General features: G+C 48.6%; 4 protein-coding genes and 1 long non-coding RNA gene across 6 annotated transcripts in view; 3 read left to right on the plus strand and 2 right to left on the minus strand.

The window, feature by feature from the left end:
* Nucleotides 1-4,071: 4,071 nt before the first annotated feature.
* Nucleotides 4,072-11,916, minus strand: LOC138726675 (uncharacterized). Its single transcript, XR_011338466.1, has 3 exons — nt 10,332-11,916; nt 6,897-7,086; nt 4,072-4,590 (listed from the first exon to the last, which is right to left on the minus strand). It is a non-coding gene; the product is annotated as an uncharacterized lncRNA (long non-coding RNA).
* A 10,692-nt stretch (nt 11,917-22,608) lies between these two features.
* Nucleotides 22,609-25,510, plus strand: FOXF1 (forkhead box F1). The gene is made up of 2 exons (XM_069868268.1): nt 22,609-23,735; nt 25,210-25,510. The coding sequence occupies exons 1-2, from the start codon at nt 22,670-22,672 to the stop codon at nt 25,368-25,370; spliced, it is 1,227 nt and encodes a 408-aa protein (XP_069724369.1). The 5' UTR covers nt 22,609-22,669; the 3' UTR covers nt 25,371-25,510.
* Nucleotides 25,511-37,277: 11,767 nt separating this feature from the next.
* MTHFSD (methenyltetrahydrofolate synthetase domain containing) lies at nt 37,278-52,999 on the minus strand. 2 transcript variants are annotated; one of them, XM_069868113.1, is made up of 8 exons: nt 52,934-52,999; nt 52,677-52,780; nt 49,893-50,006; nt 49,236-49,349; nt 47,068-47,158; nt 46,166-46,278; nt 45,831-45,956; nt 37,278-38,246 (listed from the first exon to the last, which is right to left on the minus strand). In XM_069868113.1, the coding sequence occupies exons 1-8, from the start codon at nt 52,959-52,961 to the stop codon at nt 37,731-37,733; spliced, it is 1,206 nt and encodes a 401-aa protein (XP_069724214.1). In that variant the 5' UTR covers nt 52,962-52,999; the 3' UTR covers nt 37,278-37,730. The 2 variants fall into 2 exon arrangements, with proteins under 2 accessions (XP_069724214.1, XP_069724215.1); XM_069868114.1 differs by lacking the exon at nt 49,893-50,006 and adding an exon at nt 50,053-50,166.
* A 7,952-nt stretch (nt 53,000-60,951) lies between these two features.
* On the plus strand, nt 60,952-63,531 carry FOXC2 (forkhead box C2). Its single transcript, XM_069868112.1, has one exon. It carries the CDS (start codon nt 61,247-61,249, stop codon nt 62,705-62,707), a length of 1,461 nt encoding a protein of 486 aa, XP_069724213.1. The 5' UTR covers nt 60,952-61,246; the 3' UTR covers nt 62,708-63,531.
* Nucleotides 63,532-69,219: 5,688 nt separating this feature from the next.
* FOXL1 (forkhead box L1) overlaps nt 69,220-69,553 on the plus strand; it is a 1,912-nt gene continuing 1,578 nt past the window's right edge. The window contains exon 1 of the mRNA XM_069868115.1: nt 69,220-69,553. This exon is cut by the window's right edge and continues 1,578 nt beyond it. Coding sequence (XP_069724216.1) covers nt 69,367-69,553 — 187 coding nt within the window. The 5' untranslated portion in view covers nt 69,220-69,366.

Consider the following 69,553-nt stretch of genomic DNA (forward strand, 5'->3'; position numbering starts at 1 on the left):
ACAAGAAGGAAAACAGCAATTTCTCAGCGGTTTCCTTGGCATGTTGGAAACTGAAGGCGATCTTCTCGCATGCAGCTCGTTGCACCTCAGGCTGGTTGCTCCCATTGACTCTGTTCCAGCCATTCAGTGCCGAAGGGCTATGGATTGTGAATCACACCCTTCACAGTCCAGCACCATGGCCAAGCAGGTTTGTCCTAGATAGGTACCCTGTTACCCCTTGGATGGTGGGAAGTGCCAAGCATCTTCTGGCTTTGGAGCATGGTAGCTTTCATCTTTCCCGTGCATACTTCCCGGGCCAAAGCCTTTGGTCTCAGTGAAGAGTTACACTTCTTTCCTGTTATTCTAAAACTAAGTACTTTGCACATTTGGGAAGTATTATTAAGTAATAGTCTGAGTGACGGTCTGTGGTTGGAGTTAATTTCTTCCAGTTCTCAAAGTGTCTAATTACACTTTCTTTAATGCTAACTGTACAGATTGTTTCAAATGTGCAAAGACCTCTTGTTTGGAAAGAAAAAAATAAAAAACAACAACAACAAAAACCCCTCATTTCATCCCTCTGAAGTGAAGGTCTGAGACTAGAGGCATGATGCAAATATCTTCTGACTTCAGCAAGGTTTGTAGTTCTGTACTTCTACCCTTGAATACCCTTGAAGAAATAAAAATCAATGGGACAAATGCTACCAGGTGTAAATCCATATCGTCCCTTTTATATGGTTCCAAGCCTGGCTTAAATCCAGGCTTCTCTTTAACTTAGACCCATATCAACTGAAGCTACAGTTAAGCAGACATAGACAATCCCATGTTAAGAAGTTGTGCTCCACTTCATTTGCAAACCCCACAGTGCCCTTTCCCAGTCCAAGGTGATGCAAAGACGGCACTGGAAAAGGCTTTAGGATGATGTGTTTCACACCAGAGCTGGGGCAGGGTAGGAGAATGGGATCTCTGTCACATTGGCCAAAACCAGCATGTTGGCAAGAAGCCGTAACTGGGTTGCATTTAGAGGTTGTTTGAGCCTTCCTTTAATGGTTGACAGAAGAGCAGCACAGCTTACACATGGAGACATCTTTCAGAAGAAGGACAAACTTAGTTTGGAGATGCATTTCTATCTCTTTGCTATGGCAAATCTACAGAAACAAACATATCTTGCAGATGATTTTTCTGATTATAGTTTAAAATGCGTTAGGTGGATGGCAAAGAAGAGATGAAAGGGGCAGAACCACTGTCAGGGCTTTGAGAGAAAAGGCAACCATGTACATTGTCCTTCAGTGCCCAAGAGACACATTCTGGGAAGGTACCAACCGTTTGGTTGATCTCTCCACTGCCAATGACCATCACATCAGCCTCAATTCAGACAGATCACAATTTGGTTTTTACTCAAGGATTTTGTCCATCCTTGAGTTTGGCCATGCTCAACATCAAGATTTCATGGTTATCAGATCTTTTCCCATTGTCAGACCATAGAGGGAAAAATAATGTGGAGAATCGGGAAGAGTGGGTAAGATAAGCATCCATCTCATGGCAATGCTTGGGGCTTTGTTTCAGACAGGTAGTTTGGTGTGATAGCCTGGACTGATGCTGGTGATTTTGGTCACTGTGTTCACTGACTTCTCTGTGGGATGAACACGTCCAGTTTGAATGGTGGCCTACAGGACTAGACGTGGTATCCTTAGAGACTGAGCAAGCTCACATTGTGATTTATTTTTCTTTCCTGGGGTTTGTGACAAAATCAGATGGGAGAGAGGAAGTGAAGGTTTGTTCTTTCTAAAGATTTATTTCATTACATCTGCAACAAGTCAAGAAGAGAACAGGGTAGAAAGACTTTTGGGTTTGGGCCTGGAACAAAGCTCAGTACTTGAGATAAACAAATGAGGGGAAAGGAATTATCAAAGAAAGAGCTGGCCACAGACTTTGTTATGAGTTTTACTGTAACAAGCTGAGAAACTTCGGTAACTTAAACCCAACTGAAAGTGGATCAGACTTGCAGGGTAAAAGGAAAAGCAGAAGACTGAGTTACCTTGAGGAAGAAAATGTTCCGTCTGTCTGCCTCTCTGTCTTTCCTATGTTGCTTTTGTATGTGGAGTTACTTGACATGAGAAATCACAGAATCACAGAATAACCAGGTTGGAAGAGACCCACCGGATCATCGAGTCCAACCGTTCCTATCAAACACTAAACCATGCCCCTTAGCACCTCGTCCACCCGTGCCTTAAACACCTCCAGGGAAGGTGAATCAACCACCTCCCTGGGCAATCTGTTCCAGTGCCCAATGGCCCTTTCTGTAAAGAATTTTTTCCTAATGTCCAGCCTAAATCTCCCCTGGCGGAGCTTGAGGCCATTCCCTCTCGTCCTGTCCCCTGTCACTTGGGAGAAGAGGCCAGCACCCTCCTCTCCACAACCTCCTTTCAGGTAGTTGTAGAGAGCAATGAGGTCTCCCCTCAGCCTCCTCTTCTCCAGGCTAACCACCCCCAGCTCTCTCAGCCGCTCCTCATCAGGCCTGTTCTCCAGCCCCCTCACCAGCTTCGTTGCTCTTCTCTGGACTCGCTCCAGAGCCTCAACATCCTTCTTGTGGTGAGGGGCCCAGAACTGAACACAGGATTCGAGGAGCGGTCTCACCAGTGCCGAGTACAGAGGGAGGATAACCTCCCTGGACCTGCTGGTCACACCGTTTCTGATCCAAGCCAAGATGCCATTGGCCTTCTTGGCCACCTGGGCACACTGCTGGCTCATGTTCAGTCGCTGTCAACCAACACCCCCAGGTCCCTCTCCTCCAGGCAGCTTTCTAGACAGACTTCTCCTAGCCTGTAGCACTGCACAGGGTTGTTGTGCCCCAAGTGCAGGACCCGGCATTTGGCCTTGTTATGCCCCAAGATTTGGGTTAGAGGACCCAGGAGATTGCTCAGGTGCGTGAGTTGCCCTGCCATTGACTTTGATAGCCATGAACAAGCTCTGTTGACTCTTCCATCAAATGAACCCATTGTGAGAAGACATGTAGGTACTGATACAGCCAGGAATTGTGTACCAGTGTGTCTTACCTGCCAGGTGTGATGTGTGATTACCCACGCAGGCAGACGCTACCCTTAGACACAAGACTTTTCTCTGAGTAGGCTGCAAAATTTTCAAGTGTTCTATTGCAAGTAATTTTCAAAAAAGATTGCAGAACAGCAGTGATGCCTTGTCCAAGTTTCTGCTTTGGTAAGCAGGTGTTGATAATATCTAGCTAGTGCTCAGGCCATTGTAGGAACAGAATTACTTCATGTAGGTCTACAGAGATGGTGAAAAATAACAAAGGATCTGAGAGATAAAGTGTTTGTTGAAAGAACAGAATTTATTTCTCTTGGGAAGGGGGAGGGGAGAAGGGCAATATTATGAAATCTTAATTTCCATAGTGTTAAATTAACAACAGCAAAAACCACTCAAAAGAATAAACTGCATGTTAAGTAATTTTGAAAGAATTACTATAAAATTAATGCCAGCTTGCTTTTCTGGTGTTTGTTAATCCTGAGTCACCAAAATCCCTTATAGCACCTCCTAAAAAGTTTAGAGGACTGTGCCAGTTGCAGCTAGCCTCCACGTATCCTTAGGACTGCAGCATCTCTCTTAGGAGGTTGGTGCCTGGGACTCTCATCAAGAGAGAGAACTCCTCCAGAAGGCAGCTCACCCCTCCACAAGTCTGATAACATTTGCCAGTTACCTATGCTGAGTGCTCCTTGTCTGACTGATACCCTATCAGCCCTGGTCAGGGCAAGGCTGGAGAGATAGCAAAGTGGCACAATTAACAGCAATTAACCTAGTAAGAAAACATTTCTGCAGTTGCCCCTGGGATGGAACAGGTCCATGTCTCCTAGTCCCTCCAGAGAAGCTAGTGGGGTTGGGTGGCCATTGGCCTGGTAGCCAGGATGGGTTTTGTGCTGCTGTTTCCCTTTTATTACTGTGATAGTGATGGATTTAAGTGCAGAGCTCCCGTATAAATGAGGAGTATGGTGGAGGTGTCTCCACCCCAGACCAGGAGTGTGCATGGGAAGCTCGTACCTCTGCGTGGATGCACAAGCAGACCGCATGTAGATCCATACTAAAACTGGCCAGGCTGATCTTGTACGTGATGGTCCATGACCATAAAGCACCTTACTAAGACCTGCTGCTCCTCACTGCGCTGCTGCAAAATTCAGAAACTCGAAAATGTGAATCCCTCTAGTACAGTGATACTAACGGTTTTCTAAAGCAGCAAAGCCCTTGATATGACCCAATCACCAGGTGTGTAGAAGAAGAGGAGAAAACCTCAGTGAAGATGAGTTCTGGGTGCTTTCACACACACACAGACTGATTTGCACTGCAGTCCATCTCAGTTGTTTGGGGCTGGGGACAGCTTCCATAGTTCCTTGCTCCAAAAGTCAGCTTTGCCTACACTTCATAAGCACTCACCCTTAAGGTGAGGTTCATCCTGTCTCCAATCCACAGCTCAGTCCTTTTTCCTGGTCAGGGATGTTCTCACTCCTGCACACAGATGGCTCATGCATGGTTAGAGCCCCTGGGCACAACATCTCCGAATTAGCGGGTTGGCCGTGGTAGTCATTAGTGTTGCTGGCCAGAAACCTGTAAAGCAGAAGGGAAATGGTTTTGGTGGCAGAACTACAAATGCTCAATAAAGCGCAGCTTGTTTCGGTGCTTTTTTATGTGGTTCTGTGCTGACTTTTCATCCCCTAATTCACAGCAGAAGTGAAGCAAAATGTAGTAGAGATTGAGCATGAATCCTTTGCGCATGGTTAATGGGAACAATTACAGAAGTTTCTTCTTTTTCTTTTGCCAAGCTGTGATATGAAATCATTTGCTGCGGAAACAATTAGTTTCATACCATTTTTGTATTACACGTCAATGAGGTGATTAACTAAACAAAGGCCAACATTTCGTAAATGTATTGTCTCACGCAATAATCAGGTAGCTACCAAGTACTACAGCCAAATGCATTTAAAATGCAATGAAATCAGCTCCACAGACCACTTACAAGTGTGTATTTATTGTTGTGATATGGGGCATCGCTTACGAGCCAAAAATACCAAAAATACCAAACGTGGGTGTTTAGATGTTTTGAAGCTTGCTGGCTTTTGAGTAAAGCCCCATTTTATTAAAGAGTCTGGTTGCCTTGAGCTATCTCCAGGAAGCGTTTGCTGTGATGCGATGGACTAAGCTGCATGGGGCTGAGAGCCTGCATGTCAAGCTGCCTTGGCTCGCCTTTGTCTGCAATTGCAGACAAAGGCGAGCCAAGGGCAGTTGACTTGCAGGACCTCCTAGCCCCATGGTTAGTATGATCACAGAAACGTGCCTGGTCCACAGCCTTTCTCCAAGGACTCTTTACATATTTTCTCCTTAAATCAAAATATACAAAGAGTCCACCCAGCACAGAGTGGAATTCAGGACTCTGCTCTCTCCCTCCCAAGCACATCTGGGAGCTTTTCCCTTGCAGAGCTGAGCAGCTGCACGGCAAGAGAGGGAGCAAAGGAGGGAGGGAGGGAGACTTCCATGCTCTGCTGAAATGGCAATTGAAATCAGGGGTGCTGCGGTTGTTGGCTCAGCCTTGAGGATCTTCAGCAGCATAGGGACAGGATCACAGGGAGGTGCAGCCTGAGCCGGGTGAAAGGCAGGAGTGACTTCCCAGACTTCAGGCTTAGTAATTAATTTCTGAAGTGAGCTGCTCACTTAGAAGACTCCATAGGAATTGGGGTAGCTTATTTTAATTAGTAGTTAGGGAAGAATTCACGGTGCAACCCTCTATATTGTACAGTGAATTCTTTTTTCATGGGGCAACAGATTGGAGCCTTCATCTCCTTTGTTGAGACCAGCTCTCAGAGAAAAGGAAATTATGTTTTTCCCTTTTTCAAGAAGGAATTATACACAAGTGATTGTGCAAAAAAAATAATAATCTGTGAAAAAATAATAACTATTTTCTGTTCAGCAACTTTAAAACCCCAGAATTTTGCTTGCAGCATTCTCTTTTTCCCCCTTCTTTCTCTTTATTGAAATATTTCCTGGGAAGGTAGTGTGATGCACAGAGAAACAGTCTCCCCTGTTCCTGAAGGATGGTCAGACCATGCTCAGTGACTCCTTCCACAGCTGTTTCTTGGACTAAGCCAGTTATTTGGCCCTTCCAGACAAAGACAAGAGAAATTTCACAGGGAAATGTCTTATGAAACGATTTTTTGACCTGATTCCAAAGGACACTATTTCCACATAGGAGTGAATGGTTCATCAATGTGTACTAAATGGACCCTAGATGTCCAGGGCAACGGTATTTTCTATAACCCTTTCTGCTGACAAGCAAGCAGGTGGTAAATCACCGCAACATGACATGAAAATAATTATTCTGTGATGGATGAAACAAATACACAGAGCTGTGCCACCATCCATTTGAGATAGACACCTATCTAGTTCCATCTGACAGGGCTGTTTCTCCCCTTCTTCTGTGTGCCCTCCACAATTTGCTTATTTATTCTGATTCTTTATACTTCCCTTTGGTTATACCCCAGCATCTCAGCTGCAGCTCATGCTAAAAGCATCCTCTTTGCCCTCCGAAGGAACCAGGTATAAGATGATGCCTAGCAGGGCTGGCTGCCTTACCCAATCGTTCCTTGATCCACTTGGACCAAGCTGCGTGAGCAAGGACCAAGGGTACAGAGCATGCATGGGTCACCCTCATCCAGAAGTCTTTGAAGCTGGGACTCTGTCAGTGCCTGATGCATGTTTGCATGCAAACAGCACAGATAAATGGCAAATCTGAAGAGGACAACAGGCTCAAATCTGCATTTAATGGCCAGAGTAAACATCCCCTGAAATCTCCTTGCAGAGCCACACTCAACTGTCTCTCTGCTGTTCCCCACTCCCCTTTTACCACCCAACCTCCTGACCTTGCAAAAATGTGCCTCTGAAGGGTCAGAGCTTGGACCTGGTGCAGATGCTGATGGCTGGGATCAGAGGTGGGTGGCCCAAGGGCTGGACAGTGCAACATTCCTGTGCAGGGTCTCTGGTTGAGATAAGGCAGCCTCATGGTGTGATTTACTCCAAGGAAGTGGAGTTCAAGTAAGTCCTGCATGTTCCCTGGCAGACGAGGCAGGAAAAAGCCATAGAATTAAAACCCTTTCAATCTGTCAGTAATGGTTTTCTTTAGAAAAACATCTAATTATATACAGCTAAAAGCACCATGCTGGTCTGAACCACAAGCCATTGCTCGCAGCCTCCAAGCCCAAACACACTGGAGCATACTAGGGACTGAGCTCATTCATTTCTACTTTGGTTAACCCTGGGCCAAATCCCTCTGGTTTTGCAACTTTCTCCTGGTTGAACTTCAGTAGCAAAGGCGAGATAAAGACCAGCAGCACTTTGAAATGAGAAGGGAATGTGTGAGATGCTTAAATTTCAGGGCCTAGGGATAGTCAGGGTTAAGCACATACCTACCTGAAGCCAACAACTCCAAGCGCAGCTGCTTTGAGCAAACTGGGAAGAGAGTAGTGAATGCTAAACCAGAAAAGTGGGCTCCATCCTTCACCACCCTCTTTGAAAGCTGGAATTGGTGACTTTCCTATTCTAAAACTGCTCTGATACTGTGTCTAGAGAATTGACCTGCAATAGGTCAGTACGAAGCTCTCTTCTGCCAGAGAGATTAGAGCCTGCAATTGCTCTCATGCAATGGGGGTGCTTCTAGATTCAGACAACAGGCAAACTGAGGTTTTAGGATTGCAGTCCTGGGCTGGAATGCCTCATATCCAATCCTTTTACCATCTTTTTAAATCTCATAGTTACTATGTCCACAGTATTTGAAAAGTCATAACCCATCCACAAAACAGCTGGCTGGAAAAAAAAAAGGATACAAGTTCCCAACCCAGAGGCCCAGCAGTATGGGAAGATAACACAGAGTTTGAATTCTTTCTCCAGGGGGAATTAGTTTGGGAGGATGGAGTGCAGGTCCCCGCCAACCCAGCCTGCCGTTTCCTTCACTTAATCCCTCACATTCCCACTGTGCTGCATACACTGAGCCAACTCTGGGTCTGGGGAAAGGTGAGAGCCACCTGCATCAATACTCAATCCTGCTGGCTTGTCTCCATGGAAGGATACCTGCTAGAAGACTCTTCCAGCCCCATAGCATATCCCCATGGGGGTGTAAATATAATTCCAAGGCCCACAGCTAAGAGAAACTGCATATATTGAGGCATAGGTATAGTTGGCATGACCATCAAGAAGATTTCTGGACTGCGCACAGTATGACCACAAGATAAGCAGCACATGCATGTGCAGAAGAAACATTCTCTCTTGTGGTAAAAGCAATGCCACAGTTAATGCTCTGCTCCTGATCTCTCTACACCTGCAATGTCAGTCCCTGGGACATCTGGTCCAGATGCCACCAGCCCCAGAAAGAACTTGGAGCTACCAACCAACCAATTTACCAGAGCTGACTGGTTCTTCCTTGCCTCTCTCTGGCTTGGAGTCAGCCGATGGCTTAAGATCCTTGCCCAGGAAATGCATTTCTAGCACTGATGGGTAATTGTTAAGAAATATGCTCGAGGAGAGAGGGATTCAGATTACTCTGAGTTATGACTCCACATCTAAGGTCACACTGTGAATGTGACATCAAAACCAGGACTGAATTCTTTTCATATATAAAAAAACCTTTGTCAAGTACAACAGATGACTTTGGAATTTCAGCACGCACTTACTTCTTTTTTCCCATATATTTTATTACGCAATTTCATTTCCCTAGAAGAACACCAAGTTCTCTTCTTAGCTTTTCAAACAAACCAAAGGAGGTAATACTAATAATCTGGTCCACAGCCTGCGACAGTTTCTTTCGTTGCTTCAGTGTGGGATGGCAAATGATCTTAACTCTATCTAAGGAGGCTCATTGAAATGAATCAGGTAACAAATAGAAAACATACAGTTTACGCAACTGCGTGCAACTAAGAAATCTTCCCTTGGAAAAACAATAGGCTCATTGTATTCCCCGTCGGAGTAGTCAGTAAACTCTGCTAGTCTGGAGCTGTAATGAATTAAAGGCTTTTCTGCAGCAGATACAATTGCTGTTGGTTACTAGAGGCAAGCACGTTGTCTGGGCATCTGCAGCATGCTAAATGCATGTGATCATGTTCCCAGCACAGGCAAAACTTGCAAAGTAGTGGAGGGGATGTTGATTACCAGCCTTGAATGACCCAACCCTATGCTGATTTCTCCCATTTCACAGGATACTGTTTCTCGGTAAGATGGTAGCAGAACCGCTTACAGCCAAAACAGCTGCTGCTTTGACAGCTGAGCTTGACAGGCTGGTTGAATGGACACAAGCGCATTGACAGCAGCTCTTCTACCCGTACTCTCAATATTCATGGTTGTTGGACTCTGTCCTTGGAGGTTTTCAAGGCTCAGCAAAACGAAGCCATGGCTGACACAATCTAGCATTGGTGATGGGCTTGCTTTGAGCAAAAGGTTAGGCTGGAGCCTTCTGAGGGCTCTCTGGATCCTGCACACAACCCACTGAGGCAGTGGCATCAAGATGGTACGTTACAGGATGGGGTACTAAGGCACCAGAGCTGGCTTTGGGCAAGGTACTAAATCTTCCCTTGAGTATATATCCAGTTTTAGTCAGTCAGCCTGGTCTATATTGGATGTACACACCTCTTTTGGCTGGAAGAGCAGAGGTAGAGGCTACCTGGCAATAGGTATGAGACATTTACAGTGGAGTCTGCACCACCACTGGAAAGCTGTAACTGTTTGGACACCAGAAATAGTTAAAATTTATCTGTTACCACTTCTGACATGCCTGTAGCAGCAATTAGGGCTTTCTGTGAGACAGAAGAGATCATGTTCTGGTGGTGGAAATTAGGAAGTTAAATGCCAGGAACAATAACTAGAGCAATGTCATGAATTTCCTCCACCACAGTACCGAAGGAGTGTGACAGGGAATACTTTGATGGGCTTAAATAATTCAGGGCATTGTTTTCACATCGGAAATTTCAGCTAAACAGTCGTAATGTTTGTGGGGTTTTTTTTTAAATGTTAGCAATTGTTTGAGTTGCTATCAGGGGCATGCTCTATTGGAGTCGATTCTGGGCTCCTGTCTTGCTGCTCCATGGGCTCCAAACCAGAAAACATCTTGACAGAGCTGGGAGAAAGGAGTCCAGACCTGTGAAACTGGCTTTTTTCCTGCAACTCCTTTCACACAGCACACACATACCATGTGTCATGTTGAAACTAGATGCACCTGCTAGAGGAACTGCGTGGGGGCAGATATTATGCGCTAGTTATAAATCCTTAGGCTATCAACAGCCTTTAGTAAACATTTGGACAGTCCTTCCTACCTCTTGGTCATCCAAATATTTGCATCATGCGGGGCTGCTAGCCGTTTCCTGACATGCCGCGTATCTAAGAATATCCTCGGATCGTAGGTCGGTTCCAGCGCACCATGATGGATAATCTTATTGGATGAAATAAATGGTTTGTGGAGAAAGAAAAAGAAAAATCTATTTGTCTCCCACTAATAAATCCAGGTCAAGATGAAGCGAAATAGCTTGCAGTCATAAGTGATATTTTTATAGAGCTTTTAGGATCTGATCCGAAGCACCTAAGGGTTAATGATGAGCAGCCCTGAGCTCAGTTAGTGAATACACTTCCCATGGACCACTTTGGAACAGGCTCTCGGATAAATGGTTGAAGATGCTCCTGAAAGCTCTTCCTTCCTGCTGTCCTGAGCACAAGGTTGGAAACAGCCCAAGCCAACTTTGGATACAAAATAGGATCCTGCTGCACCAAAACCGGGTTTGGCAGTTCTTCCTCCAGACCAGACCATCTCCCAGGTTAATCACAAGGAGAGACCATGGCCACGCACAGGGCTTGGGAGCTGTGTGCAAACCATTTAATGCAGCAGAGCTGCCAAACACAAATAAACCATTCATTTTTTTTTTTCTTAATGCAGAGACAAGAGAGCAGCCTGGACTCCGCTTTAGCAGTTTAATAGGGTTTTGCTGTTAATTGGATTCAACTGTTAATAGTCTTAAACACAAAATCTGTGTTTTATGATTAAGACTACTGTGCCAAACAACAACATCAGGAAGATTAAGTCTTGCAATGCAATAATTTTAGTCCTTTGCTCAATATATGGCTGGTACTTTATGACTAAATACACACTATAATAAGCCAGTAGATTTTCTGATAGCGTAGCAGAGAAAATAACCAACTCTCAGCTTAACTACAGGATAAAACTGCTTAGGGTGTAAAGTGGCTTATCCACTGCAACTTCAGTTCAGACCTTTTGTTTTAATCTCTCCCCTCTCAATAAAACCAACAAATCCGTGGCAAATAAAAGAAAAGTGGCTCACTATTTTGCGATATTTTGGGAGGAGGGTGATGTAAATATGTTTCCTAATTGCCTTGTGAGGCTGACCCCATGCAGAGGACTTGCTCATCCCCAGGTAATTCCCCTCTGCCACCCCCTGGTTTCTTCAGCATCTCCTTTCCCCACTAGTCATCACTTCCTTTTGGGAAGCCCAGAGCTCTGACCTCTCTTTGGACAGACTAAACAACATCTGCAAAGTCACCTCTCTCTCCTCCAGCCCTCCCAGGGGAAAAGAGCTGGTCCCAGATGGACAGGAGAAAGCCAATGTCACCAGGGAGGCTGAGCGGAGCTCCTGGGGGTTGCTGGGGAGCAGGGATGTGGCGGAAGCATAAAGCACCTGTTGGGAGGCTATTTAGGGATTAGCCAAGTGCTGACAGACAAATTGGCAAGATTAATAAGAGCAATCAAGGCTGTGTGGGCTCAAGTTGTGAGCTGACATTAATGTGACATCACTTTCATCTGCTTTTGCCTCACACCGCATAGCCGGTCTGTGGCATCATTAGTGCTTCTAGAGAGCAGCGCGGTCGGATGTGGGGGGTTAGAGGAGCAGGGGGTGTCTGTGAGCGTGCGTACGTGTGTGTGTGTGTGCACGTGTGTGTGTTTCAGGGTGAGGGACAGCCCTTTGTGCCTATCCTTTAGCTGGTCCTCACACAGGGGCTGCCCACCGTGACCAGCACAGGGGCTGTCCCTGCTTCAGGGTGAGCGCCCAGCGAGTGGCTCTGTGTTTGGGGGACACCTTGATCCCCTGACCTGCTGCCCCCAACCCCAGCACTTCTGCAGGGCCTACCTGGCTCTAGCAGCTCACACTTACCTTTGGTGACATTTTCTCCAAAGCCATCTACTCTACTCGGGTTCTATTTGCCCTGACAATCCCTCCTACAGAATCACTTAATGTCACCGGGAAAAACAATGTTTCCCTCCTCAAAAAAAAGAAAGAAGAGTGGAAGAAAACCCATCATGGGATAAAGGCTAATTCCAGGTGCAAGGAGAGAACAAAGAAAGCCTTTCTGTGGTCAGCTCTATGCCCTGCACTGGGAATCTTCCTTTTCTGCAAGGACATGATTTGATCCCCTACAGATATTTTAAGGGGGAAAAAGCTGTTTTCAGGGTGTTTCTCCACCTCACCAAATGTGGGGAGAAATCCCTCCTGCAGCTCTCATGCAGCACAGACACTTCATGGGGAAAACTTTTGATAGAGTTTTCTTGTTTCCCCTTTTCCTTTTATTTTCTTGAATCCCTTCCCTGCTAAATTTTCGCTGACCCCAAATTTTGCTCATATCCCCTTCCAACAGCAACTTGTTTATGTTCTGATTTTCTTTGTGCTTTAGTCAATGAGGAGTCACTCCAGTAGTAAAACATCTGAGTGTACGAATCCTCCAGGTTTGCCTGGATCTGCCAGAGAGACTCCTCTGCCGAGAGCTTTTGCCCACAAAAGGAAAGTGTTGAAAAGGAGCAGGATGCCAAACTCTGCGCACACTTTTGCTTGCAGAGCTCCTGGAGGGGGAGAAACCCACTCGCCAGGACCAAAGTGGATCCCTCCAGGCTGGGAAATTATCCAGTGGGGAAAAATGTCCATAAAAATCTCATTTCTTAACTATCAACACATCAAGCATGCGAATGCAGACAGGGATAGAAACAGCTTGTGGGGGAAGAATAATTTTGGAGAGTGGGGTTTTGTTAAGGAAAGCAGAAGGAGATGGAGCCCAAAGTTAGACTCTGAAATCAAAGTAACAGGGTAATGATTGTTGCTCCCCTCTTAAAACCTTCTGTATTTTAATGAAATTTGATTGATTCTGTCCATCTTAACATTTTAAAAGACTGAAATTATAAATACATATACGTGTATGGTTGAGGAGGGAAGGTTACCATCCTAAATGAGTAAATTACCTATTTTTTTGGAGCTAATTTCAGGTTCTCCACCTGGCAAAGCCAAACCCCTGAGCATGACCCATCCCCACAGTGCCTGCTGCCCAGTGCAGCGGAGGTTTCACAGGACACGCTCCCATTTCCCACCGGGAACCCCTCTGCAGAATCAGGGAGACTCGGGGAGGCTGAGCTGAACCTCCTGCTCCCCTGCCTGCCTCCCAGAGCCCAGAGCTCGTTTTCGTTGGGTTTTTATAGCTAATTCTTGAGGATGCTTTTCCCTGCAACAGTGCTGGGAAACGCACCCCCAAAGCCAGAGGGGAAGGAGCGGCACAGGGCTCCCCAAACATCCCAGATGTCTTTCTGCTAAAAATTAATTCATTTTAGGGGGAAAAAAATCATTTTTGCTCCCCAAAACTGATTAGGTTTAAAGTACACAGCTTAGACCAATCCAGCAGCAACATCCCGGGCATTCAGTGGTCTGTTTGTAATCTCAGCCTTTTTCATTAACATAAACACTACTTCAACAAAAATATACACGGCCACCTACCAAGCCAGGGGAGTAAATGAGGAGCCAGTCGCTCCGCTTTTGACGCGGTATTAAGCCGGGTTTAAGGGGAAAGAAACGGCGTGGAAAACCCACGCGGGACTCGGTGTTAAACCTGCGTTCTCCTCCGTGTCCCAGCCCCGGGGGGGCGTACAGTCAATTCTTCTCACCGGGAAAAGATGAAGGAAATAATAAAACATCGAACCAAATCTCCTAATCAAACCTAAACCGCAGGGGGGGAAGGGGATGCTTTTTCCCCTCCGTTTCCCTGAGGCTCGGGTGGGGGCTCCGGCTCTGCCCGGGGGCCGGGGCGGCAGCTCTGCCCGCTGGACAATCCCCCCCCCCGGATCACCCTGTTTGCCAGGGGAAGATTATATTGTCTATGTCTTATTATTGGTTTGGCAGGAAAGTAATTTCCCTTTTCTTACTTAGTTTCTTGCCTTCCCCCTCCCGCTCCCGCTTTCTCTCTCCCATTCTTCCTTTTCTCGTTTTCCCTTTTCTTCTTCCCATTTTCTTGTTTTGCATTTATTTTGCTCTTTCAATCTTTCTTTTTCTCTTTTTTCATTTTTTCTCTTTTTCTTCCTTCCTTTCTGTCTTTATTACTTATTTCTTCCTTACTTACATTTTCTGTCTCCCTTCCTTCAATTTTCTTTTTCCTTTTTTCTTTCTTTGCCTCTTTCTTTCACTCCCTTTGTCTTTTTTCTCTTTTTTCTTTCTTTTTCTGTCTTCCCTTCTTTACAGCTTCTCTTTCTCTCTATTTTATCTCTGGGTTTTTATTCTTTCTTTCTGTTTCCATCTTTTTTCTATTTCCTTGTAACTCCATTTCTTTCTTTTACTCTCTCTTTCCTTTACTCTTTCTCTCTTCATTTGTCTGTCTTGTTTTCTTTCTTTTACTCTTTCTCTTTCTTTTACTCTTTCTCTCTTTTTTTTACTCTTTCTCTCTTCATTTGTCTGTCTTGTTTTCTTTCTTTCTTTCTCTCTGTATTTCTCCCTTTTTCATATTCACTGTGTCTCTTTTTAGTTCTCATTATTTTCCTTTCTCTTCTCTTCTCTTTCTCTTCTCCTTCTCTTCTCTTCTCTTCTCTTCTCTTCTCTTCTCTTCTCTTCTCTTCTCTTCTCTTCTCTTCTCTTCTCTTCTCTTCTCTTCTCTTCTCTTCTCTTCTCTTTTTTTTCTCTGTCTCTTTCTCTCTTACTGTATGTAGTTGTTTTTCATTCTGTCTTTCTTCCTCATTCTCCTGTTCTCTCCCTTCTCTCCCCTTCAGATCAGTCTCTGTTCTCATTTATCTATTTCAGTATGAGGAGTCACTTCTGTTCTCCTCCTCGGGGACTGCGGGACAAACCAGACCTATCGTCCCACTCCAGCTTTGCTCTAAAACCTCTTCTCGATGTAAAGAAAAAGACCTTTCCTGATGTACCGGTGCAGATTTGATGTCCCGGTGCAGATTTTTGGTTTAGTCTTACTCGGGAGGGTCTGAATCCCTCCGTGGGTCGAACCCTCTCCCTCTCCCAAGCCAGGGCTGGGCGAGGCAGATTTCGAAAGGCTTTAACCCTCCACGCGTGGGGGGAACACGGGAGCCGCGGGGATCCCGCTGCCCCGGGCACCGGCAGCTCCACCGACCCCGCTTCGAGAAAAGACCTCGAGCCCGCGATTCTTTGAGCGAAGCGTTCGAATTCGATCGTTTCCGAAGGGGAAACGAATAACCCTGTAAGAAAAAAAAAAATATTATACTGCGACCTAAAGGTTCAGGCAGCACCTCACTCGCAGGTAGCCGGCGAAATCCGCTGGAGAATGGGGATTTTCTTCCAGCGCCCTGGGAGCCAGGAAGAAATTCCCTCATGCACCAGTTTTAAGGGGAAAAGATACAGAATTATTTTGTGTATTTTAAGAAGTGTGATTTGACGGGGTTTAAGTGCGCGGAGCTGAGGACGCTCTGCAAAACGCGCTGGGGTGAGTTGAATGAGCGATTCTGAACACAGCAAAAGCAAAACGACCTCTGGGTTCGTTATTCGGTTTTTTTTTTTTTTTTGGTGAGTTCTACACCTTTTTCTTTCCCACCCTAGATTTCTTCTCCTTGCATGCCCAGTTTTCGCACACGCATATCCCCGTCCCCAAGAAACCCAGACGCTCAGAGGGAAGATGGATAAACCCATTCCCGTTATCAACCTGATTCTCACAAAAAAAAAAAAAATCTGTTTTGCTGCAGGAATCGGTTAATTTCGGGGGGGAAACCCAGCGCTGCAGAAAGTCTTTTCACGTGGGTCGGGCATTTCACATATCACCTGAGTATCTTTCCCGGGAATGCCAAACCAGCAAGTTATTCCCTGCAGAAGAGTTTTTTAAAGCCCTCAGAAAATTGCTTTTAATATTTAGGTAGGGACCTATTGTGCAAAAAAGATCGTTTTGCCGGTCGCTCTTCTGTTTTTTCTAAAGAGATAGGAAAGATGATTAACCAATTTTTGATGTCTTTTAACTCTCTGCAAAGCAAATGGGATCATGAACCCGCAGCTCTGAGGCTCCAGAGCCCGCTGGGTCTCTACAGAGCTGCCGAGATTCACCATTTAAGCGATGCGTCATTAGCTGGGAATTTACAAATTTAAAACACAAAAAAATAAAGATGGGAAAACAATTTTTGCCAGGACAACTTCCAAGGAAAGCCCTCCCCGTGTCTCTGCAAAGAGGGGAGCAGCGGGAGGGGAGCTGCAGTTATTTACAGAGGGGAGATTTCACCTTGTTTGTGAATATGAGTCACACACCGCTTTGGGTTGGAACGGAGTTCAGATGCGGGATTTATCACAGAAACAAGGTTCAAATAGCCATGAGGTTGCCCTGGGCCACAGGCGGTCGCTGTGCGGGCTGCCCTGGGACCGGGCAAGGGTTTTTTTTTCGGACTGGGCAAGGGTGTCTTTGCCTTGGTAGGTGCAGCACTCCCCACACCTTCCCCGCTCCTGCTGTGTGCTGCCCCTTTGCCTGGGGGCTGCAAGGCCCCTCTGCAGCCCAGCCTCTCTGTCTCTGCAGCAAAGGACGCGAGAAAAATGCCCACGGGCGAGTTTGGTTTTATCCCCCCAGAGGGATGCTCCGGGGGTCCCTCCAGCTAAAGCCGCTTTTGCAAGAGGGGCGGCCCTGGCCGGTCCTGGGGCAGTAAGGGAGCTCCGTAGGCAGAGACCAGAGGGGGAAAAGCCCCTCTGCTGCTCCAGGTGCCAGCCTTGTCCTGCTTTCCCGAGGGCACCCTGGCTCTCAGCATCCTCCGCTGGCAGCTGGCGCTCTCGCCGTATCCCTCCCCTTGTCACCTGCGCAGGTGACAAGGCAGAAAGGGAGGGGGGGGTGCTGGGGATCCCTAGGGAGCCACCGCATTTTGCACCTCATTTTCCTGCGGGGCGGGGTGATGCTCCTGTCTCGGTGATCCCAGGTCCCTTCTCCCTCCGAGGAGCCCACCCGGACCCGCAGCACCGGAGCTCGGCTCGGGGAGCTGCACCGTCGCGGGGACCGTGCGGGACACCCCAGACCCCCCTCGGGGTTTTCCTGGTACCCGCACACCCCGCTCAGGGGACCGAGGACCAGATATTTTTCTCCTCCGGGACTGAGCATCGAGGGGCAGCACAAAGACCCTTCCCGACACCCGTCGGGTTTACAATCCCTGTATTTACGCGTAGACGAAGCCACTTGCTCGGTTATTATTTAGCCCGAGGATACACCGTCCCGGCGGCTTTTAGTACCCGTGCAAGAAAATAAATTTTTCCTCTTTGATTTGGGTTATTCCGTTTTAACTTCTCCCACCTCTCCGTACAGACGGATTTTGTGTGATACCCTGAAAGGAGCAGGCGGTTACCTTTGTCTGTCTGACGCTAAAAATGCCATGAAGGTGCCATTTCAACGGGGTTTTGGTTAAAGTTGGGGGGAAAAAAAAACAAAAAACATCGAAAATCATTCAAGAAGGCTGGAAACGAGGTTGAGTCCCTGGGAAATCCCTCGTTCTCTCCGTTTGGAGGGGACACCCCGGCCCGACAGGGCTTTTCGCTCCGGGACACGGCGGGGCTGGAGGCGATTCCCCATCCCAAAAAGTTCGAATTGTTTCTGCGGCACCGACGTCCCCATTTTACCGCTAACCTGCTTCAGTGTGGGGCTAGGAAAGCTGGAAATGATTGCTCATTTTATCTACGGTTCTGCCAAGGAGCTGGGATGAGTGGGACAAACCCTCCCGAGGGTCCTGTTTGTTTTGGGGGCATCCCCAGCCCCGGATCCCGTCATTAGAGATGCTCCTAGGGAATAAAACTCGTCTGGGAAAGCATGGGTGGCTCAGCAACACCAGTCTGGATTTACACCTGGATTTACATCTGGATTTACACCTGGATTTACACTTCAGGCTGCCTTTAAGGGCCAACTCGTCTGCTGAGGGATGACCGGGAGCATCCCTCGCCGGGTCCCACCTCTGCTCCCCTCAACCCCGCTGTTTCTCTCGGTACCCAGGTCCTCGGGTCTGAATCCCAGCCAGCCGAAAAGCATCCCTCCGGGAAAGTATTCCAGCTCTCCGTCCCCGAGCAGGGATATAAATACCCGCAGATATTTGGAAGATCTCTCTGTGGGAAGCGATTGTGTCTAAGTGGTAGCGCTCGGAGTTTATTATCGCTGGAACCGGTTTGTATTGGAGGGAGTGGGTCCTGCCAGAAAATTCCTAAAAAATCCCGCGCTGAAGAAAGCTGTAAATTCCTGTGCTGCAATATTTCATCGAAGGACGTCATGGAAAATGCGGGGAGGGCAGACCCGGGAAGGGCAGAGAGGGGAAGAGGGAGACAAAGATGGGTGGGGGTATGTGTAAGATTTTCCCTCTTTTTTTTAAAAAAAAAAAAAAAGAAAAATCCCTTTCTGACCAAAATCTGAACTTCTCCCTGAGGCAGGGCGGCTGACAGCCAGCCCGCACCCCCCTCCCCAGCTGCGTTAGGAGCTTCGGCAACTCTGCTTTGCACTCGCTCCCCATTTCGGTTTGGTTTTCCCCAAAATGTCCTGCAGGTCTCGCTCGGTCTTGGAGCCCTTGGGTTGCGAGGGGCCGGGGCTGAGCTCTGTGCAACCGGGCACACGCACACGCGTGTGATGGAGCCGCAAAAAATGGTTTGGTGGGGGTGGGAGAGCGTGTGTGTCCCCCCCAAACCCCACCTTTCACTTGTCCCATTCACCTCCCTAGGGTCCCCTCCCTCTCCCCAGCCTTGAGACCCTCACTCGAAGTCATCCCTGCGGCTTATAAATAAACATTTAGGGATCAATTTGCCGCGGATTTGGGGCCAACGGCCACGGGGATGACCGCGACTGGATAAAAAAAAAAAATAAAAATATGCAGCCGAGGGAAAAGGGCTGGAGCTGGGGGGAAGGGGAGGGGGGGGAGGGGGGGGACTGCGGGTGGTGTTAATGCAAAACAGGGGCAGCGGGGAGGGGGACGAGAGGCGGTCACTCCCCTCTCTCTGGGTGGTCCGGGCTTGCAGGAACACCTCGGGCCCTCTCGGAGCAGCACCCAGCCCTCCTGTAACAATCCCACCTAGATCCATTTCCATACTCGGGTTACACCCGGCCTGCTCGCGGAGTTGACTTCACTTAAGCAATTAGCTAGTAAAAATACCTTCGGCGCAGGAAAAGGAAGAAAGCTCAGATTTGTCTATTTTTACACAAAACACCGCCGAGATTCGGGGAGGGGGAGGGAAAGGATTTGGGAAGGAGCCGCTTGGGAAGAGCAGCGGGGCCCGGGGTGCGCACGGGGCCCTAAACGATGCCGGGATTAGCAAACCTAATTGCTCTAGATGATCTTCTTCTTCTTTTCTCGATTAAAACCCCCAAACCACCAGCAAACAACAGCAAAAAGCGAGTCCCGTTCACCTGTGGGGACCAACCCGCATCCTCAGTCCAGAATCTTTCCCATCCTCTTCCCTCCAAAAACCTGTTTTGAACCTGAAAACGCTTCTGGGACCCGCGCAGAGGGTTTATAAGCAATTAAGTGTCACCACCAACCCCTCTCCCGGGGTGTTTCTCCCTGTTCCAGCCCTCCAAGCCCGGCCCGGTCCCTTCAGCCCCGAGCATCATCATCCCCCTCGTACATCAGATACGACAGAGTCAGGTTTTGCCTCCCCAAAAACTCTTCACGAGCTCGGTTGAAAACCCTCCGGCGTTACTCCTATTCCCACGGCGAGGCCTATAAAAACTGGATCGATATATTTCCATTTTTAACGTTTGCTGGCTATAATAAATAAACCGCAAACCAAATCTTCACCCTCTGAAAAGATACTGCGAGGAGAGAAAAGGACACTCGTGCTGGGACTGATTTTCTTTAAAGGGAAATGGTTTGATTTCAACTGAGAGGTTTGGTTGTTTTATTTTTGCTCGGAGATATTTTATTTCCCAGTGGAAACGCTGCCCGGGGGCGACGCCTTTGAACGTGGATTTTACACGAGCTCTTTGTGTTGCATTTCGAGCTCCGTCTAAGGGTGTTTGGGGGGCAGGTCGGAGAGATTCAGTCGCAGAGCGACGTAAAGCGATGAAAAAAATCACTCTTTTCGCTGCTTGCGGGGCGGGGGGGAAATTGATGCGGAGCAAAGCTCAGGGTCAGCGATGCGCTCCCCCGAAAAAAATAAATACAGCGACAAGCAGAGGGTTTATCCTGCACCAGCCACCCCAAGCCTATAAGCACCCGGGGAAGGTGATCGCTTCCCGAAAAAGTTGTTGTAGCCGCGGTTTTCCCACTAAAAAAAAAGTTATTGTAGCCGCTGTGCTCCGCGCTCTGCCCCGCATCCAGCGGCCCTGGGCTGGATGGAGCACCCCATTCTCCTCCTCAAGGGAAAAGCTCCAAAACTAACTGCCTCCCTCCTTCTGCCCCTCCCCGGACGCCTGTCCCCATCCCCAAAGCACCCTCTTGCCCCGGGAACAGCAGGGCCTGTGCTTTCTGCAGGAGGATTTATTTTGCAGAGAGGAGGTAGGTGATGGGAAGGAGAGAAGGGGAGGGAGGGGAAAAAAAGAAGAGTCCCTGATGTGAAATCCCTCTTGGTTGTGTCACAGATGTGACAGGCGCCCTGGAGGCTGCTCACAACTGCTCGCGAATAACGCGGAGGGAGTTTGGAAATCCGATCAGTATCTAACTTTCTTGTAGAAGGCATGAAATCATCACTGAAAACTTTAAAAGTGAATCTGGAAGACGGGGTACCCGCCCCCCCCCCGCAGAGGTTGCAGCGGGGCTGACCCACAGCACTACAGCGCGGCCTGCAACGGGCTGGGAGGGGAGAGAGCTTTTTCCTCTTCGTTTTTTCCCCCTCTTCCTTTCTCTCTTCCTTTCCCCAATCTAAAAGCGAGGGGACTGCAGCAGCCAGTACATCTGCTGCTCTCCTAGCTGGCACCACTGAAAGCCCAGGCTCCAGCAGCCCTGCCCTCTCCCCACCCCCCGAGCGCAGGTTTCCACGCAAGAAGATGACAAAGCTTTCCAGAGACTTACCTTGAGTGACAGCTCTCCTGATCGGACGATGCTCAAAAAATCATATTTTTTTTGGGGGGGGGGGTTGGAGAGAAGGGGTTCTTTACCCCCTACCTTCCAATTCTCCCGTGTTTGTCCCCGTGGCATCTGCTGGAGCTGAGCATCAGGCTCCTGGCGTTCGACAGCAAAATTTCAGCACAGTTTTATATAACCCCCCCCAAATAATAATAAAAAAAAAACCCACAAAAAACAAGAACCAACCTCCCAATCAACCCACTCTCATCCCCAAAGCAGCCTCGGAGCAGGCGAGGGGTCCGGAGCCCGTTCCCATCCCCAGAGCGGCGTCGGAGGTAGAAAAGGGCATTTCGAGAGGCAGCAAGAGTTTTTCGCCGATTTCTTTTTATTAAAGCAGCCCCGAGCCCGTGTTTACATTGCGCAGTATAAACATCCTGCCCGGGCCCGCCGAGCTTAAAAGAGCGCACGGAGAGGGGGTTCGAGGTGGGTGAAGCTCCGCGCTGCGCGCAGAGAGAGGGGGCTCAGGCAGCGCCTCCGCCGCCCGCGGAAGCTCCGCGCTGTCCGCAGGCCCGAGTTACCGCTCCCCAGCCCCTTCCGCGTCCCGCGTGGGGCCCTTCCCACCCTCCCCCGTGGTTTTCAGCGGAGGTGGAGGGGGGGGACACACACACACACCGGCGGCGCCCCACGCAGCGTCGCGGTCACGCGTGGGACCTCCCGCATCCCATAGAGGCGGGGAGGGATGCGCAGCGCATCCCGCGGGTGGGAAGGGGAGGCGCGGAAAGGGGCTCTTTAAAAGCTGCCTAACAGCTGGGGAGCGGAGGGAGGGGGGGGGGGCCGCCCGGGAGGGCGTGGGGGAGCGGGTCGGGGCGGGGATCTCCTCTCTCCGCTCTTACGTCTGTCAAGGAGCGGCGGACGCCGCGGCGAGAGATAAAGTAAAAGGCGAGCGGCGGGGCCGGGGCCAGACTCGACAGGCACGGCGATGGGAAGCAGCTCCCCGCAGCACCGGCCCTGCTAGAGCCGGGGAAGGGGGCCGAGGAGCAGCGGCGGCCCCGGGAGCCCGGCCCGCCGAGGGGCAGCGGGGCAGGCGGAGGCGGCTTCTCTCCCGCGGCAGCCGAGCTCGGATCGCTGCCCCATCCCGCCTCCCCGCCGCACCCCCACCCCCCCGGCCCTCCGCCTCTCCTCGCCTTCTGCGGGCTCGGATTTAGGGATAAAGGGGGAGGAGAAGGGGAAAGAGCGTGTGTGTGTTGGGGGGGGGGGGGAGCGGGGGTGTCGTCGCTTCCATTTGTTTATCCGCGGAGGGGTTTAAGCCCCCCGCCGGGGGGCCGGGGGGAGGCCGGGGGTTGGGGGGGGGGGTGTCGGCAGCGCGGCTCTTGGGGGGGCGCGGAGGGGAGGGTGGCGGAGGAGGGCCGGGGCTGGCCGCCGCCGAGCTGGCCCTAGATGACTGCAGAAGCGCAGCAGGCTCTGTCCTCTCAGCCCCCTCCTCCTCCTCCTCCGGTGCAGAGCAGCTACGGCCCCATGTCCTCGGTGGCCGAGAAGCAGCCGCAGGGCTCGGCCATGGACGCCGCCTCCGCGGCTCCCGGCGGGGCGGGCGGTAGCTCCGCGGGCAGCGGCGGAGCCCCGGGCGGCGGGGGCCCCAAGGCGAAGAAGACGAACGCCGGGATCCGGCGGCCGGAGAAACCGCCTTATTCCTACATCGCCCTCATCGTCATGGCCATCCAGAGCTCGCCCTCCAAGCGCCTGACCCTCAGCGAGATCTACCAGTTCTTGCAGAGCCGCTTCCCTTTCTTCCGAGGCTCCTACCAGGGCTGGAAAAACTCGGTGCGCCACAACCTCTCGCTCAACGAGTGCTTCATCAAGCTGCCCAAGGGGCTGGGCCGCCCGGGCAAGGGCCACTACTGGACCATCGACCCGGCCAGCGAGTTCATGTTCGAGGAGGGCTCGTTCCGCCGCAGACCCCGCGGCTTCAGGAGGAAATGCCAGGCGCTCAAGCCCATGTACAGCATGATGAACGGGCTGGGCTTCAACCACCTCCCCGAGAGCTACAGCTTCCAGGGCTCGGCCGGCGGGCTCTCCTGCCCCCCCAACAGCCTCTCCCTCGAAGGGGGCTTGGGGATGATGAACGGCCACTTGTCCGGCAACGTGGAGGGGATGGGCCTGGCGGGACACTCGGTGCCGCACCTGCCCGCGAACGGGGGGCACTCCTACATGGGCGGCTGCGGCGGCTCCTCGGCCGGGGACTACCCGCACCACGACGGCTCCGTGCCCGCCTCCCCGCTGCTCGCCGGCGGCGGCGTGATGGAGCCGCACTCGGTTTACTCGGGCTCGGCCTCGGCCTGGGCTCCGTCCGCCTCGGCGGCCCTCAACACCGGCGCCTCCTACATCAAGCAGCAGCCCCTCTCGCCCTGCAACCCCGCGGCCAACCCGCTCTCCTCCAGCCTGTCCACGCACTCCCTCGACCAGCCCTACCTGCACCAGAACAGCCACAACACCGCCGAGCTGCAAGGTGAGGAGCGGGCACCTCGGGGGCCGCCGGCGGGGTGGGAGCGCTCCGGGTCCTCCCGTGGATGCCGTGTCGTGGTCGGCTTTAGCGAACGGACCTGGGAAAGGAGCCGCTGTCCCCTCGCTCCCTTCCCGGGGGCGACGGGGCAGCCGTCGGGGCTCGACGGGGACCCCGCTCGCCGCCGCTTGCGGGGCTGGGAGCCGCCGGACCGGGGCTCGGGTGCCCCGGGGGAGGCGGCTCTGCCGCCGGGCATCCCCCGGGCTCGGGGCTGGAGGGCTCAGGCAGGCAGGGAGCTGCGGGAAGGAGAGGCTGGGAATGGACCCGAGGGGTCTTCCACCTCCATCGAGACCTGGAGAGCTCCGGAGGGAGGAAAAACGGGGTATTTCCCCGAGGTGTCTGCCATCCACCCCCTTCCCCGTCCTCATCCTCAGCCACCAGCTCCGGTCGCGGTTGTTTTCCAGCTCTATCACCTCCCTCAGCCCATGTGGAAGCCGGTGACCCGGGTCCCCCTCTCCCCGTCGCCCCGGCCCCGGGATGGAGCTGCCGGGATGGGTTTGTCCTGGCTCCCGGGACAGCAGAAATGGTGTTTTGGCTGGGAGGAGGCCTCGGGAGGCGCTGGGCTCGGTCCTGCGGCCCGAATCCATCTCGGGGCAGGGTAACGTGGTGCGGGGGAGCCCTGGGAGCTGTGACCGGGGGAAGGGGCAGGGTTTGGGGGTCCCTGCGCATCCCCCCGTGGCCTTTGGGCGAGATGCCTGGCAGGAACGGGTGCCAAACGCAGCGTTAGCGGGTCGAAAACATGAAGCAAAGTAGGTAAAAAGGATTAGCAGGGGCCGCACAGCACCGGGCACAGAACCGGGCTGGATCAGCGCCCTCCTGCACCCGGGGCGGTCCCAGACCCGCTGGAAAACAGCAAAAACCCGTCCCCGGGAGCCAGCGGGCCTGCCCGCGGCCTTAACCGAAACGCTCCGGATTAAACCCAAATTAACGGGGCCGGAGCGGCGGGGAGCGGGGTCGCCGGGTGAGCCCCTTTTTTTCCCCAACGCCCCCCAAGTTTAGAGCACGGGTTTTTCTGTCCCGACGCGGTGGCAGAAATGGAAGGGGCAGCCCGGCTTTCGGGAACGATTCTCCCTCGGCCTCTCAGCCCGCGGACAAGCGTTGCCTGCCCCGCTCCGCGCCCCGCGGAGGCGATGGGGAAAGCAGCCTCCGTGGGCTCCAAAACGGGGAGAAAACTAAACCCAAAGCCCCTCAAGAAAGCGTTTTCCCGGGGTTCCTTCCACCGCACCTGCCCGTGGGGTTGTGCGCATGCAAAAATACACCCAAGAACCTGGGCTTGCAGAGGGTTTGGTGGTTTTTTAGGCTATTTTTCCGGCTATTTTTCCCCTCGGATGGTGGTTTTCTTCCCCCACCCGCCCCGCTCAACCTCCTTTACTAAATATAATTGCGATGCTGACAATCTTTTTCCCCCCCCGTCCCTCAGGCATCCCTCGGTATCACTCCCAGTCTCCGAGCATGTGCGACAGAAAGGAATTCGTCTTCTCTTTCAACGCCATGGCCTCCTCCTCCATGCATTCGGCGGGCAGCGGCTCCTATTACCACCAACAAGTGACATACCAGGACATCAAGCCCTGCGTTATGTGATCTGGGGCGGAAAAAACACCTCCTGGGGCCGGCAAAGGCCTGACCCGGGCACCCAGATCCCCCCATCCAGGACCTTCTCGGCGGAGGGGGGTGTCTCTGCAGACTGGTTTGGTGCGGGAGGGATGGACAGGAGCCCCCGGAGCGGCTGAGCCTGCCCCGCAGCTGAGCATCGGCCGGACCCACCGCGGGTCCCTCGTCACACACGGTCTCTGCCTTCTCCTGCTTCTTCTCTTGGGGTGAGGAAAGCAAAACCAGCCCCGCTCCCTCCTCGAAAAACCCGGCTGGCAGTTTGGGTGAACGGTTGGACAAACGAGGTTTTGATGCTTCTTAAAAAAAAAAAAAAAATACAAAACCAACAAAAACCCAAATAATGAAATTACTAATTCAGTTTGGGAATTGGCATTGGGTGATGCCACCAGCCCAGCAGCCGGGCTTAGAGCCGGATTGGGCTGCGGGAAGCTGGAAAGGACCCTGACCCAGAGCCTGAGCATCCCGCGGCCCCTGCGCGCTGCACCGCGGGGAGGAGCGGCCGCCCCGATCCCGCAGGTCCCGGCTCGCTCATAGCGCGTTACGGAAATACCTTGGGCTTGGGCTGGTTTTCTTTCTCCCCTTCTCCTCCTTTTCTTTCTCCCCTTCTCCTCCTTTTCTTTCTCCCCTTCTCCTCCTTTTCTTTCTCCCCTTCTCCTCCTTTTCTTTCTCCCCTTCTCCTCCTTCTTTCCTTTCATTTTTCTCTCAAACACCCAGCGGATAAAAATCTCTTAGAGGGATTATTTTTTAGATATTACTAATTTTTTTTTTGCCTGTGTAAAGACTGCAGGATCAGACCCTATGCAGAGAGAATAAGGCACTTTGAAAAGAGACAGCCATGCTCATTCTGTTATTTATTCTACTTTTGTTGTTGTCGTTGTTTTTGCTAATAATCGAGACACGAGTAGTCTCAGTTGATCAGTATTAAATCAATGAATCTCTGTTGGCAATATTTGCCGTATAGATTTTTTTTTTTTAGTTAACCTTTGTAAATTTTAAAGCGATCATGGTCTCTGTGTAAAGACAATCCTCCATATGTTTTTATAGAAATATATATATAATGAAGGATTATTCCCCTCCCTCCTCCCTCTATATTTTTTTGCCCTGACTTTGTACAGTTCGGTGACACCTATTTTAATTCTTTCTGCACTGTATAAAATTGTAATTATGTTGGGGTTATTTTTTTCCTCCCTGCCCTTTTGTGTACGTTTTGCCCCGAAGAAAAACAAAAAAAAAATATCGAATCGAAATAAAACATGTATGTTATTTGTACATGGGCTACACGACTGTATGAGCAGCAAATAAAGGAGCATGCGGTGTAACACGCGTAGTTCTCTCCGAGGAGTCCGCGGGCTCCGCGGGGCGCGGAGGGGCCAGCGCGAACCCCCAAAGTGTTTGGGCACCGATTTCCCATCCCGGCGGATGATCGGAAGGGTTTGGCTGCGGCTCCCGAGGGGTCCCGGGCTGGCTCCCCGTTTTTCTGCGAGGAAATGTTTCAATTGAGGCTAAAGAAACGAGGAGGGAGGAAATCCGGAGGCGGTTTTTATTTTTATCTTACAATTATTTAATCTTCCCCCCCTCAAGGAGAAAGCGAAAGGCGGTGGTTGACAGCTCCTCGCCTCTTGCTCGGGGACAAGATGTGTCCCTCCAGCGATGCATCCACAGCTCCTTTTCTCTCCTCCTCCCGGTATTTTTCGAGCATCCCATGCCGCGCATCCCCGCGGAGCCGCCCCGGGCTCAGCCCCAGCTCCGCGGAAAGCGGGATTTATTCCCCAAGCAAAAGAAAATTAGTAAAAAACCCCCAAGCAGATTAAGTCCTGCACCATCACCGTCCTGTGCTGGGAAGCGATTAAACTGCTGTGAGTGGAGAACAGGCAGCGAGGACGCAAGTCTGTCTCATCTAAAGAAGTTTTTTTTTCTCTGCAAAATTTGGGGTTATTTGGTCTAATTAAAGATACTACCATAGCCATGAAATTTTGGTTTAATCCATGGGCTAATATGTCTATATCGGCACTCACAGTATGATTATACATGCACACAAAACTGAATGCATGCAAATTAATCTGATTATTGGCTGTGTATGTCTGTCTTTAGATTGGAAAATTAGGTTACTGCACAGTAATTAGCCCAGCTGTGTGTAATCAGCTTTATTAAAAGCAAAGTTAGCTGGTAACAAAAAAAAAAAAAAGAAGTCTTTCTAATTATTCTTTTAATCAAGGCAGACAGGAAAGGTTTTACCAGAGAGTTGGTGAAGGCCTTTGCAGGGATTGAGGGGTTTGTTGTTGGTTTGAGGTTTTTTTGGGGGGGTGGGAGAAGCTGGTTTGGGGTTTTTATTTTAGAGTAGATCAGCAAACAGCGTTTACTTGGGTTTCCCTGGTTTTATGCCTTCATGGGTTGATCTTTCCCTCCATCCCCGTCGGAGGTGAGTTGCGTTGGTACCATCCTTTCACGCACAAGTTTTGCTCCCGAAGCACATAGCTGCGCTAGGTGGGGCTGAGATAAAGGTCCAGGGTTAGGAGTTCAATCTTTGCCAAGTGATTCTTCCTTCTCTGAAATCTCCCTTTCACTCCTAAGGTTCATTTTCAACCTTTGGATGAATTTTAGACTTGCTCATTTGTGCGCGGTGCCGATGCCTTCATGGACTGGAAGGGGCAGGCAGGCACCTTGCAAGGTCCAGGTCCAGCTTGAAGGGGTTTGATAACTGGTCCCAAACAAAGGTTCGCATGATTTATTTTTCTCCCTCCCATCGCTTTCCAAACGTGGAAAAACAGGACCACTACATACCGTGGACGCTAAATATTCCTCAAGCCAGTGAGCGCAGTCTAAACAGACAGCTCTCCATCTCAGACACCTACATCAGGGAGGAGAGGATGAACCCCTGCAGGCTCCTACCCCCAGCCCTTCTTCTCCGCAATGCAAACTTGATTTTTCCCTGCATATATTGTCCCAGGGGATGACAAAGAAAACCGTAGCTACTATCACAAGCGGTCCCTTTGTACAAGCTTTACTCATGTTTGCAGGATCGTTTGGGCTCTGGTAGGAAGTGAAGCGAAATAAGCTAGCTCAGAAATGCTCTTGGAGCCCTGTAAGAGGAGATGAGACATAGGCTTGCTCAGAAATGTGGTATTTGCTCACGTAATGGCCCAGATCTGCCCATGCTCAGCTGCTGCGGCTCAATTCTGTGTTTCTGCTCCTTGTCACCCACTTCCCAATCTGTAGGGCATAAAACAACACACTTTTCTTTGGGTTTCTGGCATTTCTGCAATAGGAAAGAGTTTCTCATTGCGGCTGCCCCATGCAGGCCCATGAGTTTTCTACAGGGTTGGAATTTTGGAGCATGATGAGAAACAGAGCTTGATGTCTCCAGCTGGACTTGGCACAAGGCATATACCCCTAGCTCAGGGGACGTGCGGGTCCCCAGATGTGCTGCACCCACAGCCGTAAGCTGCCATAGCAACGATTTGAATGATGAGGTGTGTTGGCAGCCTCAGTGCTTTCCTCTGCTCCTCCCTGGGTGCTTCCTCCCATCTTTGCAGGGCCACAGGGAGCTGGAGTTCCACATCCATCCTTGCAGGACCACATGGAGCTGGAGCTCCATATCCATCCTTGCAGGGCCACATGGAGCTGGAGCTCCACACCCCTCCTTGCAGGGCCATGTAGAATCATAGAATCACCAGGTTGGAAAAGACCCACCGGATCATTAAGTCCAACCATTCCTATCAATCACTAAACCATGTCCCTCAGCATCTCGTCCACCTGTCCCTTAAACCCCTCCAGGGAAGGTGACTCAACCACCTCCCTGGGCAGCTGTTCCAGTGCCCAATGACCCTTTCCATGAAATTTTTTTTCCTAATGTCCAGCCTGACCCTCCCCTGGCGGAGCTTGAGGCCATTCCCTCTCGTCCTGTCCCCTGTCACTTGGGAGAAGAGCCCAGCTCCCTCCTCTCCACAACCTCCTTTCAGGTAGTTGGAGAGAGCAATGAGGTCTCAGCCTCCTCTTCTCCAGGCTAAACGCCCCCGGCTCTCTCAGCCGCTCCTCATAAGGCGTGTTCTCCAGCCCCCTCACCAGCTTCATTGCTCTTCTCTGGGCATACATCCATCCTTGCAGGGCCACATGGAGCTGGAGCTCCGCATCCCTCTCGTTCACCTGCCCCAGAGCTTGTGTCTCTGGGGATGCTCGTGGGAGCTCATGGTCCCGCGTGGTGGCTCGGGACAGCATGAGCTCATGCAGGGATCCCAGAGCAGGAACGCGCAAAAAGGAGATGCGGGGCCGGGTCCCCGTTGCGGGAGGCACTCACGCATTTTGGGGGGAGCCCATCGGGGTCAATTTGGGGACGAGGGTGGCATCTGGGCACGGATGCTGTCGAGGGACCTCTGGGAAGAGGGAGGGTTGGAGGGATGATGCCCGCGGGGTCCGGGGAGGGGGGAGCCGGTCCGGGGTGGGGGGTGGTGCCGTTCCCTTGGTGGCAGCGCCACCTGGTGTCGGTGTCCCCGCCCAGCCACCGTTCTGTAGGTTTGTGACCTTTTCTCCATGGGGTGAGTGTTAAAAGTCTGCGTTCTTTTATTTCCATCCCTCCGGCGTCCTCCCCCGACCTCCACAGGTGAGCATCCTTTTAGTGCATCTTGAGATGTAGCATCGCAGTTTTGGGGACTGAACATGTCAGGTGAAACTCACGTATGGGATGTTTCTGGATCAGGCTTGTTCCGTGCCCGGGTGGGACAGATGGGGATCGCGGCACGGGGTAGCATAAAGCAGCCCATAAATACAGACACTCAGCACATGATGCTCTGTGGTAACCCAGACTAGCACAAAACTGCGTAACTTGGAGACTTCACTGGTGGGAATGGACACCTTGAATTTTAAATGCGTATTTGGAAGGGCAAGTTCTGAGTCTGGTACAAACTTCTCAGCAGCTAAAGGCTCAGATCCATCAGATTAATTGGCTGCCTGACTTCTCCCTCAAAACCAAGAAGTTTAGGACTTGGCTACCTCAGGGGAATTGAGCCACAGTTCTTGTCACTCTTGAAAAGGACACTTTGACTTCTGTGCCACTAAAATGCTTTTGGAGGACCACACCCAATCATTTGTTCCCTTTCCATGCATATTTACAAGCAGGACTGCTGCCTGACACCAGTCTCTGCAGGAAAGATCAGTGCTGGGGCACTCCTGTGGGCTTTGTGCTTGTGCATCCCTGCCAAGAAACATTTGCCAGTGGCAGTCATCCTCAGGAACATAATACCTGATGCAGGTGAGCGTGTGTCTAGTTAAAAGAGATGCCCTGGTGATGAGCAGGAGATGCCCTGAGTGCTTTCAGTGACCCTGCAATCATGAGCTGATGTTATTCATAGAAACCATTATCAGATTGGCTCAACAAGTGAGGAAAGGCATGCAGCTCAGTTGTTTCTTTAAAATACCTTTCACTGCTGGTATTCATCTTGCCCAGTAAGCAACTAAAATCAGAATATTATTAAGGAAAGAACAGAAGGCACAACCCTATCATTATCGAGCTTTTGGGCTGGACATCTGTCTGTTTGCACTGGCTTATGAAAGACTCTTTGAAACCGATTCCCATTATCACACGTTGCTCTGACCCATCAATCTCCTGATAAATGTTTTAAACCCAATATTAAAATAAGGTAAACATTTGCAAGGGAGATGTAGATTCTTCAGAAAAAAAACCCACTGAGGTAGATTGCTGTGTTGTAAACATGAATTTCTTCTTTTTCGACCCCTCACTCGGGTTCTCTGAGTGATCCCAAGAAGCCTGCAGGCCACTAGTACAAGCATTGGAGGGTAAACAACAATTCTAGAGGTCAAACCACCTCTGCCTCATCATGGAAAGAGATACACGGACACTGGCATGGCCACTTATTTCAGTAGTTCTTATACTGGTAAGTATATGAGCCTGAACATAAGCGTTTCTTTATTTAAAGCAGCGGGAGCTGAAAGCCTCAGATGTACAGAAAGTACCGTTCTGTGGCTCAGCTCTGCTTCAGGCTAATTATTGAAAAAATAAGCAAACACACCTGGGAAAGCAAGATGACAAGGCCTGGAAAGTTTTGCAGGGACTTAAAGTACCAAGAGTTCACTTGGAGCAGAGCTTGCTTCAGCAATTGTGTTCCTCTGTGGTGGTAAAGCTACCTGAGCAATCGCCTCCTTCAGAGAGATGGAAACACCACACTTCAGAGACTGAGCAGCGCAGGTGCCTGGAAACACTCTGAAAACTCGATATCCCTCTGGAAAAAATGTAAGTATAACTCTTGTCTGAACAATTATTCACTCAAAAATACTAAGGAGTGGCAGCAATGGATACACTAATGCCTAGAAATGTAGAAGTTTTTGCAGCATTTCATCAATGTTTTCCTTCTTCCCCCACCCTTCTCCCTCCTTGCCCCATCTAACAGTCCAGTATGTTTACCTTATTCCTTAAAGAAAGAAAATCACCCTGTTTTAGCTCCATGTGTTCCTGCACGGCATGGGTGGACCGTAACGAGCTTACGTGACTTTCTAGATCTCCAGAGGAGGCACATCTCAGGAAAAAATACTCAACTTCTCTCTCCTGTCTTGTCTCACAGGGTGAGAGCTGTGGTTTATGTCCCTAGACTGCAAAGGGATCTGCGCTGGGTGACTTGACCGGACAGCTCTACGGGAGCAGGAGGACCCGCGGGATCCTGGCTGGTGGCTCTGGCTGGGGTGATGCTGCAGCTCTCCCTCGGCAGGCAATGAGATACCTGTCTGGGACACCAGGTACTTCTCATGTAGAAAAATCCACAGGCTACCACGCTTTCGTTGAGTTTCTAGTCTGTTCTCTCCAGTTGTTTTCCAGGTTGGTAGGAATTACCAGTCACATCAATTCTATCAGGAGCCATCTCCGCCTCCCTCGTTTTCCCATCTGTAAAACGTGGATGTTACTGGGGCCACAGTAAAGATTGCCTAGATAGGTCCGTATCCTGAACTCATTTCTCCTAGTGACTTCAGTGGGATGCCCAGCCCAGAACAATGGCAGGATACATGACCCTAAACATTTCTGCAGTGCTTTGAAAGATGAAAAGCAGTGACTTTTATACCTATGTCAGTGTAGAGGCAGGGAAACGCTTCATGATGTTTATAGCAGACATCACGGACATTACACATGAAAACATGGGAAATGGTGCACTTTTCTTGTAGGGAGATAATATTTAATAGATGGCAATGAGGAAATAAAAGCATTCATACACAACAGCCTACTGCACAGAGCGGTACGTTTGCCCGAGTAACATGGTCACAGCCACAGATGTTTCCTCCAGAGCCAGAACTGCTGCATGGGGCTGTGCCTTCTGAGGAACCGGAATGACAAAAATCCCTTTTCCTCTCCCTCCTCAGCTCTTGTTGCAGTTGCAGAGAAAAAGGCAGCCCCAGAGCTAAATTTTTCAATGGAAATATTTCCCTATCCCCTAAAAAAACATTTGTTTCTCCCGTTGGAGCTGTAGAAGATGATAAAATAACACACACACAAAGACATGACTTGAAGACTGTATTTAACCATCTCTCTTTTGAGATATTTTATTGGTATCCAAAGATAATGGGCTAAAGACTCTGTCCTTAAAGACTGCTTTCTGGGAGGGGATCAAGGACTGATGTGCATGGAGACACTGGAGGGCTGGATGAGGACCTGGCTGCGGGACCCAGGATAGGGCTTTACTCTCTTCCTATCCTGATGTTGAGGATATTTCTTTCCTTTTTCTTTCTATGGAAACAAACAATCTCTGACTCTTGTCACTCCGAGAATAATACACAGCAACATGGTTTGTTTACCCGCTGTTGTCTTTGGTGGATTGAAGCTGTGTGGCCTTGTCCTTGTTCCAGGAAATGCATGGACATAGCTGTCTGGAGGAAAACCCTAACGATTGTATAGTTCTCAGTGCTGAGTGGCACTTAGCCACCTCGCTTTTATTGTTAGCAGATCACAATGTTGCCTCACTGCTTTGTGCCACACACCACGCTGTGACTAATATCATTCAACAAAAGAAAATCCCCTCCAAAATGACCATGTTTTCAAGCCCAATGGATCTGGTAGAGGTTCCATTCACCCAATACTGTTTTCTCTCCACACCACTCCCACAGAGGGGCAGAATGAGCCTGGGAAGCTCACATCCACGAGCTCACCTAGGGTGGTCTCTGTGGCATCCTACACCCTCCCAGCTGCCACGAGAGTGGACCTGGGTTTGCTCACACCAACCACCCTCCAGAGCTGTTCAACATCTTTCCCCACTGAACCCTCAAAAATAGCGGTGTGCAATAACAGCATACGAACTTGTTTGTGCCATGAAAGGAGCTGGAAAGAATGCACTGAACCACATGACAAGCGAGGACATCAGGCTGCGCAGAGAATAGAAAGACCTCATTTTTAATTGCTTCTGAACAAAGTTGGCTCAGTAAAGTATTTCCCATTGTACTGCTGAACTTTTCTTCTCATCACACAGCAGTGAAATGCAGGCTCCTCTGCTGCTGCAAGTGAACTAAAATCAAGTCTGTGTTAGGGATCACTTCATTTCCTATTAAAAGCAGACTACCCATCTATCACCACTATTTCAAACTTTTCTGCAGCATCCAGGCACTTCTTGGTCACTGTGGATGTCTTTATGACTGTCTTGCTTATATCCTTATAGAAAAAGACGAGGGTTTAAGTGCTTAAAGATACAGCCTTTCCACTGCTCCAGTCACAAGTGGTCACAGAAATGCCATTACAAAGAACTGGCATGAAGCTCAAGGCCTCTGTAGTCCTAGACTGCTGCTTCAGTCACAGCAAAAAAGAGGGGATGTAAGGCCAGTACCCACCTCAACCTACCCGCTAATTGCATTGCCACAACTACAATAGGTACCAAATGAAGAAGTATTACTTGAGTAAAGGTCCTCATCTTTAAAGCCCGGTAATTCAGACTGTCAATTCTTCAGGGCATGGACTTTTTAGTTTAATTGTTGGTAGGCTTCATTTCCTTGAGTTTCATTGAGATCAGAGTCCAAGGATTCACTAAAATATATTGCACTTCAGAGTTTTGTGGATTTTGAAAAAAGTCATTAGTGGTTCATGTATAACCGATCTCTTCCTGAGCATGCAGAGAGCCTGAAACAATAGATCTAAGAGATGCAGACTGCCCCATTCACTTTTTCTTCAAAATCTGCTGTTTTCTCAAGTAGGAACTTCGTTAAGCCCACAAGAAACACTCCACATCATACAGCTAAAGACACCAGAAGGCCATGCAGGCATGTGCCTTGGGCAGCATTGCATTATTTAATTAAATAGCAATTTAACATCTTGCATTGAAATGCCATCTAGCTAAAGATGAGCAACTTCTCAAGCAGCAGTAAGGAACCCATCCTTGTCACTGACTTCAAAGCGCCCAGGCTCAACCTCCTGTTGTGTTGGTACATGACATATTTCATAAAGCATAAGCTATACCCTCTCTCTCACAGGTTATAGAACAACTTTGCTGCAAATCACCCTGCTTTTTTTTTTCAGAATGCAAGTATTCAAGTTCTTGTTTTCCCTGTGTCAATCCTATAGCAACCCAAAGGTGATTTCAGAGGACTACTATTTTGTCTCCACTTAACCCCTTGCTATTAAACCTCTGCAGAAGCTCTGAACCCTGTTGAGCCTTCTGCAGCTTCAGGCTCTATTTTCAACAGCTGCCTGTACTAATTCCTTCCCCACACTTGCTGTTCTTGAAACAGAGATGACAGAAAGGAACTTGTACCTGCACTTTAGTTGCTACTGATTCACTGAAGCTGCTGGCGTGGATAGGTTTGTAACAGGCTGCCAAACTCTGACCTGGAGCTGCTGCTACTATGAATTAAAAACACTCTTTAACAACTTTAAGATGGCAAGGCCTAAAAGACCCGCTGTTTATTAATAACGGGATCAAAATGACTACATAAATTGGAAATAGAACTACCGTAGCACCAACATAATTATTCCAGATTACCCAAAATGCTAATGAATGGTGCATTAGCTTATGCTTATAGTAATTATTTTTCTTCTCTTAGTCTAGCTACAGTTGCATACTTCTCTCTAGTTAATATCTGCTCCATAGTGTGGTTCAGACTGTTAATTACCTATTGGGAAAGTAACAAGGTACTAGGTCGTACTGTGAAATGTGGCCTCCCAACACATGACAGAAAAAGAGAGAGGCTGGAAGAGAACTGAAGAGATCTGCCCACATGGATATAGACCTAGCACAGCTCGCCCTGTGGGTTACACACAGAACCACAATTGCAAACACGAACCATCTAGACATGCTTGTCCAAATAAAACCGGCCACTGACTGCATGCAGTGTTGAAAGCAAAGCAAGCAAACAACACATTTATGTACCATGTAACATTTAAACAATCTGCTCTGAAACTTCAGATGTTAAGAAAAGAAATAAGGTAGAGGATTAAATTCGTACAAAGTTGACCAGAGAAGTCTGGTTCAATCTGTAATGCAACTGGGGAAGTTTGAAATGCTGGAAGTTTTCATTGGCAGAATAACTGCTTTTTAACTGCTAAGGTCGCCTGGGCATCTTCACCAAAGCAAGCAATGTTGCACGAGTCAAAACGAACATCAAATGATCACGTTACTTAATTTGCCAACATTTGGAAAGGCAAAGCAGTGATGTATAATTATTTTTTTGCTTTTCTTTCCTCCCCTTTCTAAGCTCATGATGTAATGAGTATGTTTAAGCAGTAATACAACCCCCGCTTACCTGTGAAGCGCACAACTACTGAAACAAGACACAGAGGACTTCACAGGGCTTATGTTTTAATTCAGACTAAGTGATACTGAATAATTTTGAGCTGGAGAAAAAGAGAGCATTTTAGAGCACAGCACTATGTTTTTTTTCAGAAACCTTTCCTTTGTTGACCTTAAAGGAACTCAAAGCAATGCCTCCCTTGAGCACCTCTGTACAGAGTGCAAGATAACGATGAGAACTTTTTATTTAATACTGTATGAAATGTCTGACCCTTGAGGAATAATAACATGCTTAAAATATACTTAACAGTACCCTCTAGCTAAAAATGTTTCCAACTTATACTTAAAAAAAAATATCCATTTAGATGCTTACTTTGACTATGTGCCCAGCATCAATAGCAAAAGTGCTTCTGTTTAGAAAGGATGGTTCAGCCAAAATTCAACTTGTTTTTCAGGAATAGGAAACCAAAGGAAAAAAAAAGATGTAATAAAAGCCATACCAAATAAATCATCATTCTCCTTTACACTGTAAGCAAATGTACATGCGCGCGCAGATCTTGCTGTTCAAGCTAGCACTTGATAGCACTTTCACAATGAGCAGTTGCCAGTGCTGCTGTCTAACCATCATCGTCTGATGTTATGGGTGCAGGCAGAACACACTGGTGGTGACAAAGGCATAGCAGGAACAAGCTTTGTTACTATCTCTAGTAACTTTTCAAACAACTCCACACCAGCTGGTCAGTCACAAGTTTTGACTGTGGTTGGTCTGCTTTTCATTTCCACTACAATGATTCATATTAACATCATTTCACAGAGGCAATGGAATCACACCAAATTCTAAGGGACAAGATAATCGGGAAAAGCATCTATTTTATAATTATCTGTATTTATACTTGAAGTGTTTTGGGGAAAAGCAGAGGAAAAAAAAAGGTCTTCACTTTCCTCTGCCAGACTGAAATAAAGGGTTTAATTAACAAAACAAAGCTAAGAAAGGGGCTATGGACTCTTCCACCTGATGTTAACAGCTATTACTAGAACTAAGTGGCTGAGCCAGTGTTTCCACAGCCGTTCTTCGAGAGCATGAAAGGACAATCACTCACCCTGGCCATTTTAATGAAAAATATGCTGAAAACTCCCAACAAGCAAACCCCTTTTTTCAGTAAACAGAACTGTAACCTTTAAGACAGATTTTCTGCAGCTGGCTTTTAAGCTTACAAGAACAAATTTGCAGGTACAACCTTTAGATGACAGAACATAATCACCTCATTACACATGGCTGCACACAGCTACTAAGGGCAGGTTTTTGATCCAGGCCTAACAAACACACAGACCAAAGAGCAAATCAATCCCCAGCCAATGAAAAAACAAAACCACAGAGCTTGGGTACTTTGTGGACATCTGTTTAGAGAAATAGCCGCTCTGTCAGCTGTCTTGACAAATACACTTTGCACATACAATGGCACGAAGGAGGTAGGCAAGTCAGCTGTGAGATGTATTCATCTGTTTAAAAAGTTGGCTTTGCACTTTGTTGTTTAGCCTGCAGAAATCAGAAATATCCTTGAAAACTTAGGTCGGCTTCTCACAAAACAATGAAAACACGCCTAGATTTTTCCTCTATTCATATTCATTTCTGACTATTGATTTCTACTTGCCCTTTGTGTCTCTGATTCTTGGCCAGCTCCACTCGCAAAGTATTACCCCCAAGGCTCAAGCCTTTCAAAGAGGATACAGCACTCTCTGCAGCTGATTTATCCTTGTAATCGAGAAAAGCCCTGTGCTGTGCTCCTTGCCAATTCAGTCGTAAAGGAGTTGCATGGAATTCCCTTAAAGCACATTTCAGCTCGCTCACTCTTATGCTGGGAGGTATGTTCCCCACATAGACAGTAGTAATCATGCCAGATCCTTCTAACTGAGGACTTGAAGAATCACTTTCAACATAATGTTGTCCTTGTTGAGCTGAGCCCACTGCAGCCTGCGGTCTTGTATTTTCAGCCATTGCCTTCTCATTTAACGCTGCTGGTGGGTTTGCATTTGCCAAGTCTGAATGTTCATCTTGGAGGGTAACATCCTTGCCAGTCTGCTTCTCTCTGTATCGAAGACTCTTCAGGATTGGGATTTTTTCCAGCATTTCATAGCTGACCTAAAAAGGAGGAAGATAGATACAATTATGAGATTTCTCTCCTTCTGGAAAAATGAGAAGGCCATCAGGATCCATTTGAGCTGTAAAAAGAGATGAACCTTATTATGTTGCTACCGTTCACAGTGCCAGAGCATTGAAAACAGTCTAATTGCTGGCCCGATTCTGAAGTTGCTCCCTAAATACTCACTGCAGGACAAAAATAAACACGTTGCTCTCTAAGCAAGCACCACAAAGTGGACCCAGTACGAAAATCAAAACCAAACTCAGAACTATTAGATTTTGACATTTATTTATCAGAGTGCTTTCAGATTTGCATTCTGATTGTTAACCCTTAATATTTGCTTTGACCAAGGGCTGCACTCCTGCTCTGGCAGAATCTTACATGCCTACAGTTCGTCAGGCCATCAGGCACTTTGATTCTGCAGACCTCCTCGTGCTCTTTTCCCCCAAAACAGGATATCCCGTAGGCTGGGTCATACAATGGGGAGAGCTGATGGTGTTAAGTTTGCAGCTGGGGAGCGTGCCTTGTAGCGGGGCTCCTATGAGTGTGGGCCCAGCTGGAGGCACGCTCTCTGGCTGCTGCACGTCACCACAGCCTCCCTCTTGTCATTTGACCTCACACATCACCCGCAGCTACTCATCAGATCCCACACCAGTCTGCTGGGTTGGATCACAGAACGGAAGAGTGCCGGGACACTATACTTCAAAACTGTGAACCCTCTATCCCCTCCATCCATCTCCAGTTCATAAGCAGCTTCCCTGGAAGGGCTCTTCCTCTCAACAGCTGAACCCTATCCATCTCAGCCATGAGATGCCCCAGGCTGCACTCAGTGACTGGCAGGAAATGCAGTGGTTCCCCAGCTCATGTGGTCTAGCTCTTGGCTTGTAGACTGCAGTTGCAAGGAGGGATAATTTGTACTTGGCTGCTGGACAAGCAGAACATCCATCAACACAAGATCCAATTCTTAAATTTAGGGAGTAAAACAGAGCCTAGGGAAGCAATGCCTGAGCTAGAAGAGGCACAAGCTAGTAGCCCACACAGTGTGAAAAAGCCACTCCAGCAGGATATTGCACCCAAGCTTATGAGCTACTACTTCTCAGCAGGCTGTGCTGGACTAGAAACAGCATATCCAAGCTAGAGCATGCCTGCAGATTTCCTAGCTCAGATCTCTCTCTCATCTCAGAGCCTCTAAAATCCTAGTCCTACAAGTTTAGTTTGGATCTGGTTACATCACACCAAGCCTAAAATTCACAGATCTCCAGGGGAAGTACCCCAGCTCTGAAGCAACTCGAGCAAAATCGAGGACAGAGTAGGGGTAATGTTAGGTTTAAGTAACAGCAAGCCAGTCAACAGGGGTCTTTAAAACATACTTAGTCCACTTCTGAGAAGCAAACAAGCAAGTTTTATTTCAGGCTGAAGCTAAATAAAAGTATAATTGACATGAAGCCTGTCCTAGCCCTATCTTGGTAATATATCAGAGAGCAGAATAGGACTAACCAGTATGAGCAGAGCACCTCCACTCTGTCACACTGCAGACCCAGAGTCAAGATGTTTGAAATCAAGAAACTTTATAACTGAGAACAATTTCTGAATAAATCTGGTCTGATCTGGCAGCCAGTACAGAAGGCAAGGACTTCCTTTGAGGCTCTGGGTGCCTTCACACTCTGAAAGGTACATGCCATTTTCAGATTTTGAAGAGTTAGTGCTCTGTGGATTCTTGGACTGATGTGTTTTTCTCATCCAAGAATTTAGACTGCTGTGTTCGACAGCAAACTGACTTTTCCTGGTCAATGCGACATCAAATCAATGGCTGAAACCACCTTACATTGTTTTTACTGGCCAACAATTAGGAACATTTGTTGTCCTTTGTCAAATTTCCATGTGAAAGGTAAGCTCTCTGCTAATTAAATTCAGGAAGATGTATTTACAAAAGCATACGTGTCTTCGTAAGGGATATGAACCGTTGTTTTCTGTAAAAGCTGAAGCTTCGATCAATCACTACCACGAAATGAACTTATCATTACCTTATATTCAGCCCTGCACAGCTATAATAGTAAGTAGCCTTTGCAGTGTCAAGGCAACAAAGGCAGTTGATTTGGCATTTGGATTTTTTTTGTAATAGAAAATGTTCTGTAAGAAAACTACGTTAGACAAGTTCTGACACTGTCAACTGGCATCCTTTTGCCACAAAAGAGACAGAGGATTTATCTTAAAGGCTGTTTCCCCAGGGTCTAGAAGAATCTCAGCTGGGTCAAACCTCCTAAATCCTTTTCTATTTTCCCCCACTTTGAAGTCAAAGAAAGGCAGAAATTCAGTTTGGCATTTCAGAGTTTTGATTAAAAAACCCAATTCACTACCTTTTTTGAGGTAAGGGCGGTGAGAGCCAAAAGGGCAAAGGGCGCATTGGGTGGCACAAGAGGAAAAAACTTGCTTTGCTTTGTGGCAAAACAGCAAACAAAAGAACTCTGTGGTAGTACAATGTGTTGCTAATTATGATCATGCAAAAAGTTTCTTTTGTCTTGTGAGCTGTGGAGGATTGCAATGATTTATTTCCATGCGGAGAGAGGCCAAAGATATTCCTCCTCTCTTTCAAACAGGCTGCACGTTTCTTGGTGCTATGCCGACTGGTCACTCCTAGCCTTGCCTACTGCTTTAGGCTAAGCCAGGATACAAAGGACTTGGGTTCTACCTCAAGTCTAGTTGATCCAGTTATGCAGACTCAGGCAAACTCAGCAGTGGAAGCTTCTTCCCTTGCTCTCCCCATTCCTATAAAGCCAAGCCTAAACCATTTATTGATGTTTGTAAACTTTGTATTGAGTGCTGGGATTTAGCTAAATTATTGGCTTTGGCAGTGAAGCCAGCTGAAGAAGTTTCCCATTATCCCTTGACCACCAATTCCCAGGCCAGTTCCATACTTCAGCCCTCTGGGGTTGGCCAAGAGAAGTGCTTGTGGGTCTGTGCTATGAATTCAGTAACAAAAGTGATTCAGGTTAAAAATAACTCCACTAAAGGCAATTAATCATTTAACAATCCTGCCTACTCCCTGCCATTGCTGGGAGAGCCTTGGGGAAAGAGGACAGCAGGGTAGATGAATTCTTCTGGCACACAATTACCAGGCTATGGGAAAAGAGCTGCGAAGGGAAATGTGGCCCCTTTCTGACAGAAACCTGAAGAAAACCGAGTCTTGGATGCTGACTGCCAATACAAATCTCCCAGCACTTAACCCCAGGCACGCAGTCTTCCAACACCTGGTTTGGTCCCAAAACAATGTAGTGGCAGATGGACTTCTGCAACATCTCTGCCGGAACATCAGGGCTGTCTTCGATCTCTGTTATTCCAGAACAGTGGACCTAGCCACTTTCAATATTTTGCTGGGGAAAATGAAAGACGTGTTTGTCCTCTGACAGAATGAGTAATGCTGACCCCTGATACAGTGCAGGCCAAGGCAAACACCACTTTGATTTCCCTGGCAGCAGAGGCAGTGCACTTCTGATATGTGGCAGAAGAGGGAAGGACAGCTACAGATTGGAGAACATGCTAAGTCTGCTATTTAATTCGGCTTCATACAGCCCTCAACATCTGCATGTACCAATTGACATAAGAACATGTGGCTCAGGATGGAGACAGATGCTGCCGCTGCCCTGCCCTGGAAGGCTGTGAAAAAGACCAAACACTCTTTAGTACAGCACACTCACCAGCCTTTCCAAGTATTGACGCTGGCAGACAGAAGGTGTTGGGAAGAGTCATCTTTGCCCACCCTGAAGGGTGTCTGACCAAAGACTCTTCATAAAGACCTCCAGGACAGAGCCCACTTCTTAAGTCTTCTCCTTAATCAGTCACTTGTTTCAAGAAGCACTGAGCTCACAGGGATTTAAAGCACAGACAAAGCCAAGACAGCTGGGACGGGCCAGCACAGTTGAACATTTTATCATTCATTTGCACAAAATGTCCAAATATGTGCACGCAATCTGAGGGCATATTTCTGGGAGCTGGCAGCCCATGAAGTCTGCTGGTGTCCCTCAGGAAAAACTTATGCAACGCACATTTGGAATCCATCAGCAAAAACTGATTCCATGGACTCTGCAGCAAGGGTCAGATTTGCAAAGGTGCTGAGATGCTTAACCATGTGTGGAAGCACGTTGTGCTCACGCTAACCGTCAAAAAAACAAAACAAAACCTTAGCTAAACTAACTGCATTTTTCTTCTGATGCCAATGTTGTGTCCCTGCTGAAAGTTTTGCCAGCTGGAATGTGTGAATTTTTTGAGCTTTAAAACAACATCATTTTACTTTCCAAATATTCTATCACTGATCCAAATCAAAAGTTGTTTATTGTCAGATAGCTTCCATTTCTGCCACTACGTAGTAAACTCATTCAACATTAGACCTAGGGATTCCCCTCAGTTAATATAATGAAAAATCTTTTCCTACTTCTACAAAATTCATAGCAAAAGAACCATTAAAGAAACAGAGGGAAATGCTTGCTAAAAATCTAGTGATTTTTCTACTAACTACTCTCATCTCCCTATTCATGACCCCACATATTTTAATTGGTCTGTATAGTTTCAATTTAAAATAAGCACAGCACAAATAACTTCATAATTATGACAATTATAATAGACAGCATCACAGATAAAGATCACAGCTACCCATACAAAATAGCACATGAGAAAGTTAAGCCATTGCATGAATTTAGAGTTCCCAGAAACAATGGGCTAGATTTTCAAGACAGATGAAGACAAGTAATTCTCCACTGGCATCCAAACAAAGTTTTCCCAGAGCAGCCCTTGCTGCTGTTTTCCAAGAGCACATTCTAATTTTTCAAAACCCCAAACTCAGACGCAGAAAATTTATCCATATACAACACTCACTCCACTACTGCCTTTGTATTTAGAAGTGATTCTAGAGAGCCCAGTGCTGATTTTGATAATATTTCTCTGGTATTAATAATATTGCATCTCTTTTACTTTCCTGGAAGTCTTTAAATCTTTTTTTGCTGTGCAATAAATCACAGCAAGTAATTCGTATCTTCCCATTTGGAAAATCATACCACCTTGACAGCAAGAAATAGCTCAGCTGGAAATTCTGCACTAAGAAGAACTGAAAAGAGGCAGCTGAGGGCAAGTCATGCCAGTTACCCCTAGAAGTGAATAGTTTACTCAGAGTAACACCTATTTACCCAGTCCACATATCTGACACACTACTTCCTTCCTACATAGCACATAACAAGCAAAAACACCCCAGGAAAATGCAGTACCTCTCTGAGCACAAAAATCTAGCCTGGAGACAGGCAGTTTGTTAGCTGCAAACAAAATGCATCTTGCCTCTTGTCTCTTTTGAGCTCAAAACACAGCGTATGTATTACTAGCTATTTATCCTAGCAGACTGAAGAAAGCACATCCTTTACTACAATACTCAGCTATAATCCTGTGTTTGCAAACATCTTAAATTTAAGCTCTTAAAACAATTCGTATTGTCTTGATGTATCCACGTGCCTGAAGGATGAACTTTTTTGCAATGTATTTCACACACCACCCACCTTAACAATGAAGTTAAGCTACTTTCTGTTGACAAAACACCAGATTTACAAGTAGTCTATTTATTTACTCACTACCTCTTAGTTAATTTATTTTGCAATTTGAAGGAGAAAAGGGTGCAGAGAAAAGGATGAGAAAAGGATGTAGAAGCAGCCAGGAAAAGTCAAAGGACAAACACTTAAATAACCTGTATCAAATCCCTCATTCTTAACACCCTGCTGATTAACTAGACCTCCCACCACCAAGACCCTCTTTGCCCAAGCTGATCACCACAAACAAAACATACAGAAATTGTCCAGCTCCCTGTGAAATAATAATGCTAATTTATTTCTTCTTCCTACAGACACAAAAATTAATTCATCTCCCAAATCAACAAAAATGTAATGATTATTCCTACTCCGGCTAGCATCGAATCAACACACACTTTGAAGAACAGTCAAGAGCAGTTTTAGGTGTTAAATAAACATTCAAATATTCAAAAAAAGGCTCAGTTGTATAATGTACTCCATTTTCATTGAAAGCTGTAGGAAATTCAGTGAGAGCTGAACTGTAATGTAATGTAGAGTTGTAGCATTAGTTCATTAGTTTTAGGCACATATTATTATATTGATTTTTTTTTTTCCTCTGAAAAGTAAAGACATGCAAAGTTAACATTGAATTTGATACATTGCTTGGGACTGACTGACTTTTCATGAGTACCAGAAGTTCCACAAAAACTCAACAGCCCCTGCAAGAGACTGCGTTCCGCAGACATCGGAAAAATGTTGCTGCTAAAGAGAATCAGACAGAAAAAAAAGAAAACGTGTTAGCAAGGCTACTTATTGAAACTGAAGTCTGACAATAAGACAGACAGACTGTGATCAAAAGTATGTAGGCAAGATGGATGGAGCACAAGGGGTAGGCCTTCAAAACAATTGTATTCAATAATATCCTAAAAAAAAATATGATTCAAAAATAATTCAGTGGAAAAAATGCACTAGTACAGACAGAGCTTTTATTTATTTATTTATAACTTCAAATCCTCAACCACAGGCAGGGTGAAATACTCTCCCACCATAGGAATAAAAATAGCACTGGCTAAGAATTGTTTGTTGTAGATACATCACCTTAACAAATATAACTCTTTTTACTGGCTGACAAATGCTTAACAAGCAACTCTTGATTTCTCTAGAAGTATTCACTAGTAATTCCTCAGTGGTTTCTGCAAGACATGGGTATACTATTCCTCATTTCAGTGTTCCTACTGTTACTTAGTCATGCGGGATTGTGACTGCTCCCTAACTGGATGATTTTAGGAATGAAAATCTAATGACAAAGAGAAAGTTCTCCCAGCATGAACTTCCAGTAAAACAATTCGCTAAACACTTTTCTGAAACCATTCATGAAGCTGCTAAAGTTGCTGACAATCTTGGGGTGTGGTGAGCGCAATCCACGAAACAATATTTATCAATAAAAAATGATTCATCATTTAAAGCAGCATAAAGTCACTATTCCTCCACCTAAAACCAAACTCCAGCCACAAATTCCTCCATCCTTTGAAAGTTAATCCCATACATCCACTACGTAAACCAGCCACTAGTTCACGCTTTCCTTTCACAACCACAGCAGCACATATTCTACCTATTCCACGCAGCCTAATGCCATAAAGTTTTCTCTGTGGTACTGTCTCCAGAAAATGAATAGAGCCAATTTCAATGAGTATTGAATTAAAAAACACACAAGGTGGAGAAACCCCTCAGCCCACATAGGCTATTACAGCTAGAACAATACAAGAAACCACATCTGTTTCAAAAATCCACAAACGATGTTTCCAATGACTCTCACCCTATAGTCTATTTGATACAGCAACCTCTACTTCAGTAATATCTTTCTCCTCCTCACCATTACCATTCAGGAAAGCTGAACACAGATGCTGCTGTTTTGTTTCACCAGACAAATACATTTGCTTCACGTATTTCTAATACAACAAATGTGTTTATATGTAAAAATGGGGGACTTATAAACAGAATGTCAGTGCCAGTAAGCCATTCTGAGCAGAGGTAACTTGCCTTGTACCATAATATTCCCTGAGGTTTTGGTCGTTTGCAATTAGTCTTGATAGTTCTTGTTGGAGTGAGTATATAATCCACAGTTAAATCATGATCATCAAGAAGCTCTTCTGCTATGTCAACCACCTATAAGGAATAATAGATTTGGTAAAGAGTTAAAAACAAATTCACTAAAATTGTGCAGCATTCCTGATGTCTCGCAACACATGAAAATCTGTCCATGACAGTGGAAACAAAGTAAAGATGCTACACCAACATAATTCTAAGTCTCTTCTTCAGACATTCATTAACACACAGTGCTGACTCATCACTTCAGGGTGGATATTTTAACTTACCTGACAGTCATGCACAATAGTTACTACAGGTGTATCCTCCTGCACTGCACCCATTGACACCATCATTGCATATTCCATGTCTGCATAACCTTCCCCTTTTCCAATTCTCCAGCCTAAAACACACAAAAGCAAATGGTGATAGATAAACCAAGCACAGAGTTGTGACTCAGGAAAAATTCAGATCACCCCTCACAGAACAAGACTCTCCTTGGAATTAGCACTGACATTAAAATAAAACATTAGTTTAAATGAACTCCTAAATGAATGCAAAAGCCTCCCATTCAGAATAAATCAAATTTAGTCAAATTCAGTTAACATAGAAGTCAATTTACCCATTGTAATTAGAACTTTCTTTTCATACCAAATATAGGTTAACTTAATGTGGGTGAAGAGAAGTCTGGGTCACACAGAAAGAGCCTATTATTTTTAGGCAATGGAAAGTTTTTCACTGCCAGCAGGTCTTCAAAACATCAGAAGACACAAAATCTGATCCCCAAATAGGTACTGAATCAGCAGCTGGAACTCATCTCTTTTCACACAACCTGCGAGAACACAGCAGATCCTCTGAACAGGGAGCCCTGTTTTCTTTAAAAAAAAAAAAAAAATTGATTGCCTGAATAGTTCTACTGAAGGTCAAAACACTAGCTCTCACACTCTAAACCGCATTCCTCAGTGCCCACTAAGTCCTGGTAGCATTGTTGTAAAGCAGAGCATTGATTCCTCCTGACTGGACTGGGATCAGTGGACCAGTGACTTGTGAAACAGAAGTGACAGAACTCAAGACCATAACTCAGTTCCAAAGATACATTCAGGTCTGCCACACAGAACACGTAATGTAGCCTACTGATACTGTGAATCGTGACTGAAGACCCTCCTGAAAAGCTTACAAGGCTTTGTCTTACCTTTTTCAGAGACAGCCACTGATCCTACAACAACCAAGTCCACTCGTGCTTTCCCATCAAGACCTACAGGCACACTGTATTCTTTTATACCCTGCAAGAAAAGCATAATTTTCAGTTTGCAGAAAGCAGAGTCTTCCAACCAGTGAGGCAGAAATCCAGAATATGTTGATAAACCCAAGTAACTCCCTACATTTCAAAGTGTATAGTGTATTTCCATGTATAGCCAAGCTGTACATGTCTGGAAAGTTATCCTCTAGGGAATCCTAGAATACATTCCCTACTACAGTGACAAGAATTTTGGCACACTTCAAGGAGAGCTAAAAGAGGTGGGCACTTTTTCAAGCAAGGTTACTTATTTAGGAATAAAAACTTGTATTTGAAGCCTTTTATTGGACATACATTTCAAAAAATTAGGGCAAATGACACTTCCTTTCCTACTACTACTAAGTTAAAGTCATAATATGTAAATTAATGTCCATGAGGAATCAGAGCACTACAAATTCCTAAATTAATTTGCACACAGTTAGTTTAGACGCAGACAGGTACAGCATAAAGATGTTGAGCTGCTTGTCTGAAGTCACACAAAATGCTTGAGTGAGTACAACCAGGGACATGAGCTGCCTGACTCTCCAATCCACACTGCATCCACTGCACTCAGTTTCTCCACACGTGTATCTTTAAAGGCACCTTCCAAAGCTGCCTGTATGTTCCCTAAGACTCTACTCCTTAACTCTTTGCTGCACGATCATCATTCAGGATGTGCCACTGCAAAGCTAAGCTATTTTTACCACAACCTTCTAAGACGCTAATGAACAGAAAACCACACTGCTCCTCACAAGTAGAAAGAAAAACCTTAAATGGCCCAGTCATCCTTTTGTTCTTCCATTCGCTCCACCCTCACTCCCATCCACCCCTCTCCAGGCTCCCCTCTAAAGAATATATTCTAACAAAATTCTGTACAGAGCTGTAGAAATGTAAAATGGTGTTTACTTGGGCTTTCAAACATCAAAGGATTAAAAGTTTTAGAAAGATATCTTAGGATTCATTCATTCCTAATACATACCTACAGCACAATGTAAATCCTTCTCACACCAGTTAAACCTTGTGCTAAGTTAACCCTCACAATGAAAAAACAAATATTTTCTGTGTAGAGCACAAAACCAAAAAGAGCAGTAATTTGTGGCTGACTAACAGTAATAAGGCTCATTACCCACTTTGCTGCAGTGTGGTAAAGAATTGTTTGCACAGTCCTTTGTAAATATAAACTGCTAATAGGGTTTATTCATTAGTACTGAGGGGAAAAACAGACCATGGTGGTAAGATCACAGATCAGATACGAGGCCTGAAATAGGTCAAGAGAAAGGTCTCTTTCAAAAGTTCTCTTCAACCCTGAAAAGCTTAATTAGTTAATGACTTTAATAGAAATTCCAACAAAGAAAGTCACAACTAATTACCATCCATTTACAACCCTCCCTTGTATACAGGACTCTGTAGAACTTTATTGCCTTTAGCAGGAGATTAAGAAGGTAATAAACCCTATATAGCTGGCCGATTCATGTTATAGAACTTGTTTTTTCATATCAAATAAAGAGATGTCTAAAACAACGCCGGTTTCTCTGCCCGTGACTTCCGCGGTACAGTATAATATTTTAACGCCAGGGGGCAGCAACATCCCACACTACAAAAGAAACCACACATTTTCCTGCCTCGGTTGATGCAAATGACAAAATTCCTGTTTCTTTAGGCTTAGGATTCTAAAGAACTCATCTTTCCCATTTAGTAACACTTAATATTCCACCGACTGTATTATGCAAAAATCATAATCGCTATAATGTTCCTCCTAGACTTCACGAGCTCTAACCTGCAGAAGAATATAGGAGTACTATTTATTAGAAACCTAAAGATCTAACTCACCTATGAAAGTTTCTTCTAAGTTTGCATAAAGCATTCATAAAGTAGTGATACCATTCTGTTAATAAATTATAGCAAAAAGACTAAATTTTCCCGTGATTTAAGTACAAACAAAAGAAATTATTAACAGAATTAACCAGGAATAACATACTAGCAGAATGATATTTTAGATAGCATCGGGTTTCCAACTTCTAGTTGGACAAAGCACAACACTCTTCTATAAGTTAACTCAGACCTCCCCCATTTTTCATTCCTACTTGAGATGTAGCACATATCCGCAGGATCTCCTTAGTTGCACCCGGAGGTGGAACAATCTTATTGAACAGTCCAGTTCTCAGACGCGGTGTGGGAACCAACAGAGTCTTCCTTGCCTGTATAAGAAAAGAAATTATCACATTAAAAGGTGGGTATTACCCATACGGTCGATCATCTGCTACAGAGCAAGCTCTGTTGGCTGTGTGGTGCTTGTAAATGAATTCCCTCCAGCATAGCAAAACTCCAGAAAAGATTTCATTTAGGAAATAGATGGCAAAACATGCCTATTGATTTAAAGCGCATGTCCGCAAACGAGGTACACCTATAAGTGAGTGAACATGCATACGTCTGAGGTCAGCCTGTCACACGTTCATCTTTGGATAAACGCAAGGCAACTTGAGGCAAGGCTCCCTAAACACATTTTGGGAAATGAGGATAAAATGACAGCGAAACAGCTATTGCTGTACATAAACATACTTATCTCTCCAAACCCTATCTGCACCTTCACCATTTTGCCAAAGAGGCAAAGACATTCTTACACAAGCAACCTCATGTGGGTAAAGCTCCCACCAGAAAATGGCAGGTGCTGATGTTTAGAAGCCGCCAAGTGCTGCACTGCTGTGCCACTCGCCTCCTCAGGGGGGCAAAGATGTCGTTACCTGCAGCGCAGCTAGCCGAACACCTTCTAGGGGTTTGTCGGGATCCACTTTAATCTCATGGGCTCTGTTGAACACTTCTAGCTCTTTAACAGAGCAGCAAGCCTGGTGAGACCCCTGTGCGAAGAAAAGAATCGAGAGAGAAGATAATGCATCCACTTACTTCCAGTGTTAGAAAGCGAGCATTCTTCTGGGGAGCATCGGGATTTATTTTTACAGTATTTGCAGCTTTGAAATCCTGTAAACTCAGAAGCCTTGTCGCAGCATGGGAGGCACCCTGTTTTTATAAGATATCAGCGCATCACCAAAGGGATCACAGCAGAAAAGGGAAATTTACATCATCATATGGAGAGGCTGATTTGCCCATTTTAAAAATGATGGACATACTGCTAATTTTGTGATGTTCTATGGGAAATACACACAATCAGATGATGAGCACTTGACTAATGCTTTGCAGGCCTCAGAAAAAGAGGAGATTCAAGTAGACTTATTTTCCCTGATTTCACCCTCACTCACCCCTAACTGAAAGCTGGAGGCCAATTTCCCTTTTCAGCCAATGAATGCAAATATATTCGTTTAAACACAAGCCACAGTCAGAGACTTTAAGATGAAGACTTTCTGGACTCTCACTTTACCAAGACTATACTGAGCTCAGAAGATTCACTCCTTAACCAAAGTTCTCAGGCTCAGCAGAGCACACGCTCCTCTGATATTCCCTTGCATAAGGGCATGATAAAGCTTTAGACTTCCTCCCCCTACCTCAGCACTTATTTTACTTCAGTGCCAAACTAAGGCAGAATGCTTCTGCCAGTCCTGTGACTAAAAGCAGAGCCCATCTCCTAACGGTGCTTATGAGCTAAAAAACACAACACACATCCCCACGATGCTATTTTGGTCATTTTTTCTTCAACGTATGGCAGATACCTGGCTCCACACCTTAAGCTCGGATTGCAACAGGCAGATGTCAAAGCCTGAGTAACTGATACTTGAAAGCCCACTCCCTGGTGAGCAGTGATAGGGCTTGAGGGAACAGCAGGGATGCGCTGGGGAGACTTGGGTTGGATATTAGGAAAAGGTTCTTCACTCAGAGGGTGGTGGAGCACTGGAAGAGACTCCCCAGGGAAGTAGCCACGGCACCAAGCCTGACAATATTCAGGAAGCACGTGCACAATGCTCTCACACACACGGTGTGAATGTTGGGGTTGTCCTATGCAGTGACAGGAACTGGACTCAGTCCTCGTGGGTCACTTCCAACTCAAGACACTTCATGATTCTTCCTCCCAACCATCAAACCAGGGACACAAAAGAAGCCAAAGGAGGAGGAAGTGTTCTCCCCTAGCTGCGCAGCAACACTGTGGCCACCATTCACATTTCAGCAGCATGCCGTATGTTCCTAGGTCAAGTTCTACAAGATGAGTGACCTGCTGAAGGCCCTGGGGAGCGAATTCCACCTCCAAATATCTATTTCTCCAACCACACGTGGATTTATCTCACTCTCACAGTGCTTTTATACCCACCGATTCCAACACAGCACATGCCTGCCACGTCTTATCAGGGACAGATACCTGCATTTCTTTATTGGTTGTGAATTCTACATATATGCTGTTTGTGTCATGATGTTTATCAGAGCTCTGCCACTGCTCACCAGCTGCAAAGTGCAGGTCACCGGCGCCTATATGAGGGCTGCAGTGAAAGGTAGGGAGCAGGCACGGGACCTGAAGGAGCCCTGCCGGTCTGGGCTCCAGGCTTCACAGCCGAGCGGGGCCTGAGGTTGGTGGAAGAGAATCATTTGGGCTGGAAGGGATCTTTACAAGTCATCTACTCACTCCTCCTTCAGTGAGCAGACACATCTTCAACTCAGGCTGCTCAGAGCCCCATCTAACATGACCTCAAATGTTTCCAGGAATGGGGCGTCAACAACCTCTCTGGGCAACCTACTATTTAGTCTTAAATTCTCCTCTTTTAGTTTAAAACTATTACCCCTTATCCTATTGCTTCATGCCCTGCTAAAAAGCTTTTTGCCATCTTTCTTATAGGCCCCCTTTGAGAATTCATATAATTATAGAATGGTTTGGGTTGGAAAGGACCTTAAAGATCACTTAGTTCCAAGCCCCTGCCATGGGCAGGGACAGTCCCCACTGGACCAGGCTGCTCAAGGGCCCACCCAACCTGGTCTTGGAACACCTACAGGGACGAGGCAGCCACGAATTCTCTGGGCAAGCTGTGCCAGTGCCTCACCACCCTCACTGTGAAGAATTTCTTGCTAATGTCTAGTCTAAATCTTCCCCCCTCCAATTTAAAGCCATTCCCACTCCTACTATCGCTCCATGCCCTTGGATAGAGCCCCTCCTCCCCAGCTTTCCTGTAGTCCCTTCAGGTACTGGGACCTACTCCAAGGTCTCCCTGGAGCCTTCTGTTCTCCAGGCTGAACAACCCCAGCTCTTTCAGCCTGTCCTCACAGTAAAGGTGTTCCAGCCTTTGTCCCATCTTCGTATCCTTTGAAATCTCCTCTTTTCCAAGCAGCACAGTCCCAACTCTCTCAGCCTCTCTTCACAGGGGAGGTGTTCCAGGCCTTTGATCATTTTTGTGGCCTCCTGCGGGCCCGCCCCAAGAGCTCCAGGTCCCTTCTGTGCCGCGAGCTCTAGAACTGGACCCAGGCAGGTTCCCACCAAAGCAGAGGGGCAGAATCGCTTCCGTCCCCCTGCCGGCCGCGCTGCTTTTCGGTGCGGCCCGGGACGCGCTTTGGCATCAGCGGGAAGGGAGCGGCGGGGCCGGGGCCGCCGTTACCTTGAAGTTGGGGATGCGGCGGTGTACGGGCCGCGGGAAGGCGGCCAGCCCGCTGCGCTCCAGGTACTCCCACACCTTCTCCCGGACGTCCTGCTTGGAGGCACCTGCGGGAGAGCGGAGCTGAGGCCGCGGGCGGGCTCCCCCCAGGGGAGCGCTGCGCCCGCCATCGCCGCCGCCCCCTCCGCCCCGCGCCTCGCGCCCCGCCGTGACGTCACCCGCCGCGCCGTGACGTCACCCGGCCCCCGCGTGCCGCTCACCCGCGCGCAGCCGCACGCCCCCCTCCATGGCGGCGCGGACGGAGGAAACACCCCTCTCGCCTTGGCCCCGCCCCCTCCTGCGCGCGCCTCTACGGTGGCGCGGAAGGGCCAGAAAGCCTCGAAGGCGAAGAGGAAGAGAAGTACTTATGACTAAAAAAGTCGATTTTTTTTTTTTAATTTAAGATGAAGTTTCATCAAAATAGTTGTAAATTTTTGAAGGCTAGACAGAGCGTACCTCTGACAGCATGTTTTCTTTCACACAGTGTTTTTCCAGACACTGTTAAATGTTGGACTGGATGATCCGATGGGTCTTTTCCAACCTGGTGATTCTATGATTCAATAACATCTTGTGTTCGGTGTGATCTGTGCTGAACACGCCTCTTCTGTTTGCAGCCTTTCCCCATCTCAAATGCAAGGTCAGGCAGAGCTGGCTCCAAAGCTCCAAATGAGCAAGAGTTTTGACTCTTACGAATCATAGAATCATAGAATAACCAGGTTGGAAGAGACCCACCGGATCATCGAGTCCAACCATTCCTATCAATCACTAAACCATGCCCCTTAGCACCTCGTCCACCCGTCCCTTAAACACCTCCAGGGAAGGTGACTCAACCACCTCCCTGGGCAGCCTGTTCCGGTGCCCAATGACCCTTTTTGTGAAGAATTTTTTCCTGATGTCCAGCCTAAACCTCCCCTGGCGGAGCTTGAGGCCATTCCCTCTCGTCCTGTCCCCTGTTACTTGGGAGAAGAGGCCAGCACCCTCCTCTCCACAACCTCCTTTCAGGTAGTTGTAGAGAGCAATGAGGTCTCCCCTCAGCCTCCTCTTCTCCAGGCTAAACACCCCCAGCTCTCTCAGCTGTTCCTCATAAGGCCTGTTCTCCAGCCCCCTCACCAGCTTTGTTGCTCTTCTCTGGACTCGCTCCAGAGCCTCAACATCCTTCTTGGGGTGAGGGGCCCAGAACTGAACACAGGATTCGAGGAGCGGTCTCACCAGTGCCGAGTCCAGAGGGAGAATAACCTCCCTGGACCTGCTGGTCACGCCATTTCTGATCCAAGCCAAGATGCCTAATAGCATTAAAATTAGTCCTTGGAAGGCAGTAGAGTATAAATAAGTTTTCTGGGAAAATAAAATACACATGTAAGTTGGAAATATATTCTGTAGCTCTTGTCTTGCTGCACAGGATTGATGGAGATCACTCCCTCTTGTTGCCCAGGCCTGATAAAGGGTGCTTGCTTTCTAAAACTCCAAAACAAGTCTTAGAGAGTTTATTTGCTGGTATTTGCACAAAAGGTGCACCTCTGCCTCCCTTCTCTGAGCGTCTCTGTTGGCAGGCAGCTTCCAGGCAGTGCGAGGGTGCCCTGCAGCTGTGAGCTGCCAGGCACAAGCCTTGTGAGGGGCTGTGCACCCCCAAACCTGCAGCCTTACCACTCTATCTCAATTTAAACTGAAAGGGATTTGCCATGTTGCTAATGTTGTGAGAGTGCCCCCAGGGTTATAGAGGTACTGTGGTGTTTGATCATAGCTGGGGGAAAAATACCCACCCACTTTTCATAAAAAAAAATCCAAAATCAATTACTTTTCCTTTTTAAATTGACTGGTCATGAATAAAGTGATATCCAGCCTTAATGCGGGCTTCTAGGTCTGCCAGCATTCAGAAAGTACGCTTCTCACTTGTGTTTAACAGGATAGTAAATGATTTACATGATTTATTATTTATAGAATTAATGTATTCATCACTTACCCAAGAAAAGGGAGGACATTGAGAATCCCGACATTCCTGAGCAGAGTGGGATGGAAGGGTCATGGGAACAATGAAACAGAGGTTTATTTTCAAGTGTGTCAGAGAAGGGGAGGGGGAAATGGCTTTTGAATTTGGTTTCTAATCTGCTTGGGTTGGATGCTACCAATACACATCCACCGTCAGAGCTGACTGTTGCTCTGCCAACCAAAAAGCGGAACAAATTCGGATGCTCTTCCCTGAATAGTTGCAGATGTAGCTGGGCAGATGCAAACTCGTTTTCTCTCTGTGGCTGCTGTTGATTGCTGAACTGTTTTTTTTCACAATGCGAATCAGAGGCCAGGACTCTGCTGGGTTCAGGAGTCTTTCCCCTTCCAACTATGTGTGTTTTTCAAACTCAGTTTAATATCAGTGTATTGGTCTGAAGGCTGCAGAGCAGCTGTGGTGAACCTGAGGCTTCACCCTTCCACCGATGTCCCTCGTAAGCATTCAGAGAAAGTACTTGCAGCCCAGGTTCTGCAATGGGGTGCATTTAGGAAGAGCCTTTTCACTACCTCAGAGCGCTGCTGGAGCCAGTGGGAATCCATCCAGGCATAATAGACCACCCATGTGGAGCTGGGCCTAAATGTTTGAAGCTCATTCCTCCACTTCCTACTCACAGAAAACTCCCAGTGACTTTGATATCTCTGTGGAGAGTTCAGGATCAAGCCTCTGGTGAGCAATTTACAGCCCCTCTGTAATTCAGAATTGTGATTTGCACTCCTGGGCTGCCAGTGCCGGTGCTGTCTGTCTGTCCGCTGTCACCCAAAATCGGCACGCTGCAGCTCGTGGGACGTGTTTCCACTCCAACACACTTGATTCCTCTTCCCCTTTGAGGAAGGGAAAGTGAGTGAAGTAGCAACGGCCCTATTAATTAATGTGTTAACAGTCAAGGAGGGGCTGAGACCCAACCAGACCACCTACATCTCCCTCCAACCTCCGTGCAAGACTCTCAGTAGAGCTGTTCCTGGCTTCCAGAGAAGAGGGCTTGAGGTGGCTTTCTAGAAATCAGTGTACTTTGCCTCAAGCACATGCGGAATTTCCTGGTAGGTGATGTCTCTTCTGCTGGTTTGATTCTCTGCTTTGAGTCTACAGGTCTGAAATTTGCTCCAAATTACTTTTCCAGGGTCTCTTCTGTTACGCATCCTTTAATGTTAGCTCTAGCAGCCTGGTGTGGCTTGTACAGATGCCACTGGAGAGCCTCACTTTTTAGGGGGAAGCAGACAGAGCCACCAACATCCTTATAAATGGAATTAGTCTACTGGAAGTGCCTAAGTCACTTCTGATATCCTTTTTACTAAATTGAATAGAATGCTTTAGTGAAAGAGGTTTTAAAAGGATCCTGGGCTTTCCTACAAAAGACAAAATGCAACTTTTGCTTGAAACATCCACAATTTGTGAAAACACCTAGAAAAAGGGAGTGCCAGATTAACACAAACCCCATGAACAATGTAGAAAGAAACGCCTTGTGCTGCAGGAATCCTTTCTCTGAAGTGCTTAGAGCACTCAAGGGCACCCATGGAAAACAGGCGATACACACGAAGAGGAGCACTGAACTGGCGATATCACTCTGCTTGGTTTTCAGTATTGAAAATGAAAAATAGTCTACAAATTTTAAAGGCAACATTTTTATTGAGGTTTTCAGTCATACAGCATATTAGCTGTGTACCAGAAACCAGTCTTTCTGAGCACTGTGAAATGGGTGTCCCATGTGTGAATAAGCAGCCTGATCAGATTTTGTGACTTTGAAACAACCTGACGGAGGAGGGCAATGTGGGTAGGTGCAGCTGGCATGGACAAACGTGTTTGAGCCGAACAACATTGCCTGCTGCTGGGAAATGGTGTGGCATTTGCAGCCAGTGATGGGTGCCCTCTCCTGGGTCAATCACTACTACAGACGCAAAAACAGTAAACAAGCAGAAAGCCACCTGCGTCAAGGAGTTTTAGCCAGACTAGTGCCACTGTTTGCATTGCCAGGATATAGCTTTTCTTTTTCCTTTTTTTTTTTGCTATTTATTTCTTTCCTTCCTCCTTTCTCTCATTTTCTATCTTTCTCTCTTTTCCCATTCCTCCCTTCCCTCCTTCCTCCTTTTCTTTTTCATTACTTCTTTCTTTCTACTTCTTTCTCCTTCTCCTTCTCCTTCTCCTTCTCCTTCTCCTTCTCCTTCTCCTTCTCCTTCTCTCCTCTTTCTCTCTCTCTTTCTCTCTCTTTCTCTCTCTTTCTTCTCTCTCCCTCTTTCTCTCTCTCTTTTTCTCTCTTTTTCTCTTTCTCTTTCACTCTTCTTTCTTTCTTTCTTTCTTTCTTTCTTTCTTTCTTTCTTTCTTTCTTTCTTTCTTTCTTTCTTTCTTTCTTTCTTTCTTTCTTTCTTTCTTTCTTTCTTTCTTTCTTTCTTCTTTCTTCCTTTCTTCCTTCTTCCTTCCTTCCTTCCTTCCTTCCTTCCTTCCTTCCTTCCTTCCTTCCTTCCTTCCTTTCTTCCTTCCTTCCTTCCTTCCTTCCTTCCTTCCTTCCTTCCTTCCTTCCTTCCTTCCTTCCTTCCTTCCTTCCTTCCTTCCTTCCTTCCTTCCTTCCTTCCTTCCTTCCTTCCTTCCTTCCTTCCTTCTTCCTTCTCTCTCTCTCTCTTCCTCTCTTTCTCTCTTTCTCTCTTTCTCTCTCCTTCCTTCCTTCCTTCCTTCCTTCCTTCCTTCCTTCCTTCCTTCCTTCCTTCCTTCCTTCCTTTCTTCCTTTCTTCCTTTCTTCCTTTCTTCCTTTCTTCCTTCCTTCCTTCCTTCCTTCCTTCCTTCCTTCCTTCCTTCCTTCCTTCCTTCCTTCCTTCCTTCCTTCCTTCCTTCCTTCCTTCCTTCCTTCCTTCCTTCCTTCCTTCCTTCCTTCCTTCCTTCCTTCCTTCCTTCCTTCCTTTCTTCCTTTCTCTCTCTCTCTCTTCCTCTCTTTCTCTCTTTCTCTCTTTCTCTCTCCTTCCTTCCTTCCTTCCTTCCTTCCTTCCTTCCTTCCTTTCTCTCTCTCTCTCTTCCTCTCTTTCTCTCTTTCTCTCTTTCTCTCTCCTTCCTTCCTTCCTTCCTTCCTTCCTTCCTTCCTTCCTTCCTTCCTTCCTTCCTTCCTTCCTTCCTTCCTTCCTTCCTTCCTTCCTTCCTTCCTTCCTTCCTTCCTTCCTTCCTTCCTCTCTTCCTTCCTCTCTTCCTTCCTCTCTTCCTTCCTCTCTTCCTCTCTTCCTCTCTTCCTCTCTTCCTCTCTTTCTTTCTTTCTTTCTTTCTTTCTTTCTTTCTTTCTTCCTTCCTTCCTTCCTTCCTTCCTTCCTTCCTTCCTTCCTTCCTTCCTTCCTTCCTTCCTTCCTTCCTTTCTCTCGTCCTCTCTTCCTCTCTTTCTTTCCTCCTTTCCCCTCACTCTTCCTCTCTCTTTCCATCTCTCTTGCCTTCCTTGCCTCCCTTTCTCATTTCTTTGTCTTTTTCTTTCTTGCTCTCCCACTCACGCTCTCTTTCTCTCTTGTTCCCATTCTCCATCCGCTTTCACATGCCTCTTGCTCTCTTTCTTTCCTGCTCTCCCTCTTTTTCCTCGATCTTCTCCCCCGTTTCTTTCCCCTCTCCTCCTTCCCCCCCGTCTCTCCTCCCGGTGCCCGCCGCTGCGGGGCGGCTGCAATCCCCGCGGAGCCCGCTGGGGGGCAGCACACGCCGCGCTCAGCCCGTGCTGCGGGCAGGTGAGCGGCTGCACCGAGCCCCGCGCACCCCCCGCCCCGGGGACCCCCCCCCGGGCACCCCCCTCCGGGACCCCCCGCCCCGGGACCCCCGCCCCCCGGGCACCGAAAGCTGCGGCCGGAGAACCCGAGGCTGGTGGGGGAGCGGGGGCGAACGCGGCTCCCGCAGCCCCGCAGAGCAAAGCAGAGACCCCCGTGCCTTTTCCTCTTTCGCTCGGGGAAAAAAAAAACAAACCCTCTCTTGACGCTCCCTCGGTTGGAGACCGGCTATTTTTCGTAGTGATGATTTTTTATCTCCTCGCAATTTGGAGTTTGGGCTTTCCCGAGCCCGTTGATTTTCTCCCGGTTAAGTTCTCAGCTCCAACAACCAAAGCTGCTTCTTGTTTTTCTGTAGAAAACCCTCTCGGTGAAGTTTTCAGCCGAGGAGAGGTAAGATTCAGTCAAGGTTATTTCTCGAGAGCGCAGCTCCGGGACGCCGCAGGCTTCCATCAAGCTGCTCCAGTTAAAAATTCCCTCCTTTAAAAAAAAGTTAAATTCCTGCTTTTAAAAAGTTACATTGTTTAAGAACTCATGCACGCTTGTGTACGCTAAGAAAACGCCCTAGATTTTATGAGAAATACGATTTCCTTGAAAACCGTAGACAAAAACTTGAAGTCGTTCTCAAATTATTCCAGGAAAAAAAAAATGTTTTCTCGACAGCCGTACATTTACACGAAAAGTATCAGGAAACCTCACAGAATTACTATTTGTTTTAATAAAAAATCGACGTTTGCTCGCTGATGAAACCCTCCTAAGACATTTATTTCCATCAAAATTAAATAATTTCGAAGCGCCCGGCGAAACTTGCCGGTCAGTTTTTCTGTCACAGGTCATTTTTAACCATTCCTCCTTGTAAAGGAGCTGACTCTTATTTTCAAGATTTTTTTTTTTCCCCCGGTTATCGCATAAAATCGTTTCCTTTCTTATTAAGAAAGTCGCCGGTAATTAAGAGCACGGCGAGTTCCCACGGCCGGACCGGCTGGGAGCGGGGAAGGACCCTTCGTCCCCTTAGCCAGCAAAAAATCCCAGTCTGACTTTTGCAGGGGAGGGTGGTGGAGGGAATATCTTTGTTTAAAGCCTCACAAAGCCGCACAAATTGCAAGGAGGGAAAGGCAGAATTACAGTGCAAGAAACCAAAAAATCACCGCTGGGAAATCGGAGCAGGAGCAGCCGGGCTCGGGGGAAGCAGCGGGCAGGAACCCTGCCGCACTGACAGCTAATTCATTTTAACCTTATCTTGGTCTTGAATCGATTTTGCAGTGACTAAATTTTTTATTTTATTTTATTTTAATTTTTTTTCCGACCAGGGAGAGGTAAAATCGCTTTTTCCCCCCCACCTTCCTTTCTTCTCTGGGAGATCCACGCTCCTCCCGGGTGGGACAGGGCACCTCGCGGCAGTTTTCCCGATCCCTGAAATTTACACTTGGTCACCCTGCGTCCCTAATTGCCCCACTCTGATTGCCTCTAATGAAACCATTAGAGAAAAGGCAGAGGGGCGGATTTCACAGGCACAAGAAAATCCGCCTCAATGGCCGGAATGGGGAAAAAAAAAAATCAACAAACTCAAGTCACTGAAGTGCGCTCACTGTTTTCTTTTTAGAAAAATAACAACAAAACCCCTTCAAACCTGTCTCGAAGAGGAAGGGGAACCTCTCAGAGCCCTGAGACAGGGGAAGAGCGGGGTGAGAGGAGTGCGGAGAGGGACCTGGGGGCCTTTCCCGGCTGCGGGTGAGGAACCGCGGGGCTCTTGGGCTGGAATGAAACACCTTTAGAAGCAGAAAGGGGGGAGACGGACCTGCCCGGCGCGGGGCACCGTTAAGTCAGCGCGGCGCTACGGGGATGACCTGGCTCAAAAATTTTAAAAAAAAAAAAAAAAAGCGAAAAAGCGCTTCAAAACTTTGTTTTTCGATCAAGCTCGAGGGAAGGTGCAGCGGGCGAGCAGAGCCTGCTCCGCGCTGGCTGCTTTCGGGGCCAAACCGTTAAAACTATAGACCGGGGGAACGCGTATATAATTTTTTGATGTGTGTCTATATAATTTTGGAGTAAGGGAGGCGGAGGAGCGGGTATGTGTGTGTGCGTGTGTGTGTGTGTGTGTGGGCGTGTGCCTGCGGGTGATGCTCGCACCGCCGCCGCGCTCCCATTGGCTGCGCCGGGCGCCGCCGCGCTCCCATTGGCTGCGCCGGGGGCCCCGCGCCCTCCCATTGGCTGCGGCGGGGGCCCCGCGCCCTCCCATTGGCTGGCTGCGGCCCGGGGGGCGGGGCTAGCGGCGAGTAAAAGCGCGGCGGCGGCGCGGGGCGCGTTTCGAGGCTTCGGCAGCGCGGCCGGGGAGCTCGGCGGCTCCGCGCCCCCCTCGCCAGGACCTGGCGGGGCCACGCTGCCCCCCTGAAGATTTCGGGCCGGTGTTGTGACAACAACTGGGTTTCCGCAAGGCTGCTTTTTCGTCTTCTTATTTTTTTCCCCCCTCTTTCATTATTCCCGTTTTTTTTTGTTGTTGTTGTTGTTGTTATTATTTTTTTTTTTTAATAATTCCCTTTTCTTGCGAGAACACTCCCCCCCACGCCTCCCATCCTCGGGCCGTAGGTGTGTATACAAGAATCACAGTAATAAAGAGGGAGGGAGAGGCCGCCAGAGACCACCCTGCCCCGGCGACCCGAAGGATGCTGCTGCCGCGCCGCTGCTAGAGGAGACGCTGGGAGCCAGACTCTCTCTCTCTCTCACCCTCTCGCTCCCTCTCTCCCGGACGGGGGTGAAACCCTTGCGCCCTCCTCCTCCTCCTCCTCTTCTTGCTCTCCCGCGCGGAGAACCCCCTCTCCATGATGCAGGCTCGCTACTCCGTCTCGGACCCCAACGCTCTGGGAGTGGTGCCGTATTTAAGCGAGCAGAACTACTACCGGCCGGCGGGGACGTACGGCGGCATGGGCAACCCCATGAGCGTCTATTCGGGCCACGCCGAGCAGTACGCGGCGGGCATGGGGCGCTCCTACGGCCCCTACCACCCCCACCAACCCGCCGCCCCCAAGGACCTGGTGAAGCCGCCCTACAGCTACATCGCCCTCATCACCATGGCCATCCAGAACGCCCCCGACAAGAAGATCACGCTCAATGGGATTTACCAGTTCATCATGGACCGCTTCCCTTTCTACCGCGAGAACAAGCAGGGCTGGCAGAACAGCATCCGCCACAACCTCTCCCTCAACGAGTGCTTCGTCAAGGTGCCCCGCGACGACAAGAAGCCCGGCAAGGGCAGCTACTGGACCCTGGACCCCGACTCCTACAACATGTTCGAGAACGGCAGCTTCCTGCGCCGCCGGAGACGCTTCAAGAAGAAGGACGTCTCCAAGGAGAAGGAGGAGGCCCGGGAGCGGCTGCTGAAGGAGCAGCCCAAGCCCCCCGGGCTGCCCGGCGCCGACCTGGCGAAGGAAGCCTCTTCCTCCTCTTCCTCTTCCTCGGCCTCCGAGAAGAAAGTGGTGATCAAGAGCGAGACGGCGTCCCCCGAGCTGCCCGTGATCACCAAGGTGGAGACGCTGAGCCCGGCGAGCGGCGGGGCCGTGCGGGACAGCCCCCGCAGCGCCGCCTCGCCCCCCGCCGCCGCCGCCTCCCCCGAGGGCTCCGTGCCCGAGCACCACCCCGCCGGCAACGGGCTGCCGGGCTTCAGCGTGGAGAGCATCATGACCCTGCGGACTTCCCCCGCGGGGGAGCTCAGCCCGGTGAGTGCCGCCTCGGGCAGCAGGACGGGAGCCGGGATGCCGCTGGGCTACCCGCCGGGGCAGCCGTCGGGCTACGGGGCGGCGTGCGGCCAGAGCCTGGACGCTAGCGGGAGCTACCACTGCAGCATGCGGGCCATGAGCCTCTACAGCGGCGAGCGGCCGGCCCACGTGTGCGCGCCGCTCGACGAGGGGCTGCCCGAGCACCCCACGGGCGCCCCGTCGCCTCTCGGGGCGCTCAGCCTCCCGTCGGGGCAGGAGGGGGCGCTGGGGACCGGGCACCCCCCACCCCACGGCGGCGGCGGCGGCGCTGGGGGGGCGACGGGGGGCCAGCCCGCCGCCTCCTGGTACCTGAACCCCGGGGCTGAGCTGAGCCACCTGCCCGCGCACGCGTTCGGCTCCCAGCAGCAGACTTTCCCCAACGTCAGGGAGATGTTCGCCTCGCACCGGCTGGGGATGGAGAGCGAGCACCAGGTGAGCAGCAACTCCGCCTGCCAGATCCCCTACAGAGCCGCCCCCTCCCTCTACCGCCACGCCGCCCCCTACTCCTACGACTGCACCAAGTACTGAGCAGCCGCCACCCCCCGCCTAGGGCACCCGACTAATTATTCTTGCTAATAATTATTAAAAATATCAGGAGACGTAAACCTGTGCCAGATGGATGGAGAAGGGAGGGGAAACAATCTGGCAGCTTCCCCGTGGACCTGGGGGCCGCAGAGTTTGTAGATCCCAAGCCTCCCTAAATTCCAGGCGAGTAAATTCTACTTGAAAAGGGGGGATCTCTGCTTAAAAAAAAATAATGAAACGAGAAAGGAGTAATTTTATATATATAGGTCTATCTAAAAGTGGCAAATTTTATATAGGGGGTGTCAGAAAAATAAGTTATGGACCAATATCACAACGACCATTTATACGTTTTAAAAGGAAAAAAAAAGTATATAAATATATATATATTAAAATATATGTCCTGGGTATTTTTTAAGTTCTCTGTGCTGTAAAAAATGTGTGGATTTCTAATCAGGCTGATTTTCAGAGCCGTTAATATAATATTTAAAGTTGAGTTCACTGGATTATTTTTGTCTCGCCCAACAATTCCTAACTTCCAAATTAATGACAAGTGATTTCTTCTTCTGTGTACAATTATGCAATAGTTTCTTCTGTTTTAGAGCTGTTCTTTTTGCAAGACGAGGAAATAATTTATTTTTTGCTGGTGAATTTTTTTTTTGAAAGAAAAAAAAGACAAAGTATCTGATACTTTTTTATTATTTACTACGTGTGATGTTTTGTATAATAGATTTCACCTTGACCATTCCTAAGGACTATTTGCTTTAACCTGCTTCAAAGTTCGTTTGTCTTATGTGGTCCTAATTGTTGTACTTACCTTAAAATAAATCCATGCTGTTTTTTTCTTCTCCAAGTCTGGCGCTTGTCTCTGTGTGTGTAAGTGGGGTTTGCAGTTTTTCTCCTTTCCTCTTTCTTTAATGCGGAAAACTGGTTGTTTTTAAAACTAAGTCGTTTTCCTGGATTCCCGAGGGTTTATTATTACGATTATTTATTTGACAAAAGGTTTAATTCATGTGGAGAGCTGGAAATTATACAACTGTGCGGGGACACGAATAGGCAGAGCAGGGGTGGTCAGGTCTGAGCACCCTCAATCCCGAATCAGCCTGGATATGGGGAAATTTCCCTGCTCTGCAGGGGGGAGAATGGGGGAAAAATAAGAGGCAGGGAGGGATATTTCTGCTTTCCTTGCCCTGTCCCTGCTAGGCAGGCCCTGTGCGGTGCTTGGCGTGTCTCAGCGCCCGGAGCCGGCTCTTTCCACAACGGAAAACGAATAAAAATCCCTCCTTTTAGTTCTATTTTTTTTTTTTTAAAGGAAACCGAAAGGCTACGAGTGGGTGCGGGTGATAAGAGCGATCGTTTAAACCCGGGCTCGCTGCGGAGTCTAGAAGGAGGCTCAAAGCTCATTTAGGAATCGTTTTAAGCTTTTAAATCCTCTCCTGTATAAAGATTTAGCTGATTTTAACCTTCTATGTATCTCTTTAAGCTCCTATTCGCACTGCCGGGCGCTGACAGATGTTGTGCCTTTTCCTTAACCTGTTACAGCAGCTTTAACCAAGCCTAGAATTGGAGGGGAATAGCAACTCCGAAGGCACCTCCCGCAGCCCCCCAAAATCCCTGTAAACCCTGGCTGGCTCAAGGAGTGGTTGTACCGCTGTTAGGCTGTTAAAATCGATGATATAAATTGGTTTTGATTGGATAAATTTTGTATGCGCTAGAAAGCTGGCAGAAAGCACTGAAACTCATAGTTTAAATGAGGAAAGAACGGCCGAGCCTCGCTTGATCTGTTTTTTAAGGAACGTTCTTGTAAAGCTCTTGCCATTTTTTCCTGGCTTTTGGAAGATGGGGTTTATTTTTTTCTTTTAAATTCGTCTTTTTTTTAAAATACGGCAAAATCCAAACTGCTTTTTTAAAGAGAGAAAATAAATAGGTTAGAGGGTAGGAAAAAATCATAGTGTAAAAACAAAAGCGGGGTAAAAAAAAAAAAAATAAGCGGGGAAGAATTCTTTCCTGGGCTGAGCCCCCGTCCCTGCAAGTTTTGTCCCCGAGTGGATCCCGGTGGCAGTGGGGGGCCGGGTGGGTGGCTGAAGTCAGGTGTCTGCTGTGGGCTTTCCCACATGTGTTGAGAAATTTCGGGATAATTGCTGCTCCCACAGCGACAAAGGGCACACGGGGACCCTTCCCCTCAATGGTTGATGCTTGGCAGGGGTGCGGGGGCTGCGGTGCTGGGATCCTCCCCACCTTGCCGCTGCTGAACAGTTCTAGGGGGGCTGCTGCTTGATTCAGGGGTCCTCTCTTCCCCTACAATCCCTTGTTAGTGAGATTTTTTCCCCCTTCCATCCCTGTGGGATGATCCTACATGGGGTCTGATCTGCTCCTGGCCCCTTTTCCCCTCCCCGCGCTGCTGGGTTTCAGCTTTGGACGTGGCAGGATTTCAGGATTTGGGGATTTCAGGAGGCTGGCAGAGAAAGAAAAGCTCTCTACTAGGTGCTGAGGGCACTGGGAACTTGCAAGATCTGGCCTTCCCGTAGCCTGGGAAAAGCATCCAGAGCAAAGTGGGCATCCAACCTCTCTCTTAGGGGCAGGGGCTGGGTAACAGCATCGTCCTTTTGTTGTGCCCCATCCTGGGGTGGGGGCCAAACTGCCCCAGCTGCCCTTCTCTGTCCAACCCCAGTGCCTCCCCCCCTGCCTCTTTTCCAAGAGGAGCATTTTTGGGTGGGCTGACTTTGCAGGTGAGGTGGGAGCAAAGTCGGAGTGCAGGGGACCTTTGCGGGGCTGTATTTAAAAGCTGGGATATGGAGGTTGGTAACGCGACAGGTATTTGTCGTGACAGGTGAATTCAGCCTGGCTGGAAGAGAGGAGAAGGAGTAAGGAGGGAAAGAAGGAGGAAGGCCCAAGGTAGCTGCTGCGAGCAGCCACAGCTGGATAAGGCCCTTGCAGCTCAGGGACCAGCACAGCCCCTGCCCCTGCAGTGGATCAGGAGGGCCAAGCTTGGCCCCAGGCAGGCTGCAGCTACACGGACAGTTTGATTCCAGGCAGCAGATGATGATGGTGGATGGGTTTCTATCTTTTTTTTCCTTGCTGCACTGCCATTAACCTACAGGTTTGCAAAGCTGCCCGAAAGCCCAGGAAACTGCAGATTTTGAGAGGGAGGAAAGGCAATTTCCCAGCTCATTCCTTCCAGGAAGGTTCCTGCATAGGGTGACCCTGCAGCCTGGCCAAGGGAGAGTTTTCTTGGTGCTGCAGGAACCAGGCAAGCGCAATCCCTTTAGAAAGCCCCTCAGACCTCTGCACAGCCTGGGGAAAGAAATGTCTGGTCTCCCCCGCAAGTCATCCCACCTCCTCTAGAGCTCAGCAATGTGTCTTGGTAAGGCACTGGACAGAAGGTTTTTGGGGAAAGCTGGTAGCTGTTCTGTCACTTTGGGGTGGACTTTGCAGAAAGTCTGTACCAGGCACTGAAGGGCCAGGAGAGAAACAAATATACCCCAAACCCTGTACCGATATCGTGTGACCTCGCAACAGTCACAGTGAGGGGGCCAGGGGTGGGCAGCTCCTGCTGGCATCTCCAGGATGTCATGTCTAAGGAAGCTATGGGAGTGGGGAGCACTGATTTACACCCCTACTGTCCAGCCCGACATGCAGGTAGGAGTGAAGAGCACTGATTTTCATCCCTGCTCCTCCCGGGCTGGGATGCAGGTAGGAGTGGGGAGCATTGATTTACGCCCCTGCTGCCACCAGGCCATGATACAGCAGGAGTGGGGAGCACCAGTTTGTGCCTTTGTGCCCCCCACAGGCCGAGATGCAGCAGGAGTGGGGAGCACCAGTTTATACCACTGCTCCCTGCCGGCCAGGGGGCAGCAGGAGTGGGGAGCACTGATTTATACCCCTGCACCCTCTGGGGCTGGGATGCAGCGAGGAATGAGGAGCACTGGTTTGCCCCCCTACTCCTCCTGGCCCAGGATAAAGCAGGAATGGGGAGCATCGATTTGCACCCCTGCTACCCCTGGCTCGAGATGAAGCAGGAATGAGGAGCACTGATTTACGCCCCGGGAGCCTCGGGCAGGAGCGCTCCTCGCTGCTGCTTTAAAAGGGGCTTGTCAGCTGGGGAGGAGGGGAAACACGTCCAGGAGCGCCTCCACCGCCGGCTCCGCGTTTTGTGGTGTTTTTTTTTTCCGTTCAGAGGAAGAGCGACGGTAACGCCACCAGCAAAGCCCTTCTCCGCCGCGCCTCTCGCTTCCCCGCTCCCCCCCCAACCCCGCAGCCGTCGGAGCCGCTCGGAGGATGCTCCCGGGTGGAAAATGCAGCGATGCCGGCGTCAGGAGAGGGAGAGCAGGCAGCACATGAGCTGGGAAGAAGAAGCAGAGAGAAAAGCCGCATCCCCGCCACCAAGGATTTCCTACAATGAAGAGGGGGGAAAACAAGGAGGAAGCAAGAATTTTACTGGGGGAGGGAGCTCGGGGAGTGAGCGGGAGCCCGTGTGCCTGCCTCCTGCCGAACACGCGAGTATTTATTGTTTTAATAATCCGTGCTTGGAGTGTCCTAAGGAGAAGGGGACTCCCTGAGGCGAGGACAGGAGGGGGTTGGCTGGGGTGGGGGGCAGCCTTGAGGATGCGTCCTGCGGGTGGGAGCAGCCTGACTCTTCCTCATCGCTCTCTGATGAGGATGCTACAGCAGGGCTGGTCCCCAGTGTCGAGACGAGGGGAGACCCCGCCTCCCCAAACCCTTCTCCTTCCTCCCCTTTTCTGATTTATTTGGGCGTTTATTGAATTTACGGCACGCCGGAGGGATCCTGCAGCTCGCGGTGACTCCGCACCGCGGGGGGGATGCGGCATTACCGGCAAGGGCGGTGCTGGAGGTGGGGGGGGGGGCTTCTCTGGGGACACCCTCCCGACCCCCCCCCCCCCCCGCCCCACCCCGAGAAGCCACCTCCCTCCGCACCCCAGCTGGATTTCCCAGGCTCGCAGGGCGATTTGCAGCCTTTAGGAGCCGTCGGTGGCTCCGCAACCATCATTCTGGTTCCACCCCGGGGGTTAAGCATCTTCTCTCAATGTTTTACTGAGGGAACGGCAGGACGGGAGCAGAAATGGTCAAGAAACCCCCCACGGACGAAGGGGAGTTTGCAGAACGGTGGTGGTGGGCGTTGCCAGGGCCAGGCGGGTCTGAGCAACACCTGGGAGCCCGGTTTTTACCTCTTCCCACGACAGGTACAAGTCCCACCACGGTCGAGGGAGCTGCACTGACGGGATATTTCTTTCTGAAAGAGGAAGGGATTCCCCTCAGGCTACCTCTTCCCTCCCGCAGGGAAATGATGCTCCACGGAATAGGGTCTCCCCGGGGTTAAACGCAGGTCTAGGGGGGCTGGGGAGGCAACCGACCTTTCCAACTGCATCGGAATCCCTCGTGTTAAAGCTGTTACATCAGTAAATTAAAATATATACATATTTATATATAAATCCAACAACAGAAAACACAGCCCCAAACCTGGACGTTTATACAGAAAAAGAGCATCACAGATCCCTAATGTAAGCACCGGCCAGCTGTGTGCACTTGTAAAGTTGTTATAATCCCCCTCCTTGTTATAAACAGGAAAGTACATAATATAAAGCAACAGGCCCGCATTCACAAATACTGACCCTCCTCCCCTCGCCTGCCAAATTCCCCTTTTATGAAGCTCGTTGCAGCCCCCGGCGTCTCCCCCGGCGCTCCCTGCCTGCCCGGGGCTCGCTGCCCTCCCGTTCCCGGGTGGCCTATCGCGACAGAGCGGGGGGGACAGGGACAGGGCCACTCCTCCAGCCTGGTCCCCCAACAGGGGGGTGCAGACTTCGGTCGGAGAGCCCCCCGCCACACCTGGACCCCCCCATTCCACTCCAGACAGTCCCTTTCCCCTCCTCCCCGTCGCATCGTTGCCGTCTCTCATGCATCCTTTTTTCTTTTTTTTCTTTTTTTTCCTTTTTTCTTCTCTTTTTTTCTTTTCTTCATTTTTTTCTTTCTTTTTTTTTTCCTTTTTTTTTCTTTCTTTTTTTTTTTTTCATTTTTAACTTTCTGTTGTTGTTGTTCGATGCCCCAGTTTCCCTGCGGGGATCCCTGCCCGCCGCTCCCCAGCTCCAGCAGTGAACATCCTGCTCTGCTGTGTGTGCTTGCAGCGTCAAAGGGTGGACGTGATATTTCAAACATCAGATCAGTGCGTTTATATATTGGGTGCCCGGAAATTTTTCCAAATAAACACAGCTTGATTCGACTTGGGTGGGCAGACTTATCAACAGACTAATTCTATAAACAAATGAAGGAATAACCCGGAGACCATTGGCTGGTACCAGCAAGACACGTGGAGAGAGCTTGGAGTTTTGTAGCAATGAAATTTTAATTAATGTGGGTGGGCTGAGAACACAAACGACTGTTTATCGGAGACAATTTATTTTCCAGTGCTAAGTCAACATATAATAGCAAACTTACAACAATTATTTAACTTTTTTTTTTTCTTCTCCCTTTTTTTTTTTTTTTTTAAGAGCTATGAGGCAGGGACAGAGGCAGAGCGAGCTCCTTCAGGCAGGGCTGGGATCTGAGCTCGCACAAATCGCTCCCCGGTGTACTCGTCCCAGGTCGCTGCCCTTCCCCGTCCCTTCTCCGGGCTCCGAGGGGGAAGACCCGGAGCTGCGAGCCCTCCGGCGATGAGCCACCTCTACGGGAGCCACCTCTCCCCCGTGGGCACCCCCTCCATGGTTTATCTCCCGGCCGGCCTGGGCTTCGCCCCCAGCGGTGCCATCTCCCGGCAGGACCCCCCGCAGAAGCCCCCGTACAGCTACATCGCCCTCATCGCCATGGCCATCAAGGAAGCTCCGGAGCAGAAGGTGACCC

This window comes from Phaenicophaeus curvirostris, chromosome 14 (genome assembly GCF_032191515.1).
Source record: "Phaenicophaeus curvirostris isolate KB17595 chromosome 14, BPBGC_Pcur_1.0, whole genome shotgun sequence".
Classification (NCBI taxonomy): domain Eukaryota; kingdom Metazoa; phylum Chordata; class Aves; order Cuculiformes; family Cuculidae; genus Phaenicophaeus; species Phaenicophaeus curvirostris.

Coding starts and splice junctions, on each gene's coding strand:
- FOXF1 (XM_069868268.1), top strand. CDS start 22,670: ATGACTGCAGAAGCGCAGCAGGCTCTGTCCTCTCAGCCCCCTCCTCCT. Junction 23,736..25,209: donor CAACACCGCCGAGCTGCAAG/GTGAGGAGCGGG, acceptor CCCGTCCCTCAG/GCATCCCTCGGTATCACTCC.
- FOXC2 (XM_069868112.1), top strand. CDS start 61,247: ATGATGCAGGCTCGCTACTCCGTCTCGGACCCCAACGCTCTGGGAGTG.
- MTHFSD (XM_069868113.1), bottom strand. CDS start 52,961: ATGGAGGGGGGCGTGCGGCTGCGCGCGG. Junction 49,350..49,892: donor TTCGGCTAGCTGCGCTGCAG/GTAACGACATCT, acceptor TTTCTTATACAG/GCAAGGAAGACTCTGTTGGT. Junction 46,279..47,067: donor AGTGGCTGTCTCTGAAAAAG/GTAAGACAAAGC, acceptor TGTGTGTTTTAG/GCTGGAGAATTGGAAAAGGG.